This window comes from Sapajus apella, unplaced genomic scaffold (assembly GCF_009761245.1).
Source record: "Sapajus apella isolate SASKATOON/1434 unplaced genomic scaffold, GSC_monkey_1.0 scaffold141, whole genome shotgun sequence".
Lineage (NCBI taxonomy): Eukaryota > Metazoa > Chordata > Mammalia > Primates > Cebidae > Sapajus > Sapajus apella.
The window spans coordinates 1,079,968-1,152,056 of NW_022437081.1; the positions used below are offsets into that span (position 1 = coordinate 1,079,968).

General features: G+C 41.4%; 1 protein-coding gene and 1 non-coding gene across 2 annotated transcripts; both read left to right on the forward strand.

The window, feature by feature from the left end:
- Window positions 1-3,697: 3,697 nt before the first annotated feature.
- On the forward strand, window positions 3,698-29,655 carry VGLL1 (vestigial like family member 1). The gene is made up of 5 exons (XM_032264042.1): window positions 3,698-3,835; window positions 7,436-7,680; window positions 20,668-21,063; window positions 22,815-22,868; window positions 29,307-29,655. Exons 2-5 carry the CDS (start codon window positions 7,464-7,466, stop codon window positions 29,393-29,395), a joined length of 756 nt encoding a protein of 251 aa, XP_032119933.1. The 5' UTR covers window positions 3,698-3,835; window positions 7,436-7,463; the 3' UTR covers window positions 29,396-29,655.
- A 26,182-nt stretch (window positions 29,656-55,837) lies between these two features.
- Window positions 55,838-55,946, forward strand: LOC116540551. The gene has a single exon (XR_004264494.1). It is a non-coding gene; the product is annotated as a U6 spliceosomal RNA (small nuclear RNA).
- The last annotated feature ends 16,143 nt before the right edge of the window (window positions 55,947-72,089 follow it).

A 72,089-nucleotide genomic window follows, 5' to 3' on the forward strand; every position in this document is an offset into this window, starting at 1 on the left:
GAGAAGCTGAGATTACAGGCATGAGCCACCATGCTCAACTAATCTTTTAATTTTATTTTTTTGTAGAGGTCGAGATCTCACTATGTTGCCCAGGCTGGTCTCAAACTCTTTATCTGAAGCCATTCTCCTGCCTTGGCCTCCCAAAGTGCTGGGATTACAGGTGTGAACCACTGCACACAGACAATTTTATTTTCTAAATGTCTCTTGAGTCCGTCCACTTCTCTCTACTTCCAACTCCTTTTCTCCAGATGCAGCTACCGTCATCTCTTCGCTAGACAATGAGAACAGTTCTCTAACTGGTCTACTCACATTCACTGACTCCTTCGATCCTTTCTCCTCACTGCAGCCAGCCTGGTGTTTTTCAAAATGTATATCTGATTATGTCACTTCCCACCCCTTCCACTTCCCCACGCTCCTCAGCACGTATTTCCGTAAACCCCTTTAATAGCTTCATACTATTCTTAGGAAGAAGACAAAATTCTTCAACATGGCCTGCAAAGCACTGCTTGCTCTGGCTCTTGCCTGCCTTCCCAGGTCTTCTCCCACTGGCTCCCTCTCATTGCCTTCAGTCCAATCACATAGCTTCCTCTGCTCCTGTCACTCAGGTTTGCCACGCCCCTACCACCCCAGAGCCTTGGGAACACTCCTCCCTCCCCTCTGCTTGGCTAACTCATTCTTGTCTTATCAGATCTGAGCTCAAACAGTATTTCCCCAGAGAGGGTACCCTGTCTTCCCTGATTAAGTAAGTGATCCTTATCACAGGCTCTTCTTTTACCAGGCATTGAGTCCTCACCATTGCAGTTGTACATTTACTTGTGTGCATACTGGAATAATTTTTCTCCCCCTGCCACTTCTCATGTGTACATTCAACAAATATTTACTGAGTCCTCACTACCTACCAGGCATTATTTTGGAAGGGGCTACAAACTGTGAACAAATAAATGTGCAATATGATACCAAGAGGTGAAAAGTGCTATGAAAAAACAAGAAGTGGAGTAACAGGCCAGAGACTTTGAAAGGCTGCTACTTTGGATAGGATAGTCAGAGAAGGGGAGCTAAACACTGACTACACGAAAAGGGGGACAACAAAGAAGGGGACAACAGGCACTGGGACCTACTTGAGGGTGGGAGGAGGGAGAAGTTCAAAAAACTACCTATTCAGTACTCTGCCGATTATCGGGGGGGTGTAATAATCTGTACACCAAACCCCCATGACACACAGTTTACCTATATAACAGACCTACACATGTACCTAAATTAAAAGTTTTAAAAGAACCAATAATTAAAGAAGGAAGACGTGACTGAACAGAGATTTGAATGGAGTGAGGAAACTCATCACAGGGATGCCTGGGGGGGTGGACATTCTGGGAAGAGCAAATAGTGAGGGTAAAGACTAGAGGGTGTTTAGCCTGCACAAGGAGGAGCCAGGAAGTCAGCGAAGGGGAGTGGTAAGAGATAAGAACATAGATAGAGGTAGGGGCCGAGTCAGGGAGGGCCTCGTAGGCCATGCTGTGGGAAGAGAAGCCACTAGAAGCTTCTTCTAATTGACACATAATATCTGACTATATTTATGGTGTATATGTGATATTTTGCTACATGCATAGATTGTGTAATGATCAAGTAAGGGTATTTGAGGTAACAGTCACCTTGAGTATATTTGTTTGGTTGGTTGGTTTTGTTTTTGTGTGTGTTTTTCTGAGACAAGATCTTGCTCGGTCACCCAGGCTGGAGTGCAGTGGCATGATCTAGGCTCACTGCATGTTTGACCACCTGAACTCAAGCCATACTTAGCCCCACCAATAGCTGGGACCACAGGAGTGTGCCACCATACCCAGTTAATTTTTTTTTATTATTTATAGAGATGAGATTTTGTCATGTTGCCCAGGCTGGTCTCAAGCTCCTGGACTCATGTGATCCTCCCACCTCAGCCTCCCAAAGTGCTGGGATTATAGGCAGGAGCCACTGCACCCAGCCTCCACCTTGAGTATTTAGGTGTTAGGAACATTTCAAGTCTTCTAGCTATTTTGAAATACATAATACGTTGTTGCTAACTATAGACACTCTACTTTGCTACCAAACAAATACAGAAGAATACCTTCTATTTAACTGTAGTTTAGAGCCTCTCTTCATCCCCCCCCGCTCCCACCCACACACTCTTCCCAGCATTTGGTATCTATTCTCTGCCTCCATGAGATCAACTTTATTCATTGACATGTATTAAAGCATTCAAATCATTCTATAAGGCAGGTACTATTATTATCCAATTTTTTAAAATTGAGTAAACAGAGCCACAGAGAAGTTATATAGTTTGTCCAAGCCAGGCAGCCTGGCGTCTATGTTATGTGACCTTACCAAAACAGTAGGAAAAGGAGTGACTGCATTCCGTGTTCTAAAATGATCACTATGGCTGTGTTGGGGTGAATGGTTTAGAAAGGGGTAAAGGTGGAAGTCAGGAGTCCAGCTAGGAGGCTGTGGTGGTGGTCCTGAGGAAAAACGATGGGGGCTTAGACCACAGTGAGTGTTGGCAAGGTGATGAGAAAGGACAGATTGTAAAGCATCTGGAAGGTAGAACTTTCAGGATTTGTGGATGTGTTCCCCCACCCCCTGGTGGGTTTCCTTCTCACTTACAGGAAATGCCAAAAGCTCTAGCGTGGCCAATGAGGTCCATGTGAGCTGGTCCTCATCTCCTTTTCCCCTCACTCCATCCCCTCTAGCCACACTGGCCTGCCTTTCTGTGAACAGATTAAGCGTGATCTCACCTTTTGCATTTGATGTTCTCTCCGGTATCAGGAAAGCAGCTATCCACATGGTTTTCCCCCTCAGGGTTCTGCTGAAGTGTCATCCTATCAGAAAATGCTTTCTTGGCCACCATCTATAAATTAACACCTAGCCTGCAGCTCCTTGTCCCTCTACCCTGCTTAATATCTCTTCATAGTGCTTATCACCATCTGTCATTGTACATATAATGTATATATGTGCATATATACACAAACGTACACACATATAACATGTGTGTGTATTCCATGAAGATGGGGATTTGGTGTGTTTTGTTCACTATAGAACACAACCCCCAGAATAGTGCCTGGCACACAGTTGGTGTTCAATAAATATTTGTTGAATTAATATTGATGAAATAGACAAAGAGAGGAGCAAAGAATGGGCTCTAGCATTTGGGGCCTGAATAATAGTGCCACTTACTGTGGTAATATTGAGGGCTTTTAAAATGAGAATTGGGATCCCCTCCTCCAAACCTCCTGCCCTGAATTGCTTTGCATACTGCAGATTTAGAGAAGTCTTTTCTCCCTCTTTGGCCAGTGGAAGCCTGTGACAAGTCCAGACTCCTAGGGGTCTGAGCTCTCCTTTTCTTCCCATGGAGAGAGAGGGAAAAACTAGACATAATCCAAACTGATTCTCAGTTCCTGAGACTGGTGTGACATCAGTTTGATCTAAACCCCAAAACTGATGTTTCATTTGTCGTTGACTCTGTGTATGGTTTTGGACAAACAATTGGCCTCCCAGTTTAAGAGACAATCTCACAAAATGCTTTTTTTCATGCAAAAAGAAAGAAATGAAAAAAAAAAAGAGCTACCATTTTCCTCATTCCTGCAGGTGCCCAACCAGGTTGACTTGTTGGAGTGCATTTTCTGCATTCTTAATAGATAGCTAGCAGGAAACGCCTTGTACAGCCCCAGCTAGAGGGGCGGAAAGTAACAAGGAGGTGGGGGTACAAATCCTCAGCTCCTGCTTCCGCAAGCACTGAGTTGCTCTGAAGTGAGCCAGGCAGCTCTGGCCATCTTTTCCCAGCCATAGAATCAGGTGATGATCCAGAATTAAGGTAAGAGAATCTGGGGATTTTTTTCTGGGGAGGAGGAATGAAACTTAACTGGGAAGAAATGGGGGAGTCATCAAATGCTTTGCTCAGTGAGATGCAATCTGGTCCCCATTGGGGTTTTGTTCCAAGTGATTGTTTGACAAACCAACCCCACTGACTTCCAGCTCCACCCCAGAGCGCTAGGTACCATTTTGGAGAAGTGTGGTAAGTGCGTCCGTGCAGGCAGACTGTGGTAGAGGTCTGGCCAAAATGCTGGTTTGGGATTCTGTGTTCAATGATTTCTCTCTCTCTCTCTCTCTCTTTCTCTTTCTTTCTTTCTTTCTTTTTTGAAGAAGAGGGAAATATTTGAGGGAGCACTTTGTGTCTTTATATCTTGTGAGATGGAGAAATTGCAAACTGCATGTTGTTTTGTAATTATGCCATTCTGACAGTACCACTGGTAAAACTTGGCCTTGGGGTTTTGTCTACTATGAGAGGCTTTTGCTATAAGCCAGACACTGATATGGAAACATCTTATCTGGGAGACACCCAGCCTTTCTTTAGGCTCACTGGCATCCTCTTCGATCCAGCTTTGCAGCATCTCTTTCTTCTAGGCAAGATACACCCCAGCAATTAACTCATGAATGAAGAGACCCCTTATGGAGGTCTCATTTGAGGATGAAGCTTCTCACGTTTCTCCAGAGGTACAGTGAGATGCAGTTCTTCATAGGACTAAGCCAATGGCAGTTCTCAGAATTTTAATATTCCTTAAACACACTTTCTCTCCACTGGGGTCCAAGTGCAGCCTAGGGAGTTGCTTGTGAGCTGATCCAGAGAAGTAGCCTATGGCTTTCCTTTTGATTGTGTGTGGTGTGTCTGGGGAGGAGAAAAAAGGGCATAGGTAGTACTTATTCAGTGAATACTGAATTTATCATTCAGGATACCCAATTGCCCATGGTCTGAGCTCTCCAAGGTGAAGGGGCTGAGATACCACCTCCGACTTTCTCCATCTCTACTATTTCCTGACTGTAGCAAGTTGGCCTGGGGTCTGGGGATGTTACCCAAGGAGACTAGGCACATGCTTCGGGACCCTAATGTCCTTAGGGTTCTATCAGCTCCTTCCCTTGTGGCTTCAAGTGGAGTTAGCAAAGAGAGATTGCGAGCTGTGTCAAGCCTGAGTTTTGAGCAGTGGCCACTGGAAATTCTGAGAATGAGAGGGTAAGTCCTCTAAAGGTGATCACTGGCCCATCCAGCAGCAGGCAGAGGCTTCAAGGAGAAGCTCTGAGGGAGCAGATGGAGTTGGGAGTTGCTGCCTGCATTATCTGAAGGAAACCAGATGGCTGGCTTAGGGTTCTGGCTTAAAGCCCCCTAGGGATTAAGAGGTAGATACAGAGACTGAGGCCCATAGAGGAGAAGGGACTATTAGACCCAGCAGGTACTCAATCGGGGACAGTTAAGGTAAGACAAGCATTGACGACAGAAAGATCTGGGTTGAAATCACAGCTCTGCCACTCCCTAGTTGTGTAGCCTAGGCAGTCTATTTCACCTTCTTTAAGCCCTAAATTGCTCACCTGTAAAATGGGGACAATGATACCTAATTTGAGCATTATAAAAATTGGAGAAGATAGTTGTATAGTTTCTGGCACAGAGTAGGTGTTCAAGTGCAGCTTTAAGAAAGTACTGCCTCCATGCTTCTCATTGCTTTATAATTCATAACACTTTGTTTTTCATTTCTATCACTTCAAGTATCAGCATAGATCATGTGCTTTTTTAAAATAGAGTAATAATTTACCTACAGTGAAATGCATAGATCTGAAGTGTAAAATTTGATGTGTTTTAACAAATTTATCCATTCATGTAGTAACCATCTCCCTCATCTTCATCAAGATGTAGGACATTTCCAACACCCCTGAGGGCTCCCTCATCCCCTTTCCTAGGCAATCTCTCAATCTCTACCCCACAGGCAACCACAGTTCTGAATTTCATCACCACAGTTTGTTTGTGCTTATTTCATGTATGTGAAATTGTACAATATGTGGCCTTTTGTGTCTGGCTTCTTTCACTCAACATGTTTTTGAGATTCATACATGCTGTTGTGGAGACTGGTAGTTTGTTTGTTTCTTTTCTTGTTGAGTAACATTCCATTGTATAAATATGTCATAGCTAGTTTCTTTATTCTCCTGGTGACAAACATGTGGGTACTTTCCATTTTTGGTTGGTATGAAGAAAGCTGCTGTGAGCAGTCATGGACAAGTCTTTGTGTGGACATAGTTTTCATTTCTCTTGGCTATGTGTACCTAGAAGTGAGATTGCTGGGTCACACGGTAAGAATGTGTTTAATTTTATAAGAAACTAATAGTTTTTCAAAGCGCTTGTTCACTTGTTTTTGAAAGTAAGGGTGCAATGGATGAACTTTTGAGCTAGTACCTGGTTCTGCTTAGCATAACTGCCAACCAGGAGAAACGCTGGTTACTGAACACCTACTTTGTGCTAGGTGCTAGGAATAAATAAATGAATATAAAATGCTTCCTGTTCTCAAGGATCTCATAAACTAGAGGAGAGAAACAGTCTATTAAACTCTAGTCATTTTCATTACATTGACAAGGATGAATAGATGAAATCCATCTTTAGCCAAAGCACATGGCAAGTCAGATTGGGTGGTCACAGGTAAAGACGCATCCTGACAGGCTACTTTCCTGGTAAAGGAAGGCCACACTATGTCTTGAGGGCCCACTGTGAGCCAGGTCCTGGCCTGGATCCAAATAGACAGCCTTTGCCCACAAGGAACTTTCAAGGTAGGATATGATGATACCAATGATGGAACCCAAGTTCAGTACACAACTATTGAGCATCTACTCTATCTCAGGCACTGTTCTAGATACGGAAGATATGGTGGGGAACAGAGCTGACAATCTTAAAACCTTTCAGGAGCTTTCCACCAACGTTGGCAACATTGGTGTAAAAATGTTTTTTATACATCTGTATTTTTTTCAGAATATATCTGTCGGAGGCCTTAGAGATGGTGTTGTTTGTAATTGCTAGTTGCTAAGATGGGATGCGGGTAGGTGTGGGACACAGTCTTACATAGATTAAGGCATTGGGGGAGTAGGAAAATTTGATGTGCTTACTCCTCTTGTGTGTGAATGGTCAAGATGGAAAGCAATGCCTACTATGCAAGCTGAAATTGTCAAGCACCCACTGGATTGCCTGGTCAAGCTCTCCACGGGAGCCCATGCCTACAGGTAGTTCTGGGCCAACCTTGGCTCATTCATTTAGGAGAAAGGCACTTCTACAGGAGGCAAGTTATACTGCTATTTGGCCTCAACGTCCTCCCACCTCCCCATTTCCTGATGCTCTCTCTAGTCATGTTGGCTGTTCATTTTCATTTGTAAGAGAAGGCCCCTTCTCAGCACTTCATGGAGCTTTGTTGTGTTGTGCCTTGAACACTGATTAGACAAGGCTCCTCAACAGCATTGTCACTGACCTTTGGGAGCTATGTGGCTCCTTGGGGCCCCAGCAAGCATGCATACCTGGTGGAAGCGAACTGCTTGCCCAAGGTTACTGCTTACCCAAACCATATCCAAGCCACTTGGTAAAATAGTGCCAGTGATATTTTGCCTTTGGTCCACAGCTATCACCTTTGTCACTCACAATGGAAGAAGACATGAAGAAGAATGCCACCCGGCTGCCCAAAGGCAAGCAGAAGCCTATAAAGACGGAATGGAATTCCCGGTGTGTCCTTTTCACCTACTTCCAGGGGGACATCAGCAGTGTAGTGGATGAGCACTTCTCCAGAGCTCTGAGCAATATCAAGAGCCCCCAGGAATTGACCCCCTCGAGTCAGAGTGAAGGTGTGATGCTGAAGAACGGTGAGCATGTGGGGAGGGCAGGAGGCTGGGATTCCCTATCAAGGCTGCCACAGACAAACCAGTCCTTTGATGTAGTTGACACACTTAGACACATATATGTTTGCTAAAGGCAAGTTGCTCTGACTAGTTAGAAGCCACACCCCTTCCTAGAAGTTTAACTTTAAAATGGGGCTGCCATTTACTACTCCAACCTCACCTCCCCAGCACTGTCCATCAGGAACTGGCTTTCTTCTGTCCTTCATGTTTGCTTTGATCTCTTCCTGGCCTTTGCACAAACTCTTCCTTGTCTGCGAAGCTCTTCCCTCCATTCTCCTAATTAACCCACATTCATCCTAAGATGACTTCCTTAGGGCAGCTTTCCCTGATCACCAATACCTCCAACCATTGAAATATCCTATTATAGATTCTCCTACCATTCTTTAACTCTCCTTCACAGCCCTTCACAATTGCAGTTTTTACACTTGTATGATTATTTGACTATTGCATACTCCCCCATTAAATGAAAGTTCTGTGAGGGCAAGGACCATTGCTGGGTTTGCTCAATATTGTGTTTCCAGCATTTAGAAACAGTAACTGTGACACAGGGGCAACCAACAAGGATTTGCTGAATGAGTAAATGAACACACGAATATACAAATTTCTGAGCACTATATCTAGGTTCAAAGAACCTTGAACTTTCCATGAAAGACTAAAACGTAGATCAGAATCTTGTTGAATAAACCAGCAGAACAGAAATGTGTTATGATAGTTTTAAAATGTTGATAATATTTGCATTTTATATAATTTATTTCCATAAATAGTGTTCCCAGTTGTAGAGAGGTGGTTTTGAAAAGTTTTAAAATTAAAGCTGGCCAGGTGTGATGGTTCATACTTGTAATCCCAGCACTTTGGGAGGCCAAGGCAGGAGGATCACTTGAGGCCAGGAGTTTAAGACCAGCCGGACCAACATAGTGAGACCCTGTCTCTACAAAAAATAAAAAAAAATTATTCCTGTGTAGTGGCTCATACCTGTATCTCCAGCTACTCAGGAGGCTGAGGCAGGAGAATCACTTGAGCCTGGGGGTTGAGGCTGCAGAGTAACACTGTACACAGCCTGAGTGACAAAGCAAGACTGTGTCTCAAAAGAAAAAAAAAGTAAGGCTATGGGAATAAAAGAAGTTCAATGTAAAAATGGGTGCTGTTTAATCAAATTAGTTCACCTATTTTATTATTTCCTTAATCATGTTAAATGCTGGGTTCATTGATCAACACTGAATGAGAGCTCCACAACTATTCACTGTTATCAGTATTTTTCTTCTTCTGTTTTTAAGAGACAGGGTCTCACTCTGTTGCCCAGGCTGGAATGCGGTGGCACGATGATAGCTCACTGCAGCCACGAATTCCTGGGCTCATGAAATTTTCCTGCCTCAGCCTCGCAAGTAGCTAGAATTACAGGCATGCGCCACCACACCTGGCTAATTAAAAAAAAATTTTTTTGTACAGACAGGATCTCACTATGTTGCCTGGGCAGGTTTTAGATTCCTGACCTCAAGCAGTCCTCCCACTTTGGCCATCCAAAGTGCTGGTATTACAGGTATGAACCCCCACACCAGGCCAGTATTATTATTACTATTATTATTAATATTGGCCTGAGGGAACAGGAACACCAAAACAACCATGAAAAGAAAATGCATGTCCCATGTAGGTGCTCCCAGCCTCTTCTCTATTAATAGCGGATAGTTTGGTGAGCCAGGGCAGGGGCCAGAGGGAAGTAGATGAATAGTCTTGCCATCTCTTTCCCACCCTTCACGGGGCCAGGTGTGTCTATTTGGTAATTGTTAAGAAATAAACAGTCATACATCTCAAAGCAGTTACTTCAAGAGAGCTAAGTCAAAATGTACACGTCAAAATATCCATGTTTGAAGGAAGCCTTAAATATCACACTAGCAGGGGCTGCAGTATGACTTTCATGGGTCCTGGACACTTTTGTCTTCATGGACCTCCTTCCTCTGTAAAAACATAAAAAGTTACATTTTATGACTGGATTGGTATCAAGATGAATAAATCCAGCCTGGGTTCATGTTTTAAATATATCCAGCATCATTATCATATTCATTTTTTCTTCTGATTTTAAAACATTTTTGTGGACCTCTAAAAGTATTCATGGGCCCTAGGCACTGTGCCTCCTGTGCCTAATGGAGAAGTCACCCTTGCCAACTGGATGTGACTCAATATGGCTCCCTTTACTTTACTGAAAAATTAGCAAATAGATCAGGGTGTGGTGGATTTCAAGAGACCCTTGTTGGTGTTGCCAAGTGCACACGTTCAGTGACTTGCTCTCACTGGAAGACATGCATACCTCCAACTGGGGGCCTTTGTGTAAAGTAGACAAGTGGGGTCTCTGCCCGTGGGCAAAGAGCTCCCCTGTCTCCAGATGCCATCATTCTGGCTTTGCTCTTTGGGTCTGCAGAGGGAGTTGATGTGTATCTGATGTATTCATCTTTGCAGAATTTACTTCTCTCTTAGAAATTACTTTTACAGTCAAGCAATGTGGTTTTCTCAGAGACTCTTGTGGGTTAAATAAAGATGTGGAAGAACATGGGGTAGCAGCAGATACTAAAGGAAATGATGTGGAGCTTGCTGTTAAAATGGGCAGGAGGGGATGTGGGGACGTGATGTCTGAGAGTGTGCTGAATAATCATAGCGGGAGCAGGAATGACCGTGGTCTTGAATCATTTGGGGGATTGACATGTGGTAAGAGGTGAGAAATATGGTGTGTGGGATTCAAAAGATCTAACTGGCTCCTTGGAAGGGTCAAAATCCCTGGCACTTAATACACAGACAAGTATGCCGACTTTGGCTCTTTGTGGTTTATTTCTGAACGTGTTGACTTGGATTCATTATAATCCCTTGCAAGCACCATAGAGCCACGGTGTCACTTCCTCTTGCTACTTGCCTGGTAAAACCCAAGCTGGGATAAAACTGTTGGCCTGTTGCCCCATTTCTGTGCTTCATTTTGCAGCAAAACTCCGAAGTGGTATTTTTGCGTACTGTGTCCTTTCCTCTCATGCCCTCTACACTCCATTCCACTCATGCTTTCAACCTCCTCACTCCTTGAAATCACTCTTATCAAAGTTACCCAGTGACCTCCACTTTCAAAATCCAATAGTCCCTATCTGTCCTCATCTGATTTGACCTATCACATTTGCTGCAGAAGATTGCCCCCTCCTCCTGGAAATACCTCCTTCACTTGCAGTCAGTCCATAAAATTACGCTTTCTTGGTTTTCCTCCTGTCTCCCTGGTTGCTATTCCTTCCCAGTCTCCTTTGCTAGATGTCCTCCTCTCTTCAACTTCTAAACATTTCAGGGCACCAGTACTCAGGTCCCCGACAACTCCTTTTTTCTATCTACACTTACTCTCTTGGTCTCAAATGCCATCTATATGTTGATCAATTCCAAATGCATATCTGCAACTCAGAATGTATTTCAGACCTGCCCATCTAACTGCCTACTTGATCTTCACTTAACATGTCTAATAGGAAACTCCAACAAAATAGCTCCCAAACTGAACTCTTAATTTCCCCCTCAACCTGCTCTGCCCACAGCCTTTCCCATCTCAATAAATGGCAGCTGCATCCTTCCAATTCCTTGAAGTCATGCTTAACAGCTCTCTTTGTCTCACACCCCACCTCCAATCCTTTTGGAAATTGTGTAGGTTGTATCTTCAAAATGTTCAATATCTGACCATGTCCCCTCACCTCCACTGCTATCACCTGAGTCCAGAAGCTATCATCTCCCCCCCAGAATTGTTACAGTTGCCTCCTACTTGGTCTCATTGCTTCTTCCCTTCCTCACCTTCAGTCTGTTCTTAGGAGGGCAATCAGAATGGTAGCATTAAAATGAAAGTCACACCCTAGAACTCTTCTGTTCAAAACTCTCTGACAACTTCCTATGTCACTTGGAATCGAATCTAAAGTCTATAATGGGGTCGTATCTCCTCTGGGCCTCCATTGTCTTTCTGGTCTCATATCTTACCACTTTCTGCCTTATCCGCTCCAGTCTAGGCTCCTTGCTATTCATAAAATATGCCAAGGACAATCCTGCCTCAGGCCTGCCCTTTGTGCATGGTCTCTCCTATCCCTGGAATGTTCTTTCCCCAGATACCTGCATGCCTTCCTTTCTCCATTCAAGTTTCCACCTGGATGTCACCACTTCAAACAGTCCTTGTCTGAGTAATCTATTTAAAAAAATGAAAACCCCAACACTCTCACTTCTGTCCACTTACCCTGCTTCATTTTTCTTCTTAGCATTTGTCACTCCAAGGCACATTATATGTTATAATTCTTTCTTGACTCCTCTTTCCCCTTACCCTCTGAGCTCTGTGGCAGCAGGGACTCAATCTGTTAACTGCTGCTTTCCAAGTACCTAGTACAATGCCTGACATATGGAGGCACACAATACATATGGCTTGAATGAATGAAATTGTGGTTTGGATCACAAGATGTTGACCCTACAGATGGGGGTCACCGTAGAGAAGGGCTACGGTGTGGTGTACAGCTTTAGAACCACTCAGCATGGGGCCAGGCCAGCTCTATCACTTACTAAGTGTGATCTCCAGACATATCACTTCACCTCTCTGTGCCTCAGTTTCCTCCTCTCTAAAATGGAATATTATTGAATTATAGGACAGTGCTTGTGGGGAGCCAATGAGATAATGCATATCAAGTGGCATATATTAAGTGCTATGTAGTCCAAAGCTTGAGTTGAGTTTTGAACAGCTAAGACAGACGTGAGGACCTGTGTTCAAAACACCAGGATCACAGAGCAGCGGATCTCTCCCATAAGCCTCCAGGTTTTCAGGGGGTTCTGCTGCGTGGCTGCTGTAGAATTTCCTATGCCTTCTGACTTTACCCTGTATCCTTCTGTGAAGCCCCTGCCCCCTAAGGGAAGTTGGTTGTGGCCTTGTTTCTTGCCCAAGCCAGCCTTTGCAGGCCAGACAGAGAGGTGGCTTGCTTCTCCATCTTTCTTCTTGGTTGTTGCCTTTTCCCTATGAGAAGCCCACAAATCCCTTGCCTGTGAAGATGTCGTCTCCCTCACAGTGCGAGGTGCGGGCTAGGCAAGTATTTGTCTGTTGATTGAGCAAATGAAGGAAAGACTGCCTCCCTCAAAGCCTCTCTCATCACCATTGGGAGTCAAGTTTCTCATAAGCTCTGCTGCCGCAGGGGAGTGCCCCATGAAAGACTTCCAGTCCCACAGAGATTCTCACTGGAGGTGTTATATGACATATTTATGCCTTTGAAAATGGTGGGAAATCTTTCAAGTGGACTTTCCTTACTGACTGTTAGCATCCTCTCAACCCCTACAGGCCAACACCAAGCCGTCCAGCCCAGCTAGGCCATGCCAAGTAGAACAGGCTCCCCATTCATGGGCTCCCATGGCCGACTCACCCACATTCTAAGGGCTCTCTGTTGAGCCAAATATGCAAAGCCCAAACACAGAGACCCGTGTGGCTAGGAAATGCTGTCAAATTTCCTGGCTTCTCTTCCCCAATCAATGTTTTTTTTGTTTTGTTTTGTTTGTTTTTTTTTTGTTTTGTTTTGTTTTGTTTTTAATTTACTTATGGATAATTTATACTGGCTGTACTTCAGAGAAGAAAATAACAAGTTGAAGGCATCTTTGAATTATCTCCATTTTAAAAGGACATTGAGAATTTTAGAATTAGTGGCTAGAGAAGCTTCAGTAACTATCGTTTGTAGGGGGCATGATCCAGGCACTTATGCCAGCCTGTGTTCTGACTATCCTGTTCCCAGACCAAGTCCTGAGGGCTGCCTCAGGCCTGGCGACATTGCTGCAGGGCTGCTGAGAGAAGGTGACAGGGTATATACCTGGGCACCCAATCTCAAAGGGTCTAGCCTCCTTCTCTCTCCCCTCCCATCTGCCATAATCAGTGAGGGTAGGGAAGAAATGCTGACTTAAAAAAAAAAAAAAAAGTGTGACTATCGGCCGGGCACAGTGGCTCATGCCTGTAATCCCAGCCCTTTGGGAGGCTCAGTCAGGTGGATCACAAGGTCAGGAGTTCAAGACCAACAGGTGAATCCCCGTCTCTACTAAAAATAGAAAAATTAGCTGAGCATGGCCAAGCATGCCTGTAATCCCAGCTACTGGAGAGGCTGAGGCAGGAGAATCGCTTGAACCTGGGAGGCAGAGGTTGCAGTTAGCCGAGATCACGCCACTGCACTCCACACTCCAGCCTGGGCCACACAGTGAGACTCTGTCCAAAAAAAATTTTTTTTAAGTGTGAATATCTATGTGAGATATAGTTAGGCTAGTTGCTTATGGCCCTTGTGAATTCTGACAGTTTCCTGTCTTCCTTTCTCGTAAGGGAAAGGAATCTATCTGCACAAACTTATATAGAGCTCCCACTAGATGCCAGACACCACACTAAAATTAGTGCATTTTACTTCAGTCTACAAAATCCATTGTGATTTGTAAGGTTCAAAGACAGGCAAATTGAACCTATGGTGTTAGAAGACAGGATAGTGGTTATCTTTGGGAGGAGTCTTGACTGAGAGGGAGTACGGGGTGCTTCTGACTGGTGGTCAGGTTACTACTCGTGCTGGCTGCTCATTACCCAGTTTATGAAAATTCCCCCAGGTGCACACTTCCATTTGTGCATTTTTCTGCATGTTGGTTGTGCTTCGCGAAACCATTTTGCAATGGGTATTACCATCCTTATTTTACAGAGCAGGAAACTGCAGCCCAGAGAAGGCAAGTGCCTAGAGATGGGTCACACAGCCAGTGAGTGATAAAGATTGAAACCCAAGTCCACTGATCTCCAGAGTCAGTGTCTTGACTATCCCATTGTCCTGCCTTTGTATACTCTGACAATGCCCCAGCAAGAGGATTTAATACCTATAAAGACTATCGCTCATAATGTGTATAATGGCTAACACTTTTGAACACTTTCTGTGTACCAGACCCTTTGCTAGGGGCTGTCACGTGGGTTATCTCATTGAATCTTCACACCAACTGTACAGGTTAACTCTGTGTCCATTTTCCTGATGAGGAAACAGGCTCAGACAGTCAAGTGATTGGCCCAAGATCTCACAGCTAATATGGGGAATCTATAGTATTTGCCACAGAAAGAATCTATTTCAGATCTTAGCCACTCAACTTTTCAAATACTAGCTCATATTCTGTATTTGATCTCCATTTTCAGTTGGGAAAACGAACAGATATTCATCCAAAGACTAGGTACCCCAGGGAGGCAGCTGCGAAAGAGGGGAAGGAACTGAAAGGCCCCTCTGGTGCCCTGGAACAGGACTGTCTCCTATAAGCTGTCCCTCTGCCTCGGGTGTTATTTTGACCTCAGCTAATGCAAATAATAGGCTTTTTGTACTTGAGGGGAATGAATGAAGCGCAAGTGCCACCAGCAAAGAGAGCAGAGAGGGGAAAGTCAATGCATGCTGATCATGCAGTCCAAAGGTTGGACTTTCATAATGCAAAATGTGCATGTGTTCAGAGGGCTCTTGGTTTCAACTTCATCATAAAATGAGATTTGTAGGCCAGGCATGGTGGCTCACTCCTGTAATCCCAGCACTTCGGGAGGGCCAGGCATTCAAGACCAGCCTAGGCAACATAGAGAGACCCAGTCTCTACAAAAAAATTAAAAATTTGTCCAGGTGTGGTGGCTCACACCTGTATTTCCAGCTACTCAGGAGGCTGAGGTTGAGGCGGGAAGATCATTTGAGCCTGGGGAAACTGAGGCTGCAGTGAGCTACAATCTTGCCGGTAGACTCCACGCTGGGAGATGTGAGATTCCGTCTCAGCAAAAAAAGACAAAATTTGCTTTAAAAGATGCAGAAAGAGGGAGAAGAGAAGGAAAGAAAGAAGAAAGGATGGATGGAAGGAAATCAGGCAATCATGGATTAGTCATTCACAGCTGTGGCTCATCTTTTGGGAGCTTCACGGATCAAGTGGTTTCTTAAGTTTTTGCTTAAAACATAACTTTTGCTATTTACAAACATAAGATATACTCATCTTTGGAAATTTAGAAAACACAGATGAGCATTCAGGAAACAAAAAACACATGTGCATCTATGTGCATGTACTAATTTTTACAACATGGCATCATTTTGCACATACGGGTTGTAACTTGCTTTTTTTTAAAATTCAACAATGTCATATTCAGTTCTTCATGCCATTGAATGTGCTGCTACAACATCATTTTAATAACTCAAGAGTATCCTTTTATAGATGTACCAAATTTATTAAAATTTTTGGATATTTAGGTTGTTGCTAATCTTTCGCTATATTAAACCAATCACTTTGAACATCTTTGTAGGTACATTTTTACCTCATTGGTTATATCCTTAAAATAAATTGCTATATGTGGAATGCTTGGGTCAAAGAGTACATGCAAATTTTAGGGTTTTGATATATATCGACAAATTTCTCCCTTGAAATGTTATGCCAGTCTGCCAGCCCTCCAACCCAAGGAGCATGTGAAAGTGCCCAGCTCACTGCATTCTTTGCAATATTGGGGAGGCATAGCTGGCAGGAGCATGAGGTTTGTAATCAGACACCTCTACCACCTGCTAACTGTGTGGCCTTAGACAAGTCACTTAACCATTCTGGGTCTCAATTTTCTTACCTGGGTTGCTGTAAGGATCACATGAGATCATGTATGTGGAGTGCTAAGTAAAGTGCCTGGCTCACAGTGAGTGCTCAATAAATAAAAGATATTCTATATGTACAAATTGTTCCTGCCCACCTCTGATGTGTTATTCCCTGAGAATGGCCACAGACTGAGCAAAGACTTCTGAAATCCCTTTTAGAACCAGTATCAATTCCGTCCTCCATACCAGCCCTGAAGTTCTGCTGCTGTTATGGGCTCCTTGGCTCAGTCATTTCTGCCCCTCCGTTTTCCAGCACTAGGTGACTGTTGGCAGGGAGGATTCTCAGGTCTCATACATTAATTACCGTCTTGCTTTTTCTCATGTTGATAATGCTGAGTGTTGCAAACCAGTAAAGAAACCCAGAGTAGGTTTCCAAACTGAGATGATTAGTAACAACAGCAACAGCTGCCACTTATTGAATGTCAGTTGTGTACCAGGCACTGTACTAAACCTTTTACATGGCTCGTCTCATTCAGTCTCATAACAGTCTCAGAGGTGGGTGGGGATTTGTTCAGTGTCACACAGATAGAAAGTGACAGATCTGGGATTGGATTCCAAGCCTGTCTGACTTCAAAGTCTGTGCTTTAACCACTTTCGTGCTGCGCTCTTCAATTTAGAAAGGTTCAGTGGGGAAGGGTGTGTGTGTGTGTGTGTGTGTGTGTGTGTGTGCGTGTGTGTGTACATGTTTGCGTTAATGAGTATGAATGTGTACATGTTTGCAACTGTGCACATATATGTGTGTAAATGTGTGTGCACTCATTAGAATAATACTTTCTCAGGGCCACTATGGGCTAGGCACATGCAAGTTCCTGGGGATATGATGTTGAACAAAAGAGAAATGATCTCAGCTCTCGCAAAGCTTACTCAATAATGAAGACCAACAGTGAATGAATGAATGTAAGAATGAAGAAATACATAAATTATAGGTCACTGACATGAAGGAATTAAACAGGGTGCAGTCACAGAAAGTAACAGGGTCACAAACTTTAGATTGGAGGTTGAGAGAAGGCCTTTCTGAAAGGGTGACATTTAAGTTTGTATGTTGAAAAACTAATCTGGAATAAGAAGTTAGGGTCTCCATGCAAGGATAAAGTGAAGGGAGGGTACTCTGGAATGAAGGCAATCTCGTAAGTGCCTGAAGATGTTTTCTAGAGTGTTCTGGGACTCCGAAAATTATATATGGGTGGAAGTGTGTGGTGCCTCTGGATATGCTTGGAAGGCAGGGGGAATGGCCTGCCAGTTTCACCCAAAAGGGGCAGTGTAGGAAATGGAGAACAGCTCTCTCTGGACAGGTCTTGTCTCATGACCAACAGCATCAGGAACTCCAGAGGGATGAATGGGACTAAGAGGTAGGGAGGATCTAGATGCCCAGGGTTGAATGAAGTGGAGTGGAAGTCATTTGTACTTGTGCTGAAAGAAACATCCTAGCCTGCTCCCTGTATCGCTGCATCAGGGTGTTGCTCACCTGCTCTCCACTCATTCATGTAGTCAGGGGTTTGAGAAGGCAGCAAAGTCTGTCCTGGGTCTCCCTCTCTCATTTCTACTACAGTTTTCAGTAGTAACTAATAGGGGGCACTTGGATTAAAAAAAAATGTTGCCAGGGTCACTTCTAGCAGCAGAAGCAGCCTTGAGCTAGTGCAGGCTTGTAGTTTAAGAGGCCTTGGCTGGGCACACCTGCAATCCCAGCACTTTGGGAGGCCAAGGTGGGTGGATCACCTGAGGTCGGGAGTTTGAGACCAGCCTGACCAGCATGGAGAAACCCTGTCTCTACTAAAATATAAAATTAGCTAGGCATGGTGGTACATGTCTGTAATCCCAGCTACTCAGGAGGCTGAGGCAGGAGAATCGCTTGAATCTGGGAGGCAGAAGTTGCAGTGAGCCGAGATTGTGCCACTGCACTCCAGCCTGGGCAACAAGAACGAAACTCCAACTCAAAAAAAAAAAAAAAAATGGCCTTTACCAACATCCACAACTTAGATGGGAGAGGCTGCCAAGAGGCCTGAGAAAGAGAGGCCCACCCAAATCCAGGGTCTCGACTCCATGGGCCACTGGCATCCAAGTGTAATCTGATGGATTTCCCCAGGCCACCCACGGCCCGCTGTTGCGTCACTGTGAACTTGGGGTTAGGAAACCCTGTGCGTTCCCACAAGCTCCCATCCAAACTGTGCTCTGGGGCACCCGGTGACCATACAGGACTTTGGACTGTGGCACACCAACCCACTTTCCCTTAACATTTCAGAGAATTCTAGAAGGGAAGCAGTTAAGAGAAATTTTCAAAACACTCTGGGGCTCTGCTTTCCACATTTCAAGCATTCAGCCCCTAAGTCATATGTATGAGATCTGTAAGGCCTGTTCAGATGGAAACTGCCTAGTTGTCAGGGGCTACACTTTGTTTCTAATTTGTGCTTAGGACATTCAGTACCCTCATTCAATATGAAACAGACTGTGATTATCCCAAATCAGCGTAATCACTCTCTTTGTGCACTAAATTGCTTTTGGCCTGGATATATTAATTTTCAGAAGTAGCATTCACCCTCACCAAAACACATCTTTACATATTGTCTTGCCTTCAGTTTCATAAGAAGGGCCAGCCATCACCCATCATTCACTGTGAATGGTGTGAGATGCTGGGCAGAATGTCTGTACCACGAGGACTTGGACCTCTCTTTCTACCCTTTGTGTTTCACTGAGTGGGAACTCCAGTAACTCTGTGCAGGCCTCTCAGAATTTTTTATCTTGTACACAATCCAGTCAAACTGAACACTCAGGAGAGCTAGGAGAGGTTTGTATGGGAAAGAGGACCAATGTCCCAGACAGCCTCTCCAGCCGGTCAGTCTTCCTTTGTCTCCACATCCACCCTCTCTCCATTACCTTGGATAGATGATAGGCTCCAGGCTTTAAGCACTGTCTAGAAGAGCTCTTTCCCTCCTCCCTCCTTGCCTGAGCAGGTGTTGAGAATGGGGAAAACATTCATCCTGGTCCTGAGCTATTCTGGACATTTGAGATCTCAGATTCAGTGGCTATCACAGGCACAATTAGATCAGTGTCTGTGGGACCAAAGGACACTCCAACCCTCTTAACCAATCCACATGAACTTTGCAGGAAGAAACTAAGTACCTCTTGACCCTCAGCATTCTGGTTTTGCAAAATGGGGTCCAAACAACTACTTCCCTTGCCATTACTTATCGTTCCAGCTCAATTCCCTACTTGGCTAATCTGTTTTGCTACCTTGGTTCAGTCTCTTAACATCCCTATGCCTCATATTGTGATTTTAACTCCTAGAGTTGTGTGAATGACCAGCACAGGTAAATGTTAAGCCCTTTATAAAGTTCTGTGGAGTCCCCCTGTTTGGTGTATTTAAAATACCAGCTGTAAAATAAAGCTGGATGATAGCAACAACCAAATACTTTTACTTCTAGAAAAGTATCCTTAAGGAGCTAATTGGATCCAGGTCCAAAGTTATCTATACAAAGATGCTCATTGCAATGCTGTTAACATAATTGGAAAAAAAATGGAAATAACCAAGCAGTGCACATATATGACATTTGTTAGCCACATTACTGCCTTACCATGGACTATTGTACAGTACTTTAAAAAGCTGGTGTTTACCTCCCTCCTTTCCTTCCTTCCTTCCTTCCTTCCTTCCTTCCTTCCTTCCTTCCTTCTTTCCTTCCTTCCTTCCTTCCTCTCTTTCTCTCTCTCTCTCTCTTTCTCTTTCTTTCTTTCTTTCTTTCTTTCTTTCTTTCTTTCTTTCTTTCTTCTGACTGAGTCTCACTCTGTTGTCCACGTGGTAGTGCAATGGCACAATTTCAGCTCACTGCAATATCTGCCTCCCGGGCACAAGTGATTATCCAGCCTCAGCCTTCCGAGTAGCTGGGATTACAGGTGTGCACCACCATATCCAGCTAAGTGTTGTATTTTTAGTAAAGACAGCGTTTCACCATATTGGCCAGGCTGGTCTCAAACTCCTGGCTTCAAGTGATCTGCCCGTCTTGGCCTCCCAAAGAGCTGGGATTGCAGGTGTGAGCCACCGCACCTGGCCTATTCATTTCTATAGGAGGCTTTTCATGATATTTTAATGAAGCAAAAATGGCTTTAATAACAATATATGTTGTGAAAACAATGAATGTATGAATAGAAACAAATCCTAGAAGTAGTATACCTGCAGAGGACAATGGCTATTTCTGGATATTATTACTAGGATAATTTTTTTTTAGGTTTTCTGTGTTTCCTTCAAGTTAAAAAAAATGAAGTATGAATTACTGAAAAAAGCTACATCCATTTTGAAAATGATAAACACCTAACGTGTCTTCTAAATCTTCCTTGTCAGATGATAGCATGTCTCCAAATCAGTGGCGTTACTCTTCTCCATGGACAAAGCCACAGCCGGAAGTTCCTGTCACAAACCGTGCCAGCTGCAGCTTACATGTGCCTGGTCCCGTGGCTGTGAATCAGTTCTCACCGTCCCTGGCTAGGAGGCCCCCCGTTCGGCCTGGAGAGCTGTGGCATTTCTCCTCTGTGGCCGGCACCAGTTCCTTAGATCCTGGCTACTCTCATGCCTTCCCGGCTCGGCACCTGATTCCAGAGCCCCAGCCTGATGGGAAACGTGAGCCTCTCCTGAGTCTCCTCCAGCAAGACAGATGCTTAGTCCGTCCTCAGGAATCTGCTGCCAGGGAGAATGGAAGCACAGGGTTGCTCTTCAACATGCCTCCCGGCTCAGTCCACTGTAAGGAAATGCCTAGATACTTGGAGGGGTACCTCTGATTGGTTGTGGTTGAGAGTGAGTTGGCATGAGATGAGGTGCCCAGATTAATTGCTGCCACTCTGGACATAGGGCTGCTGAGGGACAGAATGTCCTGCTTAAATGTTCCATATATTTTCACTACGCTTCATTGACATTCACAGTTTAATAGCTAAAGGGTTACATAGATAGCCAGCCAGATGGATTAGGCCCAAAGTACTCACCCTAGCCTGTCAACTTGGCCTTACCTTAGAAAAATGATGGGCTGCTGCCTAATATCGTAGGGTCCTGTGTTTACATCATTGGGAGCAATTAAATAAGCCATTTGCCAAATAGAGCTCCGTGACGTACCTACAGCCTCAAACTGTGGCCTCCAAATAGGCTGCCAACTTGCAGTGATGTCAGGCTCCAGGCAAACAACAAGGGCAATCTATACCAACCATCTGCTCCACACATTAAAATTCAAAGCAATGGTAGAGGCAGCCCCATTGCTGTTGGAGATGTAACAGTGCCTGGCTGTCCCTGGCTCGCTCCTGCACTCTGGGAAAACTGCTTGGTTTCCCTTGGGTTCCTGCTCCCTGACCACCACCCCTCCCCTGAACTAAAAACTCCCTTAAGGCTCACTCACTTCTTCATTCACTCATTCACCCAGCAAATATTTAGTTAGTGCCTACCAGATGCAAAATATCTGTCAGAAAACAAGGCTCCCTTCCTTGTAAAAGGATGGGGAAGAATTGGCATTAATTATACTTCCACCAAAAAATCAATCTACTCTGTTGCAAGATTTGTCTTTCATATGAAACATGTATAAATATATATATTTTATAGTTTCATGGGACCAAGTCTGCATCTTCTGGCATTCTGTACTCTGAATTTTCTTTTGCAGCTTCCTTATCCATACATATGTGTGGTTCTAGTGTTCCAAGCCTGAAAGAAATTACTGGAAACTGTCTTTACCCTGAACTAAGTGTATAGTAAACAAAGGGCCTGTCCAGCATAGCCGACCTAAGTCAGGCACTGTGTTACATTCTAGTGTAGAAAACAAATTTCCCCATTAAAATACCACTCTGTCATTTCCAGAATTTGATTAGCAATGTACTTAAGGAGTAAATCATAAAAGTGGCATGCTTGGGAAACCTGTGAAAATTCCTACCCCTCTACTCTTTTTGAAAAGTCCTTTCTTACTGGATTTACAGGGAAAATTAGGCCAACTGTGCTTGTATATATGCCTGTGCATACACACAGCAGAGCCCTGTTTCAATAGTTGGTTAGAACACAGATGGTTGAAGTCATCACCTTCCAAACATAACAACTCTTTACAGTTCAATCCAATTCAGCAAATATTTAGTGAGCATCTACTATAAGCCAGGCACATCATGGTGAAACTATAATGCAGGCATTGTCCTACTCTGGAAATCTCAAGACACATTCACAAACAAATGGTTATTACCAAAGTCTTCATGCTCTACCCATGTTGACATCAGTTGTATTAACTGGTGATTGGCAGTCCAGGATCTGTTGAAGAAGTCAGTGACCCTTAATCAGGAACACTGCCTTGGAAAATGGGGGACCTTAAAAACAGAAGCTTCTCTGTTTTTGTAGCATCTGATAAGAGAGAATATGCCTGATATTCATAAACTTAGGGCCAGGCAATGTGGGGCCCCTGGGGAGCTACCGGGCACTTTCTAGCCTAGTCCCAGTAAATTCAGTTCCAATAATGTTTTCTTCTTTTCTAGATAAGAAGCTATATGTATCTCGTGGAGCTGCCAGTACCAGCCATCCAAATGAAAGTAGGTATCTTGTCCAGCCTTTGATGGTGTGTCTCTGTATCCTGAGAACGAACTTGAGAAATAAGGCTCCTGTCTACTACCAGAGACACTGATGGTGTAAAACCCAGCATCTCCAGTAATGGATGGGAGGCTTGTTTCTATTGCTTAGTGTTTTCACAGATAGAATTTGTTTCATTTTATCCTCAAAAAAGAGTGTATGCACTCCTTATCTTGTAAAATTTTATTTTGCTATAGGAGCAACTCTCCTTAGTTTCTTTTTTCTTGTCTTTTATTTCTTTTTTTTTTTTTTAACCTGAGCTGGACTTAACTGAAGTAGCCAAGGTGACTCAGAAAAATGAAGAAATTCATGAGGATGAGGATTAGCTTGCTGTGTCCCAGATGTTCAGTTTTCAGCCTAGTACACAGGGCCACCCCAGGACTCTGCAGTCAGGGAAAATGTCAACTAAGGCATGAGGCCAGAACTCTGGGCTCCACACTTGATTTGAAAGTGGTGTCAGTAGCTACTTACAAAAGAGGACCATCTGAGTGGAATGACAGGAGGATCTTCATGACCGGGATTCAGGGTTCAAATGCCAGCTTTAACATTTACTTGCCTCAGGAACCTGGTCATATTTCTTAACCACTTCATGTTTCAGTTCCAGAATAAGGGCTGGTGCATTATTCTAAGCATTGGCATACGTTAAACCATCGAGAAGTCTTTTGGAGGGCATACTGTGTACCCCAAGCTGTACTCTGTGTGCTGTGTTTAAGAGAGGACCTAAGCTGCCTGTGGTGCCTTGCACATGTAATCCCAGCACTTTGTGAGGCCAAGGCGGGAGGATTACTTGAGCCCAGAAGTTAGAGACCAGCCTGGGCAACATGGCAAGATCCCCATCTCCATAAAAAATAAAAATAGAGAGGACGCAAAGAAAGAGCCACTATCGCAGCCCCTGATTTCAGGCATTTGACAGTTGTGTGTGAAGTAGGGGTGAGGGCAATTTATAGACCCCACTAGAATGTCAACTCCATAAGGGCTGAGACTTTATTATTATTAATTGGTGACTGGCAAATGGTTGAAACACAGATAGTTTTATAGTTTCATGGAAACCACTGTATCCCTAGCACCTGGCACAGAGGTGTAGATATTTGTTGAATAAGTGAATGAGTGAAGGCTGGAAACAATAAAAGGCATTTAATAAGGAAATGGGAAAAAATGTAGTAATGCTGTAAAAATTATTCCAATGTAGTAAAAAATTATTATTTGAGGTCCTTGTGTGAGAGACAAACAAACAAAACAGAAACCAACCCCAGTTATAAATTGGCCATGCCTCCATGAGGAGATTCATTGAGAGCTGTTCAAAAGCCTTAGCATGGCCAAGGCAGGCATCGTGTAAGCCCTTGACCAAGGGAATGAGGTCTGCAGACCTTCTAACTTATGGAAGGCAGCGTTGTGGTGTTTCCTGAGAACTTGTTAATAATTTCTACATTTGCTTATTGTGAGTCTCAGAATTACTGATAACTTGATGCTTAAAATTGTTCATAGACTAAAGCTAACAGGAACAACATGTATTGGGTGTTGACTATGAGCCACATACCACATACTCCATCTTGCTCAGTCCCCACCATGACCTTGATGTGTATACAAATATGTCCTAGGTGCTTTACTCAATCGATATTCAGTAAATAGTGATTGACTAAATGAATATCCCCATTTTATAGATAAGGAAACTGGACCTCAAAAAAAGTGAAAGGACTTGCCTTAAGCCATGCAGCAGCGAGTGGCAGATGCAGTATTATCTCTTTGCTCTCATAGTGTCATAAAATCATCAAAAACAATTCCAGGTTAAATCAAGTGTACAACAGTGAAAATTAGTGACTGGTGAGATTATTTTATCACACATTAGTTCACTGTCTACCTGGGACCAGGACGCTATCCTAAAATAAAGGAAGGGGGGATGCAGAAGACTCAGAAAGCAAGCAAAAGAGCCAAGAAAAATATGCCTTCGGGGAAGGAATGATCTTCCCTTGCAGAGAGTAGTTGAGGAACAGTGGCTGTGCCAACAGGCCCGAGTTTGCCTTTCTACTACTGTGGCCCTGGCCAGAAGGAGGTAGCCTGCAGCTGAGAGGAAGAGAAGGGACTTCCTAGGACTCCAAGTGAAAGGTCAATGGAACCCAGCAAAGCCTTTGCTCTTAAGCATGACACCAGTCTCCCAGCCTTGCCTGATGGTACGAACCACCTGGGGAGCTTTTTCACTGCCCAGATACTGCTCCTCCACTTCCTGTTTGGCATGAGACTCAGCTGCGTGTTCATGTTTTATTCTTTATATAATTTATATTAACCTCATTTCAAAGTGAACTGCATGAACCTTTCAGTGGTAATTTAGATTGTTACGAAAGACTTCTTATGTGAGGCTGTAGAAAAATATTTGTCAAAAAAGGGAGGCAGAGTCTCCCCTGCCCCTCCGATATGGCATTAATCCCCTCGTATGGGCTGTCATGCAGCTATGAAGAAGGGGCCGTGTGGAGCAGAAGAGTCATCAGGGCCAGAAGAGCAGTCAGAGAGACCTCAGAGAGACACTCCAGAGGTGACTCCCACAAACATTGGTCAAAAGTTTTAGTGATTTTGATTTTTTTTTTTTTGGTCGGTAGAAATAGATACTGGTTATGTATTGCTTCAATGTCTGCAAATAATAATAACAGTTGATATTGTTAATTGCCAGACACTGTACTATAATATACATTGGAGATATGACAGTGAATGAAATTGTCTTGGTCCCTGCCCTCATAGAGTTAATAGTTTCATGGGGAAGACATATCCACCCCCAAAGGGAAAATGCAAAATATTTGCTAGTTATGATGAGTTCAGTGAGGAACACACATAAGGTTTTGAAATAGGGAAAAATGGGGGCCAACTTTAGATAAAGTGTTCAAGAAAGGCCTTTCTGAAGAAGTGACGTGTGATCAGGGATCTGAATGAAGTGAGAGAGCCAGCTCTGGCAAGAATTAGGGCAGAGATGGAGGGAGGTGGAGGAAGCTGTCCCTGCGAAAACCGGACGTGTGTGTGAAGAATGGGAAAAAAAGACCAGGGTGACAGAAGCACAGTGAGAAAGGAGAGAATGTGGCATAAGACAAGGCTGTAGAGGTAGGCAGGGGCCAGGTGATGCAGGGGCCTTATGGGTCACATTGGAAGTTGAGATTTCATATTCTAAGTGACTTTGTGAGCCATGGAAGGATTTTAATTGTGATCCAATTTGCATCTGATATGATCACAAAAGCCGTTGTGGGGAGGACACATTGGAGAAAGGCAAGAATGAAAACAAAGAGGCAAGAATCATGAGAGGATGATATCCTGGATAAGGAGGCAACAGCAGAAATAGAGGTATTTGAGATCTATTTGGGAGGGTTAGCTCTTAGGACTTGCTAATGGATTAAATGGGAGTGGCAAAGAAAGGGGAAGAATTCAGGTGATCTCCTAGGTTTCCCGTTTGAGCAAATGGATGGGAGAACACAACTCTGTTTTGGCCACGCCAAGTCTGAGGTGCCTATAAGTTATCCAAGTGGATATACCTTTTAAACAGTTGTATATGTAAGTGTGGAGTTCAGAAGAAAGTCTGGGTAAACATTTGGGATGTATATTATTCCTGTACATAAGTGGTATTTAAGGCCACTGGATGTGATCACCTAGGCAGAGGATGTAGACATAGAAGAGAAGAGAGCTGCGGACAGAGGCCTGGAGGGTGCCAATATTTAGGGGTTGAGGGCATGAGGAACCAACGGAGGAGACTGAAAAGGAGCATCCAGCATGATAAGAGGAGAATCGGGGCAGTGTGGTAAATAACAGAAGCTAAAAGAGGAGAATGTTTCAAAACCGAAGGAGTGATCAACTGTGTCAAAGACTGTGGAGAGATCAAATAACAGAAGGTAAGATAAGGAAAAATTCCTTTTAGATGTGGCATCAAAGACTTTTGTAGCCTTGTTAAGAGCAGTTTTCATTATGTGATGTGAACAGAAGCCAGATTAAAGTGGGTTGAAGAGTGAACTAGAGATGAGAAAATGGAGACAGTAAATTCAAGGAGTGTCTGATAAAGAGAAAAAAAGGTATTAGTTAAGAGGCGAAGGGGGCTTGAGAAGGTCTTTTTTTTTTAAGAAGGCAAATATTAGAGCCTCTTTGCATGACAGTGAAAATGATCTAATGTAGGAGGATAAAGATAACTTGAGGAGTGAAGTCATTGACAGAAGGGACATGTAGAAGCATTGACCTTTTATAAGAACAGGGGCTATTCTGCCATTGAAAGTATACAAAAGAAAGCTAAAAAGGACACAGATGCAAATTGATTTTCAGGCTTGCTTGTGAGGAGATTAAAAAGTACTAATCTAATGATTTCCATTTTCTCAACCAACTATGGAGCAAGATCATTAGCTGACAGCAAGAGTATGGGATATTTAAAGAGAGTGAGAAAGTACAAAGAAGTCTTCTTGGGCATTGGGAAGGCAAGCCTGATTGTAGACAAACATAAGCAGGATTTCAGGGTGGTGATCTGAAGTCTGAGCTCATGAATTTCAAGTGTGAGCTGTTAGCTGGGTTGTGCAGTTTTCATCAGTGGTGTTAGGTTAGTGTAATGCACAGAGAAGGAAAATGGGGGCCCTCATCTAGGGGTGAGGTTGTGGCAGTGAGCATGAAGGATAGAGAATAAGGAAAAGGAGTTGAGCATGTTTGCAAGTTAGTGATTATAACAACAGAATGTGGTATCTAAGCAGCGCAGAGAAGGAAATGGAGGCAGATGGACGTTGACAGGCTAATGGAGGTTGATGGATTGGAGGTTATGTAAAAACATGGTGATAAGACTACTTAAGCCAGCTGCATGGGAGGTGGTGGCTGGAGAGTGGATATTTGAAACTGAGATCGCAAGGGTCCCCTGTATAGATGAGAAAGTCTAGGGTGTGATCACGGGAATGGGTGGTTGAGGTAGAGCAAAGTACACGCTTGTTAGAAATAAGAAGAGTGACAAAAATCATGGAAGTAAAGCAAAGTAAGACCCAGTAGCTACCGACAACACAGGTTTTGCTTTTATTCTCATTCACAGATGGGAAAGTTGAGGCTTAGAAGGTTAAGTGACTTGTCCGAAGTCAAAGTGAGTGCCAGAGTCAGTTTTCAGTGACTTCATATTCTTCGGTCTTACCCACCAAGATAAGGTGCAGCTTAACCATGCAATAATTTGACTCTACCACATACAGACATATTGCCTTTTTAATAAAATAATAGCAAATGTTTACTGAGCATTTGTGTGCCAGTCACTGTTCTAGACACTTTATATGTGTTTAACTCACTTAATCCTCACTAGAATCTTAGGAGGTAGTTTTCATTAATATCCTTATTTGACATGAGTAAAGTGGGGCAGAGACAGGCTAGGTAACTTGCCCAGGGTCACACAGCTAGGCAGTGGTGAAGCCAGGACTGAAACCTGAGTTCATTGGACCCCAGAGTCAGCTCATGCTTATTCTATTTTTCAGGTAGCCAGTCTCCAGAGAGAAGAAAAGATCTGTTCTTTTATTGAAGTTCAGTTTGAAGAAGAGAATTCTTTTTTCCAATCTGCTTATGATTTTCTACTATGAATCTAGAGGGTCTAGAGATATCACTGTCCTTTTCTTTTCTGTTTCTAGGTGTTGAATCAGGAACAAGTATATGCCCTTTCTAAAATTGTGCACATCTCTTCCTTGGCACCTATGCCCTATGGCAAGGCTTTTCAAACTTGTTAAGTGAATTCTCAGCATATATAAATGATTAAGGGCACTGTTCTGGGATGGGAGCATGGAGGCCCACCTGCTTGTTCTTCTCACTCCTCACGCCACCCATGGCCTTGTTACTTAGAAATCAGACTCTTCTCATGTTCCCCCAGCAGGGTCCTTCTAATCAAGACTGACCACATAGTATCCTATGGGGTCGTCCCACTTTTCCAACTGAATCAAGATCCCAGGAACAGCCTGAAGCTTTTCAGCCTGAGCCAGACTGTGACCAACTTCATTCTTGCCTCTACCAAAGGCAAAATGAAAATAAGGTGGGCAAGGCCCATTGAGAATAGGTTGAGGCTGTGGGTTTTCTACATTTTCAAAGTCTGAAAAGAAGCTGAAAAGTCTCAGTCTGGCCCTGATGAATGACACACGTTCACTTGAAAACTTTGGTTTCTCAATCCTAACAAAGTGACCCCCAAATGAAATTGTTGAGAAATCTGAGAACTTACTTACTAGAAATTAAGTAAACTGCCTGTCACATGTTGGGCCTGTGGCTGTAGCAGAACTTATTCTTGGATGCAGTTCCGTGAGTTTCTGTCTTCCCTTCCTCTGAGGGTGAGGACTCCGGTATCTGATATCCCACAGGTGTTCATCTGGACCCTGGAGGAGACTTACAGCCTTCCATAGGGGACTAACTGGCTTTCATTAACAACATAACTTCTCCTTTAGGTCTTTCACAGTTAGCGACTCCTGGGAAGTACCCGCTTACACCACCAAACCACTGGGGCCACCCACATCGATACCTGCAGCATCTTTAGTCAAGCTGGAGGAGAAAGACCACACTTGGTCTAAGACACGGCAGCAGGACATCCCTGCAGATTGTTCCAGATAAAAATAAAAGCTTCTCAAACCCACTTGCCTCCCCAATCTGTTAAGCAGCTTCGTATCTAGTATGAGCTCAGTACTTGCCCTTTGAAAATCCCAGAAGCCCTTGCTGTTTCCCATCCACACCCTGCTTGCTCCTGTGTAACAGCTCAGATGATGAATAATAATAAAACTATACTTTTTAGGATGGTGCTGTTCTGGGTTCTAATTTCTTTCATACCCATCATTTCATTCAAATTTTCCAGCGACCCCAGTATTGGCGTTATTATCTTCATTTAATATATGTGGACACTGAGGCTTAGAGAAGGTAAATGATTTGCCTAAGATCACATGGTCAGTAGCAGAGTCAACACTGAAATCCAGGCCTCTGAACTCAGCGCTCTTTTCACACTGCCGCAATACTTATCAAGGGTTAGTATTAGGATGGCTCTTAGATATTTTCCCCTCCCATCTGCTATGTAATTAAGAACACAACTCTTGCATGAGTGGATTGGTGATCTTGGCATTAATACAGTAATTCTCCTGTCTCAAGAACAGTTTTTCCAGTGTGTTACATATGTTTCCTAGATTTAGTAAGAGGAAAAAAGGCTAAGGGAGTACATTTTCTAAGTTGCTTACCTTCAAAGTCTATGTTCTCTAGGTGATGGTTAGAAAAATTTGGGGTAGAGGCTGATTCTAGAACACCTGTAGCATATAATTATAGAAGTGTGTGTTTATCTTGGCTGGCTCTAGAAAGATTCATCTGTGTTAGATGATAATATATACCATCAGAAGTGAACTCTTAACGTAACAGTTTGGGAAGAGAAGAAATGATTTCAGTAGAGTTAGCATGTTACGTAGGTTGGGTGATCTGATAACCTTTCCCTGCAAACCCCTGGAAACTCTCTCTTGAATAAAACTGAAAGCAGTAATAATTTTTCTACTTTAAAAAGAGGAAAGAAAAGACCCTGTTTCTAAGAGACAAACACTCGCTCCTCTGACATAAGCAGGTAAATCCCTGCCCGCATCAAGTGATACTAATCTCAGACTCAGGTTTCTGGCTTGTTTACATCTATCGTGTTTTTCCTTTCCTACCTTACTTCCAAAGAGCTAAGGGGAGAATTATTTCTTTGTTTCTCACTTAGGCATTTTACTCTTGCAATTAATAAAATACCCCCTCCCCTTGCATACAAGATGTATACCACCCTTTACACACAAAGTGGGGTAATTGGCCCCTGTGTGTTGTCTGTGTGGCTTCATCTACATGCCAGTTGATAACCCTGTGAGATGCTAGTTTGGACAGAGAGTAGGGGAGGTGGGATTTTTTTCCACCAGATCAATCAAGGTCTTGAAACTGTGGAAAGTCAGGGCTCCATAGGACTAGAGCCCATAAACCTCATTGATGTCTTTCCCTATAGTTTTGAGAAATTGACAAGTGGCCTGATTGGCTTTGACTTAGCAGCTGCGTCTGCCTTCCACGCTCCCATCACATCCCCAACACACACACATTACCGACTTTACAAACTGGAAGAATTGAAATTGCTTCAAATGGAGTGGACACTCTCACATACTCAAATGATGCCTGTCTCTGAAAAAGCGAAAAGGTGACAACTCTCTTTCTCTGTTAACAAAGATTATCTTTTGAAAATTTCAGCTAAGGCCAGGCACGGTGGCTCATGCCTGTAATTCCAGCACTTTGGGAGGCTGAGGTGGGCAGATCACTTAAGGTCAGGAGTTCAAGACCAGCCTGACCAACATGGCGAAACCACGTCTCTACCAAAAATATGAAAATTTGCTGGGCGTGGTGGCAGGCGACTGTAATCTCAGCTACTCGGGAGCCTGAGGCATGAGAATCGCTTGAACCTAGGAGGCAGAGGTTGCAGTGAACCGAGACAGCGCCATTGCACTCCAGCCTGGGCGACAAGAGCAAAAACTCTGTATCAAAAAAAAAAAAAAAAAAAATCTCAGCTAAGACTGTTGTTTGCAGACCCAATTGAGACTTGTGTTTAAGAACATTTCCAGTCTAAAAATCAGTGATCATGTACAACACTGAAAATAAAATCACTCCTCCACAAATAAATGCTAACTAGAAAATAAGTTATTTTTCTCCCATGTAAACAATGAACACTGACCTTTCTCTATTGCCTTAGCTTAACATAATTAATTGAAAATAATTTTGTAACCCATTTGTATATAGAATTGTTTCTTTCGATTTCTTTAATGTGTTAAGATTTTAAAACAGCATGTTACAATGAGTGTTTATAGAAATGAATTAGGTTATAGCATTCTTATAAGGATTGCAGTTTTATCACTATTTATTTTTATTTTTTATGGGTACATAGTAGATGTATATATTTATGGGTTACATGAGATTTTTTTTTTTTTTTTTTTTGAGACGGAGTTTCGCTTTTGTTAACCAGGCTGGAGTGCAATGGCGTGATCTCAGCTCACCGCAACCTCCGCCTCCTGGGTTCAGGCAATTCTCCTGCCTCAACCTCCTGAGTAGCTGGGATTACAGGCATGTGCCACCATGCCCAGCTAATGTTTTGTATTTTTAATAGAGACGGGGTTTCACCATGTTGACCAGGATGGTCTCGATCTCTTGACCTCGTGATCCACCCGCCTCAGCCTCCCGAAGTGCTGGGATTACAGGCTTGAGCCACCGCGCCCGGCCACATGAGATATTTTGATACAGGCATGCAATGTGTAATAATAACATTAGGGTAAATGGGATACCCATCACCTCAAGCATTTATCCTTTGTGTTACAAACAATCCAATTACACTCTTTTAGTTATTTTAAATTATTTTTGACTATAGTCACCTTGTGCTAGCAAATACTGGGTCTTTCTCATTCTTTCTATTTTTTGTACCCATTAACCATCCCCATTCCCTCATAACCACCACCAACTCTCCACTATCCTTCCCAGGCTCTGGTAAGCATCCTTCTATTCTCTGTCTCCATGAGTTCAGTTGTTTTGATTTTTAAATTCCACAAATAAGTGAGAACATATGATGCCTGTCTTTCTGTGTCTGGCTTATTTCACTTAACATAACAATATCCAGTTCCACCCATAGTGGTGTAAATGACAGGATCTCATTCTTTTTATGGCTGAATATTACTCTATTGTGTATATATACACATTTTCTTTATCCATTCATCTGTTGATGGACACTTAGGTTGCTTCCAAATCTTGGCTATTGTGGATAGTGCTGCAATAAACATTGGAGTGCAGATATCTCATGGATAGCCTGATTCCTTTTCTTTTGGGTTTATAACCAGAAGTGAGAATTCTGGATTTCATGGTAGCTCTATTTTTAATTTTTTGAGGAACTACCAAACTGTTAACAATAGTGAGTGTACTAATTTACATTCCTGCTAGCAGTGTACAAGGGTTCTCTTTTCTCCACATCCTCACCAGCATTTGTTATCACTGACTTTTTGATAAAAGCCATTGTAACTGGAGTGAGATGATATCTCATTGTAGTTTTGACTTGCATTTCTCTGATGATCAATGTTGAACACCTTTTTATATACCTGTTTGCCATTTGTATTTCTTCTTTTGAGAAATGCCTATTCAGGTCTTTTGCCCATTTTTTAATCAGCTTATTAGAATTTTTCCTATACAGTTTGAACTCCTTGTTCAATCCCTTATCAGCTGGGTGGTTTGGAAACATTTTCTCTCATTCTGTGGGTTGCTGCTTCACTTTGTTGATTGTTTCCCTTGTTGTGCAAATGCTTTTTACCTTGATATGAGCATATTGTCCATTTTGCTTTGGTTGCCTATGCTTATCAGATATTACTTAAGAAATCTTTGCTCAGTCTAATGTCCCAGAAAGTTTCCCCAATGTTTTCTTTAGTAGTTTCATAGTTTGAGGTCTTAGATTTAAGTCTTTAATCTATTTTGATTCGATTTTTGTATATGGTAAGAGAGGGGGGTCTAGTTTCATTTTTTTGCCTATGGTTATCCAATTTTTCCAGCACCATTTATTGAAGAGACTGTCCTTTCCCCAGTGTAAGTTCTTGGTACCTTTGTAAAAAATGAGTTCACTGTAGATGTACAGATTATCTGTGTGTCTGTTTTTATCTCAGTATCATGCCATTTTTTGCTTACTATAGCTGTGTAGTATAATTTAAAGTCAAGTAACATGATTCTTCCAATTTTGCTCTTTTTGCTTAGGATAGCTTTGGCTATTCTGGATCTTTTGTGGTTCCACATAAATTTTAGAATTGTCTTTTCTATTTTTGTGAAGAATGTCCTTAGCATTTTGATAGGGATTGAGTTGAATCTGTAGATTGCTTTGGGTAATATGCACATTTTAACAATGTTAATTTTTCCAATCCATAAACATGGAATATCTTTCCATTTTTGTGTGTCTTCTTCAGCTTCTTGCATCAATGTTTTATAGTTTTCATTGCAGAGATCTTTCCAGTCTTTGGTTAATTCCTAGGTATTTTATTTTATTTTTACCTATTGTAAATGAGATTACTTCCTTAATTTCTTTTTCAAATCGTTTGCTGTTGGCATATAGAAATGCTAGTGATTTTTATATGTTGATTTTATATCCTACAACTTTACTGAATTTGTTTCTCAGTTTTAATAGTTTTTTGGTGGAGTCTTTAGGTTTTTCCAAATATAAGATCATATCATCTGCTAACAAAGAAAATTTGACTTCTTTCTTTCCAATTTGGATGTTCTTTACTTCTTTTTCTTGTTTGATTGCTCTAGCTAGGACTTCCAGTACCATGTTGAATAACACTGGTGAAAGTGGGCATCCTTGCATGCTCCTGATCTTAGAGGAAAGGCTTTCGGTTTTTCCCCATTCAGTCTTACACTATCTATGAATCTGTCATATATGACGTTATTATGTCATGGTATGTTCCTTCTATACCCAATTTTTTAGGGGTTTTACCGTAAAGAGATGTTGAATTTTACCAAATGCTTTCTCAGCATTTGAAATAATTATATGGTTTTTGTCCTTCATTCTGTTGATATGAGGTATTACATTAATTGATTTGCATATATATCTATTGTATTTTTTTATTTGACGTTACCATGAGGCTTGCAAACAGTATCTTATAACCCATTATTTTAAGCTAATAATAACACCGTTTGCATAAACACACAAATAAGCAAAACAAAATTAATAAACACTCTACACCTTAACTTTGTTCTTACCCCACTGTTAATTTATATCTTATTGTATGGTCTATGTTTTAAAAAATTGTTTTGGTTATTATTTTTGTTTGGTTCTTTATTTAGTCTCTTTTTCCTTCCTTCCTTCCTTCCTTCTTTCCTTCCTTCCTTCCTTCCTTCCTTCCCTCCCTCCTTTTTGGTAGATTTTTTGCTCTTGTTGCCCAGGCAGGAGTTCAATGGCACAGTTACGGCTCACTGCAACCTCTGCCTCCTGGATTCAAGGGATTCTCCTGTCTCAGCCTCCTGAGTAGCTGGGATTACAGGCACCCGCCACTATGCCCGGCTAAGTTTTGGTATTTTTAGTAGAGACGGGCTTTCACCATGTTGACCAGGCTGGTCTCAAACTCCTGACCTCAGGTGATCTGCCCGCCTCGGCCTCCCAAAGTGCTAGGATTATAGGCACGAGTCCCCATGCCTGGCCTCATTGTTTAGTCTTTCTACTTAAGCTAAGAGTAGTTTACACACCACAATAAGAGTGTAACCATATTCTGTGGTTTTTTTTGTGTGTGTGTGTACTTACCATTACCAATGAGTTTTGTACCTTCAGATTTCTTATTGCTCATTAATGTCCTTTTCTTTCTGATTGAAGTACTACCTTTAGCATTTCTTGTAGGACAGGTCTGGTATTGATGAAATTCCTCAGCTTTTGTTTGTCTGGGAAAGTATTTCTCATTCATGTTTGAAGGGTATTTTCACTAAATATCCTATTTTAGGATAAAGGTTTTTCCCTTCAGCACTTTAAATATGTTATGCCACTCTCTCCTGGCCTGCGAAGTTTCTACTAAAAAGTCTGCTGCCAGACATATGGGAGGTCCATTGCATGTTATTAATTTCTTTTCTCTTGCTGCTTTTAGGATCCTCTGTTTATCCTTTACCTTTGGAAGTTTGATTACTAAATGCCTTGAGGTAGTCTTCTTTGTGTTAAATCTGCTTGGTGTTCATAGCCTTCTTGTATTTGAATATTGTTATCTTTCTTGAGGTTTGGGAAGTTCTCTTATTATCCTTTTAAATAAACTTTGTACCCTTACCTCCCTCTTTACCTCCTCTTTAAGGCCAATAACTCTCAGATTCACCCTTTGGAGGCTATTTTCTAGAACTTGTAGGTATGCTTTATTATTCTATATTCTTTTTTTCTTATATGAGTGTGTATTTTCAAAAAGCCTATCTTCCAGTGTATTAATTCTTTCTTCTGATTGGTCAATTCTGCTATTAAAAGATTCTGATGCATTCTTCAGTATGCCAATTGCAGTTTTCAATCCCAGAATTTCTGCTTGATTCTTTTTAATTATTTCAATCTCTTTGTTAGTTTATCTGATAGAATTCTGAATTCCTTCTCTGTGTTGTTTTGAATTTTTTTGAGCTTCCTCAAAACAACTATTTTGAATTTTCTGAAAGGTCACATATCTCTGTTCCTGTAGGATTGATCCCTGGCAGCTTATTTCATTCATTTGGTGAGGTCATGTTTTCCTGGATGGTCTTGGTACTTGTAAATATTCATCTGTGTCTGGGCATTGAAGAGTTAGGCACTTAATACAGTCTTCACAGTATGGACTTGTTTATACCCATCCTTCTTGGGAAGGCTTTCCAGATATTATAAAGGACTTGGGTGTTGGGATCTAGGTCATATCTGCATTACGGGGCAACTCAAGCCCAGTAACGCTGTGGTTCTTGCAGAGTCATAGAGGTATCACTTCAATGGTTTCGGATAAAATTCAGAAAAATTAGCTGGATTACCAGGCAGAGACTCTTGTTCTCTTTCCTTACTTTCTCTCAAACAAATAGAGTCTCTCTGGTTCTGAGTTGTCTTAAGCTGGAGGTGAAATGACACAAGAACCCCTGAGCCCACCACCACTGGGACTGTGCTGGTTCAGACCTGCAGCCAGTATTGCACTGGGTCTTGCTCAAGGCCTGCTATAACTGCTACCTGGCTACTGCCTATGTTCGCTCAGGGTCCTGGGGCTCTGCGGTCAGCAGGTAGAGAATATAGCCAGGCTTGTATCCTTCCCTTCAAGGTGGTGAGTTTCCCTAGGCCCTTGGCAGGTCCAGAGGTGCCATCTGGGAACCAGGGACTGGAATCACAAACCTTAAAAGTCTACCTTGGTGTTCTATTTTACTGTGGCTAAGCTGGTACTATGAGATGTAGTCCTTCCCACTCTTCCCTCCCCTTTTTACATGCAAAGGAGCCTCACCCCACAGCCTCTACCAGCACAGGCCCATGGAAAGTACTGCCAGGTTACTACCGATGTCCCCTTAAGGCCTAAGGGCTCTTCAGTCATCTTATGGTAAATGCTTCCTGACCTGGGACTCACTCTTCAGGACAATGGGCTCTCCTCTGGTCCAGGGCAAGTCCAGCAATGCCATCCAAGAGCTAAGGCATAGACTTGCAGACCCCAAGAGACCCCTGTGGCTGAGCTGTCACCTAAGGTGCAGGACAAAGTCTCCTTTACTTTTCCCTCTGCTTTTCTGAAGCAGAAGGAGTCTCACCACATAGCCACCACAGCTTGGAATGTGCTGATCTCACCTGAAGCCAGCTAGTTTCAGAGTCTCACCCAAGGCCGTGGCATCCTACCTGGGTATTACTGCTGGTTATTCTGGGTCCAAGGGCTTTTTAGTCAGCAGGTGATTGGAACTGCCAGGACTAGCTCCTTCCCTTCAAGGCAGTGGGTTCTCTTCTGGCCCAGGGTGTGTCTAGAAATGCTGCCTGGAGCTAGGGCCTGAAAAGAGGTCTTCATGACATTGAGTGCTGCTCTATCCTGCTGGGGCTGAGATGGTATCCACGAGGCAAGACAAAGCCCCCTTTACTCTTCTCTCTCCTCTCCTCAAGCAGAAGGAGCGTGTCTCTTATGGAATCATGAGCTATGCAGCCTGGGGTTAGGAGAGGGGTAATGCCAGCACTACCTTAGCCGTCCCAGGTGGTATTTCAGATCATGTGTCCTTCACATCCACTGGCTTTGAGTCCAGTTCAGCACTAGAACTTGCCTAGGAGTTATAGTCCTTGTGGCCTAGGCTGCCTTTCAAGTTTATTTAGGATTCCAGAGCACTTGAGCCTATGATGCGAGACTTGCCAGAACTCAAGTTCTAATTGCTGGGATAGGTGACTCTCTTCCAGTTAGAACTGGTTAAATACACCCTCCATGGGCAGTTGTCAGTTGACTTCAGTCTGGTTTTGTTTTCTGCTGTGACAGGGCACCACGGAGTTCAATCCAATGTCTCTCAGTCCCTGTGCTCTTCCTCTCCCAAGTGCACAGATTATCTCTCCACACCACACAGCTGCTTCATGGGGATGGGGAAGGGGTAGCATCAGCGATTCAAGACTGTCTTCCCTACCCTCTTCCAGTGCCTCTTTCAGTGGTATGAAATTAAAACCAGGTACAGTGAGTGAGTGCTCACTTGATTTTTCGTTCTTATGAAGATTTGTATGTGTGCGTATAGATAGTTGTCAAATTGGTGTCCTTCCAGGGGGTGGGAATGATTGGTGGAGCCTTCTGTTCAGCCATCTTTCTCTGCCCTCTGTCACTATTTCATTTTTTTTTTTTTTCATTTTTATTTAGATTCAGTAGGTACATGTCCGAGATTTGTTACATGGGTATATTGCATGATGTTGAAGCTTGGGCTTCTTTTTTTTGGTGTGTCCCATTTATTCATTTTATTGCATCTTAGGTTTGGGGGTACATGTGAAGAACATGCAAGATTGTTGCATAGGTACACACGTGGCAGTGTGATTTGCTGCCTTCTTCCCCATCACCTACATCTGGCATCTCTCCCCTTGCTATCTCTCCCCAGCTCCCCACCCCACACCATGGAATATTATGAAGCTTTGGCTTCTTAATGATTCCATTGCTCAAGTAGTGTACATAGCACCTGATAGGTAGTTTTTCAACCCGTGTCCCCCTCCCTCCTTTCCCTTCTTTGGAATACTCAGTTTTCATTGTTCCTACTTTTGTGTCTGTGTGTAGCCAATATTTAGTTCCCACTTACTAGAACATGCCATATTTGGTTTTCTGTTCCTGAGTTAATTTGCTTGGGATAATGGTTTCCAGCTGCATTCATGTTGCTGCAAAAGACATGATTTCAGTATTTTTTATGGCTGTGTAGTATTCCATGGTTTATATGTACCACATTTTCTTTATCCAATCCACTGCTGATGGGTACCTGGATTGATTCTATGTCTTTGGTATTGCAAATAGTGCTGTGATGAACATATGGGTGCATGTATCTTTTTGGTAGAATAATTTATTTTCCTTTGCATATATATCCAGTAATGGGATTGCTGGGTTGAATGGTAGTTTAGCCCTCAATTCTTTGAGAAATCTCCAAACTGCTCTCCACAGTGGTTGATCTAATTTACATTCCCACAAACAGAAATAGTGTATGTCTTTATATATTTATAAATTAAATCTCAAAGATCTGCTCAGATACATTTAGTTATATTAGTCATCATTTTAATGATTCTATATGTGTAGGAGTAAGTTAATGAACCTGTTTATTATATTTAAAGCAGTTATACTTACGTTTTAGTTGGAAACTGTGAACTTCCACTAATCTTTCAAGATGAGAAGCCTTTTCCTAATGCTACTGCAAACCTGGACTGAGAGTTAACAGCCAGGTTCTGGCCCTGGCTCTTCTGCTAGCTAGCTATGTCACCTTGAACCCATCACATACCCTCTTCCCTGCTTCCCCAAGTCTCAGTTTCTGTATATATAAAATAAGTTGATCCCTAAGGTCATTTTCAGCTATGTGAGCCTGTATTTTGAAATAAATGTAACTAAGACAAAATTTATCAACAATTGCCGTATTGTGTCTCAAAGAAGAAGACAGTGTCTGGATAACTGAAGAGCGGAAGAGAGACCTGTGGCAGCCATGGAGGGCACTGCCGGGAACTCCCCTCCCCGGGAAATGAATTTGACATTTAGTTGTAAGAAATATCGTTAGTTGAGTACTCCTACCTATTAGCACCTTAGGATCTGCTTCAGCTGTGTTCTTTGTGGGCATTCCCAGCCAATGGTTGAGTCTTATAGGGGGTACTAGGACCTGGCCATTTCTGCCCAATGTGGGACTCATCTAAAGGGCAATATTTGTTCCAGAGCCTCTACTAAGTTGGCTGAACTTTTGTCAGATCTCCATCTTGGTCTGAGTCTCTCCCTATTCAATTCTTCTGCTTCCTTTTCTCTTTTGCAGATGTTACCCACAAGGCCCCATTAACCCCTCACACCTTTAACTCCACAGCTTCTGCTTTCTGGACGACCCAGCTGATACAAGGATACAGCAGCATTTTAAGAGAAAATATAAAGGGAGAAATCCCAAGACCTATTGAATAGATGGTGATTAGACTAGTCTGGCTTAAGCAGAGTATTTGGGTTGATGAATAGTTGAAAATTAAGCTGGCAAGATAGATTAAGTTCAGATCGATGGGTTGAATGACTGTTACTTAGGAGGTAGAGTTAAGGTTGGTGCCAGATTGGATCCCCGGACCAGCCCCAGACACATCTTCAATCACCTACCAAGATCATCCTCCAGGCCAGCAAGTAACTTCTCCATATCAAGAGATGGTTACTTTTGCAGACCTATGTGGTCTATTTCGGTGGTTCCCCAAATCCCCACTAGACACATCAGTATCACCTTGAGTGCTTGTTGAAAATAAATACCCCTGGCTCTTCCCTAGACTACTGAATCAGCATCTCTGTGAGCACCCCCTACTCCTGCCATTAATCACATGTGCAACCAGGTGTATCAGTTTTCTAATCTGCTATAACAAATTACCACAACCTCAGTGGCTTAAAGCAACACATGTTTATTATCTTACAGTTCTGGAGATCAGAAATCCTCCTACATGAATCTCACTGAGCTAAAATCAAGGTGACTGCAAGGCTCCATTTCTTCTGGAGCCTCTAGGGAGGATTTGTTTCATTACCCTTTCCAGCTTCTAGAGGCTGCCCACATTCCTTATCTCATGGCCTCCTGCCTGCATCTTCAAAGCTAGAAACGTGTATCTCTTTGATCATTCCTCCATAATCACACTTCCCTGGGACTCACTTGTTTTGCCTTCCTTGTCCATTTATTTTTTTAAATCCTTGTAATTACATTGGGCCCCAGATGATTATTCTTTTAAACTCAGCTGATTAGCAACCTTAATTCCATCTGCACTCTTGGTTCCTATTGCTATGTAACATAACACATTCACAGGTTTTGGAGGGATTAGGACGTAGAAATCATTCAGGTTTGGAAACCAGCAATCTATGTGATATAAATGTTTCTCCACAAGGCTATCATATCTGAAGAACTTTGTTCAACCAATGTGCATAACTGTATTGATGATAACCTTTTCCTTTAAATTAAGTGACTACTCTTAAAAACATGCATGCCCTTTGAGCTGACAACTTCACCTCTAGGGATGTATCTAAAGAAAATAAATTTGACAAATGCACAAAGACTTAAGTACACAGATGTTCAACACTTTAGTGTTCATAATAGTGAAAAATCAACAACAACATGAATGTCTAACAGCAGGACATTCATTAAGCAAACTGTTTCATCCCTCCAATATAATACACAGCCATTAAAAAATATACTATAGATCTATATTTATTCATTAAAATGAAGATTAAGTATAAAAAGTTATACACACATATACTGCACACACACATGCACTTTAAGCTCATTGTAAAAATATACATATATAATGTGAATACGTATAATTATTTATTACAGCATTGTTAATAGTAGTAAAAAAACACTGTAAATGACCTCAATTTTTATCAAAAATAGTCTAAATAAATTATGTTACATCTATACAACTGAACACGATAGAGCAGATTAAAAAAATCAGGTAGATTTGTATACACTGATATGGAAAAACATCTAAGATATATCATTAATTGAGAAAAGCAAATTACAAAAGTGTAGTATTATTGCATTTGTGTTTCTTTTTAAAGGGAGATGTTAATGTGTCTGCGTGTGGAGTTGTTGCTTTGTGCAATGCTGCACAATTTCAAGGGAGGTCATTTACATTTTATCATATGATAGTCTATGTGACAAAGACTATGAAACACAGGGTGTGTGTATGTATATACATGCATGTACATGTGTTTTTGTGTGTATACATACATACACACCATTTGTGTATACAGTATATGTGTACAGGAAACGCATAGCTAATTCCAAACAATCTGTTAACAGTGGTTTCCTTTGGCAAGTATAATTGGGGAGACTGTGTATGTGTATATACGTGTGCGTGTGTGGTGGTGTTGGTCAGGGAAATTTTACTTTCACATTATATCCTTCTGTGCTGTTTAAACATTTTTACAAGCCTGTGTCACTTTCATGAAAATATATATATCATTTTTTGAGACAGAGTCTTGCTCTGTTGGCCAGGCTGGAGTGAAGTGGTGTGATCTCGGCTGAATGCAACCTCCACCTCCTGGATTCAAGCAATTTTCACCTCAGCCTCAGCAGTAGTTGGGATTACAGGCACCTGCCACCATGCCTGGCTAATTTTGTGTAGTTTTAGTAGAGATGGGGTTTCATCATGTTGCCCAGGCTGGTCTCAAACTCCTGAGCTCAAGCAATCCACCCGCCTCAGCCTCCCAAAGTGTTAGGATTAACAGGTGTGAGCCACTGAGCCCAGCCAAGAAAATTGTTTAAATATGTATTTTATGCAGAAAATTTTTGGAAAAATGAGCAGTGGCTATCTCTAAGTAGTTGTAATAATTGTGAAGCAGTAAAATATGTTCTGTTCTCTCCAAGTTTCTCTGATAACCCAGACCACTTTACCTGTCTTGTACTGTTCCTTTTGTAAGACTGGAAGGGAATCATATACTCCTGGGGGGCAGCTACAGCCTCAAGAGATTATCTAGGCCAGACTTCTACCTTCAGACAGAGAAATTATTTAAATGATCCAGGAAAAATAATCGCCTATCAGGAAAATGTTAATAACTGTCTTTGGGAAATACTAATCAAATACTAATTACCTGTATTCAGTGATTATTTTCTTTCTCGGTTAGTTATAACTTCGTAGAAATAAAATTGAATCTTAAAAAACATTTATTGAGTGTCCATTATAAAGTTATTTTCACATAAATTGACACAATTTAAACTTCGCAGTGACCCTGTGCAATTGATTGATGAGGAAACTGAGGCTGAGGCCTCAAGAAGATGTGTATATACTGCTAAACTGGAGAGAGAAGATGGAACCAACATTTAATGAGCACCTACTATGTACTAGTTACAGTATATAGCTTACTTCATTTTATCATCACAGCATATGGAAGTTATTATTCCCATCTTGCTGATGAAGAAACTGAGGCTGTGAGAGGCTCAGTAATTTCCCCTAAGATCAAACAGCTTGAAACTTGGCAGAGCCAGAATGCCAAGCCAGCTCTTTCCTTCCCCTGTGCCTTCCTTTTTTTAAGACAGGGTCTCGCTCTGTCACCCCAGGTTGGAGTGCAGTCGTGCAATCATGGCTCACTGCAGCCTCAATCTCCTGGGCTCAAGCAATCCTTCTCCCTCAGCCTCCTGAGTAGCTGGGACTACAGGTGCATGCCACCATGACTGGCTATTTTTTTAAAAAATTGTTGGTAGAGGCAAGGTCTCACTATGTTGCTCAGGCTTGTCTAGAGCTCCTGGGCTCAAGTGATCCTTCCACCTCTGCCTCCCAAAATGTTGGGATTGCAGGCGTGAGCCACTGTGCCTGGGCCGAGCTCTTCCTCTTCTGTGACAAGTGTTCTCCCCATTAGCCTGCTGGGATATCTCCGCAACTTTCCCCTGGTGGGCCTTGAATCCCCTTGATATAATCTTGCAATCTTAAAAAAAAATCAGTTTTTAAATTTCACCAATTACAGAACCTTGCATTTGAGGATCTCAAAACTTCTGCTCCTAAGCCTTGTGAGCAATGATGGTTACAAAAATAAACTCAGCTCTGAGATTTAGTTAACAAAAAGATAAGAGCATTACTATTTCAAAATCATTTTTTTTGTCCCTGAGGTGGTGGGCAGGGAAAAGAAGAGAGCTATTTATTTTTGTGATAATTACTGTTTGGGTAAAAACAGTGACCCGTATAGGAATGTCTGTTAGTGATCCCTTGATATAACCATCAGAGAGGGGAAAGGGAAACGAGGAGCTGCTGTTTAAAAAATACAGAGTTCCAGTTTTGCAAGATGAAAATGTTCTAGAGAACTCTTGCCTAATAATGTGAATATTCTTAACATAACTCAACTTGACACTTAAAAATAGTTAAGATTGTAAAATTTAATTTTTTTTTTTTTTTTAAGAAACAGAGTCTTCTCTGTCACCCAGAATAGAGTGCTGTGAAATGATCGTGGCTCACTACAGTCTTAAACTCCTGGGCTCAAGCCATCCTCCTGCCTCAGCCTCCTGAGTTGCTGAGACTACAAACACGTGTCACCACATCTGGCTAATTTTTAATTTTTTTGTAGAGATGATGTCTCACTATGTTGCCCAAACTGGTCTCAAATTCTAGACTCAAGTCAACCTCCACCTTGGCCTCCCATAGTGATGGGATTACAGTAATGATTTTTTTTTAAGACTAGTCAAGTACAGTATTCAGAAGGGGCAGGACGAAGGAGAACAAGGAATTTGATCTGTAACTGTGAACAGTCAATTGACATAACTCACTACCTTCAGACCAACCAAGATGGTAAATTTTATGTTATGTGTTTGTTATCTCAATTTAAAATTAAAAATGAAATCTAGGCCGGGAGCGGTGGCTCAAGCCTGTAATCCCAGCACTTTGGGAGGCTGAGGCGGGTGGATCACGAGGTCAAGAGATCAAGACCATCCTGGTCAACATGGTGAAACCCCGTCTCTACTAAAAATACAAAAAATTAGCTGGGCATGGTGGTGCGTGCCTGTAGTCCCAGCTGCTCAGGAGGCTGAGGCAGGAGAATTGCCCGAACCCAGGAGGCAGAGGTTGCGGTGAGCCGAGATCGCGCCATTGCACTCCAGCCTGGGTAACAAGAGCGAAACTCCATCTCAAAAAAAAAAAAAAAAAAAATGAAATCTATTACAGATTTCTGGGAACTTTTAAACAAGGTTCAAGAAAGAGAAAAAAGAGAGGGGTGGTAAGCATGTTATTTTCTTCGCTTGAACAGTCTATTTGCCCTTATCCTTGTAATCAATGAAGATCCAGAATCTTCAAATTGCAGACCTGAATCTATGTCAAGGTGAGGAATCAAGATACAGAGCTCATGGTTATGGTGAAGAGTGAGGGAGCTGATCATTTCTTTGTATCTGTAATCTACATGTGAAATAATCCACAGTGAACTGAGCCCTCAAGGATTCTCTTAAAGAATTATTACCTTAAAAATATTTACATATCAGCTATATTTTGCTGTACCACTAGATGGTACAAAAACCTAGTTTTCGGTAATGATCGTCTCATGTTGTGAAGGCAATGACAGAGTATTTAATTTGAAATACTCTGAATATTGTTCTTTGTGATGTGATGGAAAGTAAAACACGTTAGAGTAACACCTGGAAAAAATGGCATTACACTCTCATTTTCTGTTAGTTTACTTCCAGCTTGCTAATGACAGAAAAGGCACATTCAGGAAGATAATTTATACATGCTTTTAAAATTTCCCAACCCATTGACTGGGACTTTGTGTCTCAAGATCTAGTTTTGCTAGTGGTATGTCTACTCTGCTGCGTTTAACCTCAGTAACTTCTAGAATCATTAAAATTATGGTAGAAACATCTCCAATTTTAGATCAGACAAGTTTGATACCTTAAGAATATATTGCCTTTTCTGAAAAGAGAAATGCTTTGAAGTTCCAAAAGGATGTAGCAGTATTTTGTTTACATAAAATTCAAAAACAGGTAGAAAAATCTGTGTGTTAAACATCAAGTTTCTAAATGAAATAAAACAAGAATTTTAAAATAAAAACTAAAAAGGCCCTTCAATCTGGAAGTTTTAAAAACTCTTGAGTGAAAGGAGGAAAATCAGAAATTACAGATTTTCTGAAAAATAGTGGTAATGAAAACACTACACATCAGAATCTATGGAATTTAAAGCAGTGGTCAGAGGAAAATTCATAGCCCTGGACATCTACAACAATGAAAGGAATAAATATAAATGAATTAAATTCTCAACTCAAAAAAAAAAAAAAACTGGAAAAAGAACAAGGCAAACCAAAAGAAAGTACGGTAAAGGAAATAACCAAGATAAAAATAAAAGTGGAGGTTTCCCTTGGAGAGGATGGGCAGTGTCTTGAAAGGAGACCTCGGGGAGGGGTGCCTCGTCAGTGCTGGTAATGTTCTATATCTTGAGCTGGCTGCTGATGACACAATTGTTTTCACTTTCTGACAGTCCGTTGAGCTGGAATTCACTCTCTCTAGAGAAAGAAAGTTTAAAAAGGCACAAATCTTTTTATTTTTTTTTTGAGACAGAGTCTTGCTTTGTCGCCAGGCACCAGGCTGGAGTGCAGTGGCGCGATCTCAGTCAGCTCACTGCAACCTCCGCCTCCCGGGTTCAAGCAATTTTCCTGCCTCAACCTCCCGAGTAGCTGGGACTACAGACGCGTGCCACCACGCCCAACTAATTTTTATATTTTAGTAGAGACGGGGTTTCACTGTGTTGGCCAGGATGGTCTTGATCTCTTGACCTCGTGATCCTCCTGCCTCGGCCTCCCAAAGTGCTGGGATTACAGGCGTGAAAAAGGCACAAATCTTAAGTGGCCATATATATATATATTTACTGAGATATATTTATATATTTACTGAGATTATATATATACATTTACTGAGATAAATATATCTACATATTTACTGAGATATACATATATTTACTGAGATAAATATATATATACATTTACTGAGATAAATCTCTCTCCGTCTATATATGTATGTATATACATATATATATACACATATATGTATATATGTGTGTATACATGTATATATACGTATATACATATACATATATATAGACAGAGGGAGAGAGATTTATCTCGGTAAACATATATATATATTTATCTCAGTAAATAGATATATTTATCTCAGTAAATATATGGAAATATTTCTCAGTAAATATATATATTTATCTCAGTAAATGTAGATATACATTTATCTCAGTAAACATATATATATTTATCTCAGTCTATATATATGTATACATATGTACATACATATATACACATACATATATATATAGACAGAGGGAGAGAGACAGATTTAAATTTTTGTAGGTACCTAGTAGGTGTATATATTTATGGGGTTCACAAGATGTTTTGATACAGGCATGCAATGTGAAATAAGCACATCACAGAGACTGGCATGGTACTGGCATAAAAACAGACACATAGACCAATGGAACAGACTAGAGAACCCAGAAACAAATCCACGCACCTACAGTGAGCTCATTTTCAGCAAAGGTGCTAAGAACATACACTGTGATCTTTTGGACTTCCTTGAAGAGTTTCCCCAAAAAGAGAAATTATAATTTTATTATTCTGTTTCACCCAGTACATTATTCTCCCCCTGATGCTTAGCATAGTATCTTTCATAGAGCAGGCACTCAATAAATGTGGACTTGCCTTTAATGGCTTTATATATCTCACCATTGAATCTGCCATTATTGCAATACGAACCACAGATAATGAGACTAATAGTAGTGATTTAAACACATACAGCACTTTACAATTCAAAGCTCTGAATCCCTGACTTTCATGTAAGTTGAACAGGTTGCCCGGATCACTTAAGATGTATGGATCAGATGTACATGTGGAGGTTCTCCTGACCTGGAAATGGTGGCTATGCTGCTTATATTGACAAAGTAGGGTAACGTTGTCCTTACATTCATCTAGTGTGACTGCCCAACCTGGTTTGCCTGGGACTACTCTGATTTTAGCATTAAAAGTCCCATGTCCCAGGAAATTCCTCATTCCCAGGCAAACCAGGACAGTTGGTGACACTATATCACTTTATGTGCATGATCTCATTAGCCTTCACAATAACCTTATTAGGGAGGCACTATTATTATTTTTATTTTCCTGATGAGAGACTGAAGGCTCAGAGGGGTGAAGTCACCTGTATAAAGTCACGCAGCTAGAAAGTAGTGGAGTCTCAACTTTAGTCCTCGTTGGACTGACTCCAAAGTCAACATTCTTTCCACTCTGCTGCAGCTGCAGAGAGCCAAAATAGACAGGCGACCTCAGTCAGTGGGGACTGAATTACTGAAGTTCTCCTATTAGAAAGGACATTCTTCAACTTGTCCAGAGAATGACAGACAGAATTCAAGATCAGCTGGGAGAAGTGCAAATTGGGATAGCTTCCTTGGCCCAGAGCCGAAAGCTGTGGTTTAGTGCAGTCATTCTGGATAAGGAGTTGATTAAAACCTTCAAATGTGAACAAGTTTTGCAGTTCTCCCTAGATAGAGAAGCAAATCCCAATGACCTATTAAATTCATTGGCAAAGAGCTAAATTCCCTGAGGACTTGGAGCAGCTCATCTGAGTACAGTTTCTAGATAACTTACGAAGCAGGATGGCCAAAATCTACCCAGAGTGGAAATTCAGAATCAGTTACAGTTTGAGCTAATTGGTGTCGGTTTTTTCCAAATGACCCACAAAGACTGTTTTCTGATCTTTCAGGTTCAGTAAGTCCAGGTTCCTATCATAGACCCAAAGATTCAGGAGGAAATGCAGGGTTGGAAGCTCCAGGATGGAACTTTCAGGAAGCACCTGGACAGAAATTGCGAAAGCTGAACATGAGAACAAGTAAACAGGGCACAGAAGCAGTAATGTGTTCCCAAACCAGCGAAACAGCAATTATATTCAAGAGATGCCATGATGGGATATTCTGAGGTGCACAATAAGCACATCATTTGAACCTCATTATTTTCCCAGAAGCACAGCTGGACATGTCTCAACTCTCCAGCCATGCCATTTAGCGTGTTCTACCTAAGTGCTCTGCCCCCTGGCAGGTAGAGCAAACCTCAGTATTAACATGTTTGTTCATATCACTGACATTAAATTTCATTTCATCCTCAAAAGCCAAAGGACGATCAGTCTTCTAGACTCCGTTAGCTAATCCCATAACATATAATCATGCAGAAGGTTTCAGAAATTCAGGTGCACTTTCTTGCTTATAAGCCAACACACTTTGTGACATAAATAATAACACATAATCAACAGATACTTTAACCAGGCAGAAATCCAACCAATGGATTATTCAGACTTGGTTATTATTATCTGTTACCTGAAGCTGATAGAGTAGATAATTCTGAATAGACTGAGGGGCATCATTGTCACCCACCTCCTAAAGGAAAGTGCCAGCTTTCAGAAGGACAATGCCCATGTCTGAGCCATCTCTGTATTTTGTCATGCCTAGCACAGCAACGTAGTTCAGTAAATTTTTTCCCCAAAAAATAAATGAATGAAAATAGCATTGTGTCGCTGACCAATTGATATTATTCTTGGCCAACGAAGAAAACAAATGAACTTTATAGAGTCTTTTTGGACCTTCTCAAGACTGGAATCACTAACCTCCTCTGATCTCCCATGGTTCCCTGGGCTTCCCCTATTTCCTTGACACCAAGTCACAGCACAGGTCACACTGTGTTTATCCCAAATGACTGTTTATTTGTCTGTCTTCCCCTCTAGACTGTGAACTAGGTTTGCCCTGACCGTCACTGCATCCCCAGTGCTGTTTGTGAATGACTGGTTGTGTGAAATATTAATTCTACTCTATATTCCAGAGGCACTAGTTTGAATCTAAGGAATAATCCATGTACCACTCTTTCTCCAGGTGCCCTTGCTCATCCGACTGTGTGGTCTTAGGCAAATAGCTCAGCTTCCTGGGAGCCAGCCTCAGTTAGAGTAGCGGGCTCAGGGATTCCCTGACACCAGGACTCTGGGGGGGACCTAAGGCTGGAGGCAAGAGTAGATTGCTCCTCCCGAAAAAGTTGACAGAGGGAGGCTTGGTTTTCTGGTGATAAGGTATAGAGCCTTTGGCTTCAGATAGATTAAGGCTTAAGGGATATGTCCAGTACTTTCCTACTAACTTTGGGCAATTACCCCATCCCTCTGAGCCTCATTTCTTCACCATGGCTCATTTTGAGCTTCTTATCCTTACCGTTGTGTGTCCTCAAGGTGAATTCATAATTTTGTGTGCATCCGTGTTTAGAATTTTAAAATAATGTTTGAACAATAAAGGCTATCATTTACTGAACATGCAATGTGCGGTGGGCTCTGTGCTAAGTGCCTTAGATGCATCATCTGAGCAAGATAACCCTTAGAGGCAAGAATTAGTGTGCTATTTGAGAGATAAAGAAATTAATTCTTGGAGTGGTTTAGTAAGTGGCGCAGCCCATGCAGCTGGTAAGTCGATCAGGGATGCAAGCCTGGTTTTGTCTAACTCCAAAAGCTCATCCTCTTAACCAGTGCACTAACTGCTGTAATTAAAGGATATTAAAATAAAAACATGTAAAAGCCAAAGTATACAAGAAATAAATAGAAAAGCTTTTACTTTATCTTGAAAAGCCATTAGTTCCAGGCGCATTCTGATGTCAAATGGAAAAAATAATAAGGCTGGTTCATCAGTTAACAGAAGCAAACAGGCCATCTTTCCAGTATGCTGGTCCTTTCTCCCCATTACTAGCTAAAATGATTACCATCCACTCAACCACTTTAATGACTCCTGACTCAGAGCTTTCGTAGCTAAAAAGTCCTCTCTAAAAGAACTTTGCAAGCATTATTTCTTTTTTGTCCTATGTAACAATCCTGACGATCTGCACATGTACCCCAGAACTTAAAGTATTATTTAAAAAGAAAAAAAGAAAGAAGAAGAAATTTTTTTTAAAAAGCAGAAGTCATCAGTTATCAATCTTCTAACGCCAGAAGTTCTTTCAAAATTCTATAAGATCTTTTGTCAAATGCATTTAGCGGTGTATGAAGGAAATACTAAACGCCCTTTTCGCTATCCTTCCCCAGAGAGTTTCAGACTTCATGGACGCTGTGTAACATTGGGAATGACTCTGGTGACTAAAACTGGTCCTGTTGCCCTAGTTTCAGGACAAATTTTGCAAACTGCTTAGATGTCAGGGGAAGCACATTTTAGTCAAAGCAAGCGCAATTTCCATCCTGTTAGAGACAGGCCAATTACCGTGCCAGGTTAGAGAAGAAAGGAGACAGGCTACAGGCACAGGGGCTTGCAAAGAGACAGGTCTATGCTTTGGGGGCTCTGCTGCTCTCTGCTGGCCACAGGTCATCGCTGTAGTCACCGAGAAAGTCATTCATTCAAAGCGTTGCTGCTGGGGTTTCTTCTACTATTGTCACTACCACTAACTAGTACCATTTATTGAGTTCCCTGTGGGTGCCAGGTTCTGAGCTAGGTGCCATGGAGGCAGAGATGACACGTGTTGATCCTCATCGTTGGGAAGCTCAGCCTATTGGGGAAGACAGATTCTCAAATGGAGAATTATAATAAAGTGCAGTAAGTGTCGAAAGAGAGTGTGAAAAAAAAATCCTTGTGTTGCCTTAATCAGTAGTACTGAGTTCCTATTCTGTGTCAACTGCCTAGTGAGGTTCTGGGAAAATAAGCACAGAACTTTATAGTTGTAGCTGTCCGCTCAGTACACGTCTCATCTCATTTCATCATCACAACAAATCCGTGAGGTTTACAGGGAAGATAGCAATAGCCCTATTATATAGATTAGGAAGCCAAGACTCAGAGAGGTCGCACAGCTAGCTGCTAGGTTATAGAGGCTTGGACTCAATGGACTTCTAATTCAGTCTCTTTACTGCTGCCCCACACTGCTTGGTGCTGTTTACTGACAGGTTGGTAGGGTAGTGGTTAAGACTAAGTGCTCCTAGAGCCAGGCTACCTGGGTCCACCCTGACTCTACCACTCTCTAGCATCAGGCAAATTACTTAACTTCTCTGTGCTTCATTTCTCCCATCTGTCAAACGGGAAGAATAACAGTACTTAACTTACAAGATTATTTTGAGGATTAAATGAGTAAATGCTTATGTCAATTATATAATAAAGAATAAATGTCAACTCTTTTATTATTATTATTATTATTATTATACAGATGAAGGTCTCACTATATTGCCCAGACTGGCCTTGGACTACTGGGCTCAAACCACCCTCCCGCCTCAGCCTCCTAAAGTGCTAGGATTACAGGCATTAGCCACTGCAACCAGCCGTCAGCTCTTAATAGTACTGTCAACACATGAGGCAGAGCAACTTGGGGCAAGTGAGAAGAGATGCAGATTCAGGGAAGGTGCTAAATGCTGCCGAAGTAACATCTGATTCGTTATTCTTGCTTAACAGGAAAAAAAACCTTCCAGCTCTCTATACAGAGTGCACTCTGATATCTCATTCTTTCAATCCTCCAGGGACAGCCTTGACTCCAAAAGTATCCGCACAAGTAATGGGGCCACAGAAAGTGGAAGAACTAATTCTGCCCTGGAGAGATGACCTCTGCCTTTGTAGGGTCAGGAGCAGAAGAAAACTGTCAAAAGGACCAGGATTTATAAAAAGCGTCTATTATAGAGGATTTATCATTGAACAAGTCATCTTATCCGTATCTTTAAAACAGGGTCAGTATGGGTTGATACTAGACATAGGGCAGATACTTAATTATATAATGATATTTGAATTGGCTCTTCCTTCTGTATCAATACTCTGGGATGCCGTGACAATCTCCTTCTCCCACTTCGCTTTTCCTCAAATCACTCTGACAGCTCTTCTTTTGGCTCCTCCATGAGCTCTTCTGCCACCCCTTAAATGCTAGTGTCCCCCAGGGATCTTTTCTTGGCCTCCAGTCCTCACACACTACACTCTTTTTCTAAGTGATTGTGTCATTTCCGACATCAATGACCATCTATTTCCAAGTTGATAACTCCAAAATCTCTGTCTCCTGCCAAGACCTCTGCCCAAGCTTCAGCCTCATCATCTACCAGTCTGCTAGATATCAGCACCCAGGCGCCCCACAGGCACCAGTCCCTGCCAAATATGTTTCTCCACTGTGTTCCCTACATTATTTTCTGACATCAGCATTAACCTAGCCAGTCAAGGTAGGAACTTGGAAGTCATTCTTTTTTTATTCAGATATCACATACCATATATTTGCCTTTTTAAAGTGTACAAATCAGTGCTTTTTAGTAAGTTCACAAAGTTTCTCAACTAGTCCCACAATCTAGTTTTAGGACATTTCATCACCCCTGAAAAGATTCTGCTTGTCCTTTAACAGTCACTCCCCAATCTCCACTCTCCCAGTCTCTGGAAACAATGAATCTGTGTTCTGTCTCCTTGGATTTGCCTATTCTGCAGATTTCATATAAATGTAATTGTACAATATACGGAATTTTGTGATGGCTTCTTTCACTTAGCATAATGTTTTCACGGTTCATCCATGTTGTAGCATATATCAGGCCTTCATTCTTTCCTATGGCTGAAAAGTATTCCACTGCATCGATTTATCACATTCCCTTTATTTGTCAGGTGACTGGCATTTGGGTTGTTTCCACTTTTGGGCTACTATGAATAATGCTGCTATGAACATCCACATACAAGTTTTTGTGTGGATATGTTTTACTTAGTTTTAGAGTTGCTGAGTATATACCTTACATTAGAATTGCTGGGTCATTTGGTAACTGTATGTTTAAGCTTTTGAGGAACTGCCAAACTATTTTCCAAAGTGAGCACACCATTTTACAAACCTACCAGTGATGTATGATGGTTCAAATTTCTCTAGGAGCCATTCTTGATCCCTCCCTCTCTCCCAATCCACACAGATAGTCAATCACCCAAGTCTTGCCAATTTAACATCCTAAACCTCTCTCAGTACTGCAATTGTTGCTCTTAGTCAGTTCTACATCATCTTTCACCTGGACTATTGTAATAGCCTTCAAGCTGGTTCTTGCCTGAGGCTACTCGTCTACCTGTACCAGCATGAGCTGTCTAAAAACAGGCCCCAAAGAATGTCAGTTCCCTGTTTGAAGCCCTTAATGCAGTGACTCTCAACCCTGCCTGCATAGTAGAATCATCTGGGCAGATTTCAGATATCCTGATGCCTGGGTTGCATCCCAGGCTGATTAAATCAGAATATCCAGGTATGGTATCCAGGCATCAGTACTGTTAAAGCTCATGAAGAGATTCCAATATGTAGCCAAAAGCAGAAGCATTGATTTAGTGACTCCCTGTTGCTTAAAAGATGAAGTTCAAGCTCCCTAGCATGGCCCATGGGTCCTCCATTATCTGACTCATGTCTACTTCTTTATCTGCATCTTGTACCACCCCTCCCTGCATCACACATAATACCCCAGCCATACTGATCTGCACGTGGCCTCCAGCAGAAACATATTTTTCTTCCCTGTCTTCTCTGTCTGGGAATGTCCTTCTCAGCTTTCTTTGCCTCAGGAGCTCCCTTCCACTCATTCCTTAGGATTCAATACCTCTAGAAACTCTTCCTTTATCACGTCCTTTTTGTCCTGTGTACTCCTTCAGCTCTATTGGAATTGTTTGTCTTCCCCGGAAGACTGGGACCTGCCCCTTCCCCTACCCGCAATCTAGCACCTGAAATTTATTATGCCCTGTAAGTAAGAGCTTGTGGGTGAGTGAATAAATTAATTAATGTCCTCAAAAGAGGACATTAATTAACACGACAAAATGTTGTGTACCATCTTAATAATCAGACCCTGAAGGCATCTAGGCCAGAGTAGACAAGGACCTCAACCATGAAGAAATGGCATGGTATACCCAGCCCCACCATACCAGCACACAGCTCCCCTAGCCAGGGGAATCTCAGGTGCCACAGAAATTTGATCTCAACAAGAGAAGTTGGCTCTTGACTAGAACACACAGAAGTCTGGCCCCAGACTTGCCCCCTTGATTAGATGTTCTCCTTACATATATCTCAACACTAAAATTACTTACCAACACTGCTATAGACTAAATGTTTGTGTCCCTCCAAATTCACAAGTTAAAATGTAATCCCCAATGTGATGATATTTAGGATGTGGGGTATTTGGGAGGTGAATAGGTCATGAAGGTGAAGCCCTCATAAATGGAATTAGTGCTCTTATAAAAGAGACCCCAGAGAGCTCATTTGCCTCTTCTGTCATGCGAGGACACAGAGAGAACACCACCATGTATGAACTAGAAAGATGGCCCTCACTAGACACTGAATCTGCCAGCATATTGATCTTGAGCTTCCTAGCCTTAAAATCTGGGAGAAATAAATTTCTACTGTTTATTAGCCACCCAGTCTATATAGCAGCCCCAATGGACTAAGATTAACACTAACTGTCCATATTGCATGTCAGGTATAAGAGAAAGCACCATTTGAAGAAACATAAAAGTACATATAGATTAGAGTTCTTTATAAAACTCTGCTTTGTTGCTGTTTAATTCATGGTTCTCCACCTTGACTGCACATCGAAATCACCTAGGGAGTTTCAAAAATACTGACAGCTCTAAGTAAGTAAATCAATCAAATTACCTAATTTTTAAAATAAATAACAATACCAATTCCTAGGTCTCACACCCAAATATTCTGATTTAACTAGTTCAGCGGGCAGCCCGGACAGCAAGGGTTTCCAAAGCTCTTCAAGTGATTCTAATTTGCAGACATGATTGAGACCCACTTGCCCAAAAGCTACAGTCATGTGCCCCATAGCAATGTTTTGTTCAATCACAGGAACACAAGTACGATGGTGGTCCTACAATGGAATTAAAAATTTCCTATTGCTTAGTGACGTTGTAATCATAGTAATGTTGCAGCCCTAACACCGTAATGCAATGCAATGCATTACTTGTGTTTCTGATGACACTAGTGTTAACAGACTATTGCTCTGCGAGTCATATACAAGTCTAGCAATATGATTATGTATATGTAATACATATACTAAATGATGACAAAAGCAACTATGTTACTGGTTTAGGTTTTTACCATATCATATCTTTTTTCATTATTTTCAAGTGCACTCCTTCTACTTATTAAAAAAAAAAAAAAGTTAAGTGTAAAACAGGCTCGGGCAGGTCCTTCAGGAGATATTCCTGAAGAAGGACTTGTTATCGTAGGAGATTACAGCTTCATGAATGTCAACACCCCTGAAGACCTTCCAGAGGGGGACAAGATGTGGAGATGGAATACCATGATATTGATGATCCTGACCCTGTGCAAGCCTAGGCTAATGTGTGTATTTGGTCTTAAGAGTTTAACAAAAAACTTTCCAAACTGTGCTCTCTTTGACAGCACATGTAGTAAAATTGGAATGATACTGAGAATCATTGCACATGGCTCCTGTGCAAGGATGACACACAAATTTGTGAAGTGTTCCATTTAAAAAAATAAAAATAAAATTAAAATTTTAAAAGTAAATAAGCTTAGAGAATAAGGACATACATGAAGAAGATATTTCTGTACAGCTGCACAATGTGTGTTTTATGCGTTATTACAAAAGAGTAAAAAAGGTAAAAAAATTAAAAGTTTATAAAGTAAAAATGTTATAGTAAGCTAAGGTCGATTAATTATTTTTATTTATTTGTTATTTATTTATTTTGCATAATTAATTATTGAAGACAGAAAAAACTATATATATATATATATATATATATCTATCTTGAGACAGACTCTTGCTCTGTCACCTAAGCTGGAGCACAGTGGTGCAATCACAGCTCACGGCAGCCTTGACCCCCTGGCTCAAGTGGTCCTCCCACCTCAGCCTCCCAAGTAGCTGGGACTACAGGTGTGTGCCTCCACACACAGTTAATTTTTTAACTTTTTGTACAGACCGTGTATTGCCATGTTTTCCAGGCTGGTCTGAAACTCCTAAGCTCAAGCAATCCATCCACCTCAGCTTTCCAAAGTGTTGGGATTACAGGCGTGAGCCACCACATCTGGGCAAGAAAACAATATTTCTTATAAATTTAGTATAGCCTTAGAGTACAGTGTCTGTAAAGTCTACTGTAGCATATAGTGATGTTCTAGACCTTCACATTTACTCACCACCCACTCACTGACTCACCCAGAGCAACTTCTAGTCTTGCAACCTCCATTCATGGTAAGCACTTTTACACAGATGTATAATTTTTTATCTTTTATACTGTATTTTTACTGTTCCTTTTCTATGTTTAGATAAGTTCGATACACAAATATTTACCATTGTGTTCCCATTACCTACAGTATCCAGTATAGTAGCATGCTGTTCAGGTTTGTAGCCTGGGAGCAATAGGCCATACCATATAGCCTAGGTGTGTAGTAGGCTATCCCATCTAGGTTTATGTAAGTGCACTCTGTGATGTTCACACAACGAAATCACCTAACGACACATTTTTCAGAAGATACCCTCATCATTAAGCAACACATGACTGTGCTTCTTAGACTCCAAACACACTTCCCCTGACTGGGTTCTAGCGAGTCAATATTGTCAATGTTATAACTTGGTCTTAGAATGGTTTAGTGCTCCCGCCATCTTCCCCTTATGCCCAGTATCTGAAAGTCTTCTTCAAGGGCATTTTTTTGGGCATGGCGCTGACCACCTCCATGTGTTTCCTTCCCCTCAGACCTTAGAGAGCTTATTCTCATTATTCCACTTCTATTTGCAAAGGAGCCTGAAACCCATCCTTATTTGCAGCTTGCCCTTTAAAAAATCATCCCTACTGGCTTTACGTTTTGCCCTGTTCTTTCTGTGTCCAAACTGAAAGTCCAAAGTGAGAGAAACTCATGCTGCAGAGTGACTCGCTGGGGTTTGGTGCCAAATCTTAAAACGCCCACTTTCCAATCGAGGGTGACTAAATTATGAAATAGCACCGCCCCCACCCCCTCCTTTTTATCTCCTCACATGCTTGCTATCACCTATTTTATAATTAGCAGTAGATTAGAATGAAAAAGATCTTCCTTCCTTCCTGAATTATGCTCTGCAAAGATATTTTCTAAATTTTGACCTAAATTGCAGTCTGATTTAAAGTGTTTTTTGTTTGTTTGTTTGCCAGTTTTCTACAGAAATAAGAAAAAAAATAAAATTTTGTTTGTTTGTTTGCTTGTTTGCTTTTTTCATTCACTCAACAAATCATTAGCACATTTTGAACAAAGCAGCTTGAAAGCAGAGTTAGGCTATTTCTGTGCACAAAAGAAGAGCAACTAAGCTTGTGTTTTCACCAGTGGTCTTTTGTAGAAGAAGATAAGAGTCAATAGCTATGAGGGACCAAGGCTCAAGTTTCACTTACGGGAAACTGGGTTCACTTCTCCAAGTGGCACTGACAGCTTATATTCCAGGGTAAGATTTACCAAGTCAGGGATCTCTTGTTTTCAGGGATAGTGTGGATTCTACATACTGGGTTTTTAGGGTACATATGATGAATAGTTTGGAAACGTTTCTGCACCAGTTTATCACTGGCAAGAGAGAGGTACCACTGCAGTCCTCTCTGAGAAGATTCCTCCCACAAAGCATCCCACTTCCTTTTCAAAATTTACTTATTTTGCTCATCAGCAATAAAATGAAAATGTGTCTTTCACTCTCTATAATCATCTCCCCAACTCAGCAACTTAAGGTGCCTCTGTCACTTTGATTTATTCAAATGATTTGAAATGTCAACTTATTGAAGATCTGCAAAGGACCATGAGTAATGTCACCCACTGCCCTGAAAAGCCAACGAATTTTAACTCTCTGAACGGATGTCAGACAAGGGCAAAGCTGAGCCCATGGAGTTGCTTCCTGTCATCTTCTCCATGGAGAGATTCAAGGTGCCTTGGGCATGCTCATTGAGGAAGGCACATCTCCTGCCGGTTTGTATGGCATCATATTGGCAAAAAGGAAAAATGGTCACTGAGAGGAGACTCTTCCCCACAACTATGATTTCTTAGAGAGCTGTGGCTTTATTTTGGTGCTTAATGAAGTGGAACCTTTTTATCTCAGCTACAGTCTTGTCTTACTGAATTGGCAAGAGCCCCAGAAAACTCACAATTTAAATGAGGGTGCCAGGGCTTGAGGACTTTATTCAAGGCCTCATTAATTAGTCTATGAGGTTCATCTCACATGGTGCTTGGCACAGAGGTAGATAGCACTTGTGGCATGTTAATCATTGCTATGGTTATGAAAAGTTCCTGTCTAGAGAGTTCCACCAGCAGTTAAGAGGTAGGATTTGACCTCTAACACACTGTGACTATCCTTGTCATTCTGTCCTGCTGGTGGCTGGCCTGGTGGTGCTCTAGGGTAATCAAAACCATTCTAAGAAACCTCAGAGAAATGTCTAAATTCTTCTGTTGGGTTGGAATTCGGTGAACGCCAATGGATCTTGAAATAATTGGATCAGTGTCTGAGGCTTAGAAAGGCAAGAGTTCTCTTTTGCCACGTGGGATTTGGTGTGAATTTGGCATTAATATCAGATCTGTGCTCTCTTGGCTTGCTACTTTGGGAAGAAAGCTGGTGGTGACCCCTCAAGGAAAGGATAAAACATTTAGCAGAGCCTTGTTTGCTTTCTCAATGGAGAGTGGCATATGAGCTTAACATGCAGGAAGTTGGAAATAAAGTACTATATATGACGGAGGTCTGACCTCGTTCTTAGCTGAGGTTGGTATGGCTTCCTCTAGAGCATTTACCAAGTAGCCTTTGTGGTTAAACAGCACGCTGAACTCTCTCCTAACTCCTTTTAAAGTGAGGAGAAAAGGATGGATATGGCTGGCTGCTTCCAATGAACATTACTCAGTGCCTCCTCCGTGTTAGGTGTTGGAGGTGTGATGAGCAGCACAGTCCCAGGCCCAGTTCTCAAGTTCACAGTCTAGTCAGAGAGGCAAACAGAGATGTGCTGGAGCCCATTGCTACTGACTCGTGAGAGCTGATAGATGTTTAGAAATTTTTGCAAGTCAGTTGTTAAACACACTTTTATTAAAAATAAAATTCTATAAACCTGTAATTAAAATATATTTCAAACAAAGGTAACAAACACTCAAAATGTATCAATTCCTAATTATTTTACTGTCATTGCTTTTTATCTATGCTCTTGAAGTGGTCTATATCTATTGCAGAGTCTGGTGGAAATGCTGTATAATGCTGTGCTACTGGGCATTTGTACCCAAATCAATGTGTGACCTCACGTAGGTAGCTTGAAACTGGTCATGGTGGGAGTATTTACACAGTGGAAATTGGCAATCACTACAAACTTGCAATGTTTTCTTTTTTCCTTTCATAAAATCAGTCATTAAACATTTATCAGCATACTACTGGAGACACTCTTAACAAATAGATGATAGTAAATCCAGTGGGCCCCATGGCTGCGGGATTATAGCCATGGTAGGGGAACATGGGAAAGTGTTGTGAAAGGTTTCACACAGGAGGCTGGTGCTTGAAGCAAAGCTCTGCAGGATAATTAGGAGTGAAGGCCCAGAGGCAAGATAGGGTGGAATTGATTGAATGGAAAGGATATGGGTTTTGCTCTCCGGGGCTCTTAGTGAGAGGGAAACAGGAGAAAGGAAGTGAAGGGTCAAGTGCTCTGTGGGTTCTGTTGGGGCTGCTGTAGGAGCACAGAGGAGGGCACAGTGCTGGTGGGGGTAGAGTAAGGCTTCATGGAGGAGGCGATGTGGCATCTTACATGGGGATCAAAAAAGAATTAGGAGTAGCCACCATTCCTGGAAATGGACATAGAAAAGTAATGTCTTCTTACATATTAAAATATATTGCTCACGCCTGTAATCCCAGCACTTTGGGAGGTTGAGGTGGGTGGATCACGAGGTCAAGAGATCGAGACCATCCTGGTCAACATGGTGAAATCCCATCTCTACTAAAAATACAAAAATTCAGCTGGGCATGGTGGCGTGTGCCTGTAATCCCAGCTACTCAGGAGGCTGAGGCAGGAGAATTGCCTGAACCCAGGAGGCGGAGGTTGTGGTGAGCCGAGATCGCATCATTGCACTCCAGCCTGGGCAACAAGAGCGAACCTGAGTCTCAAAAAAAAAAAAAAATATATATATATATATATATATATATATATATATATATTGCAAACATAATCAGCATAGAAGAGTAATCGATGTTTTAAAAAGATATTCTCAGGAAATGCTTCACTCTTGAGATTGTGTATTCCTTGAAATATTGCCTTGTGAGTGAGTGGGGGTCTTAGTTTCTAGTGCAGCCTACCACCTATCACAGGGTTTTGCTTATAACAGCCCTGGACAAGGGCTTTGAAGTTCTGCCTGAATACTATAGGTGTGTGGGGAGAAGGGAATTGAGTGCACTTGTTAAATTCTGAACTAAATGTGACCAAAGACCTCATTTGGAGAGTAATGATTAAAGTCCTATATTCAGGAGTCTGATATTTGCTAAGCCCTTCAGTTTCATGGACTAAGCATAAACAATATTCCCTTTTCAACACCATAAACTAACTTTTCCAAGAAAAATTGGCCACGAGATAAGGATAGATTATATTCTGGTATGTGTATGAAGAATGGGGAATTTGAACTACTCTTAGGTTCCTAACTACAGAAAATCTAAGAAATGATGTCTCACTTTGGTAAAAGAACATCTGGGGAAAATACCTACTTTCTCTTTACATTCAGTGCCTCATTTTTTTTTTTTTTAAACTAAAGGTCAGATTAGCAACCTAAAAATGAAACTAGAATGGAGGTGAGGAAAGAAGGAGTAGTGTAACTTTTTACCCTGAGGCTGAGAAGAGGGAGCAGGTTTATTGTGCAAGCACTCAGAGTCTGAAACGTAGGCCCTTTGTGTTACAAACAGGATGAATTACTTGACAAATAAACTCTTGAAAAGAAACCCGTGCTAAGCTTTCCCAGAGACTGGGTTTTCTTTAATCCTTTACATACTTCTTTAAAATATATATATATATCGAGACAGGGTCTTGCTCTGTTGCCCAGGCTGGAGTGCAGTGGCCAGTCACGGCACATTGCAGCCTTGACCTCTGAAGTATAAGCAATCCTCCCACCTCAGCCTCCTGAGTAGCTGGGATTACGGTCACACACAACCATGCCCAGCTAATTTTGTTATTTTTTGTAGAAATGGGGTTCTCACCACGTTGCCCAAGCTAGTCTCGAACTCCTGGGCTCAAGCAATTCTCCCACCTCAGCCCCCAAAAGTGCTGGGATGACAGGCATACGCCACTGCATCAGGCCAATTTTTCTTGACTTTCTTGTTTGCAAGGAATAGAAACCCATTCAGCTAGTTCAGATAAAGGATGGGTGTGAAAATGGAATTAATTCAGAGATATTAACTGACACTCACTAAGTCCCTGGTAAGCAGTGACTAAGATGGACACAGTCCTTGTCCTCAAGGAGTGTACCATCTAGGAGAAAAAAGCACTTAATTAACAATTATACAATTTGGGTTTTGTTGTTGCTTCTGAGATAGGGTCTCACTCTGTCACCCAGTCTGGAGTGCAGTGGCATGATCTTGGCTCACTGCAACCTCCGCCTCTGGCGTTCAAGAGATCCTCTTGCCTCAGCCTCCTGAATAGCTGGGATGACAGGCATGTGCCACCACATCTCACTAATTTTTCTTTTTTTTTAAGTAGAGGGGGGTTTCACCATGTTGGCTAGGCTGGTCTCTAACTCCTGACTTCAAGTAATCCGCCCACCTCAGTCTCCCAAAGTGCTGGGATTACAGAAATGAGCCACCATACCTGGTCTATTTGTCATTTAATTATAAGTGTGATGTGCACTCTGAGGGAAAGGAGTGAGGGGCTGTGAGATCCTATGGAGCTCCAACCCACAGGGCTGGATGAAAGGCCAGAGGAGGCTTCACTGAAGAAGCAATATTTGAGAATGCTCAGGAGCATGTCTCTAGCTGGGATGAAGGAGGCATTATCTGATACCTTTGCTTTTCTTTCTAATTCCCTTACCAGGCAACACATTACAAAATCTTCATGAAATCTGAGAAATTAAAACTCAGAAACAATGTAGAAATAATAACCCTCCAAATCCATTTTATACTTGCAGGCTCCTTCAACCACTATGCTCAATTATTTTCCCTGAACAGATGCTCCCAGACCTTCCATCCACCCAGGGGTTTATTTCTTGGCTATTCCCAACAAAATTGCTGTTTAGCATAACATTTAAAATGTGTGCATTTACAGCGCTATACCCAGAATGCAACCTAGAAAGGAATTTTCACCATTAAATGTACAACTTAGTGTGGGGTATGATGATTAAAATGCTGTGAGAACAGTGATTATTTAAACATGACATTATTAAGTTTTAATTCTTCATCTTTGTAAATAATTACTTTTATGCTGCTGTAGAATTAATACCACTGTTGACTTGTGTTTCAGACTTTACATAGCGCATTCCCTGTGCTTTTGGCAGATCTACTGTGTTTCCACAGTTACTTCCCATCTGAGAAGCTGGAGAGGAGGCATTTGCATTGACCCTCTACCCACCTACAGATTCAGGCAAACATGGTCTAATAGAAACTGCCTGAAGGTGACTTGATACATCCCGCACGCACTGAACTGTTGGATAGAATTCCATTTATACCTTTCTTATAACTATCATTTGCTTCTCACACAGGTTAGCTACTAGATACAGGAAGATGCCTCTTCTTTTCTCACACCCATTTGTCTCCTTTGGGCTTATGGCTCCACTATTGTAGACAGACTTATCTGGTATAAGACAACAAACTGACTAAAGATTTGTGCACAACTCAGCAGTTTCCATTTCGTAAATCTCCTCCAGTTGGAGTTGCATAAAAGAGCCCTTCTCCTTTAAATTTCACTTTGAACTCTACCTTCGGGTAAACCAAAATATCAGTGGGAAACTCGGTCAAAACTACAGTGTAGACTCCAAATAAGTAAAGATTTACCAGAAACCTTAAGATTTTCTCAAATGCTTTTGAGAAGGTGCAGATAGAAAGACCAACCTCACTTGGATTTATGATAAGAAGTGAAATCTGAAACCATGGGTTCTAGGCACAGACTATCACTAGAGGTAGGTGGTAAAATAGTAATAGTCATGATAATCATAATAATAATTACTGCTGCTACTGCTACCTCTTGTGTTAAGCCTTTTCTATATGTCAGTAGATATTATGCTAAGCATTGTTTATCTCAATGACTCATCCCAGCAACCTTCGGGGTGGATGTGATGTGACATCTCTTTACAGATGAGAAAATAAGGCTTATTCGGATTCTACCAGTTATACATGCAAGCATGTGTGTGTAGCTCTATGCAATTTTATCCCATGTGAAGATTTGTGTAACCACGACCACAATCAAGATACTCAGCTGCAGTCTGGGTAACATAGTGAGACCCCATCTGTTAAAAAAAAAAAAAAAAAAAAGCAAAAATGAGGCCTGGCTTGCTGGCTCACGCCTGGAATCCCAGCACTTTGGGAGGGTGAGGCGGGTGGATCACCTAAGGTCAGGAGTGTGAGACCAGCCTGGTCAACATGGTGAAACCCGGTATCTACTAAAAAAATACAAAGGTTAGCCAGATGTGGTGGTGCACACCTGTAATCCCAGCTAACCCGGAGTCTGAGGCAGGAGAATTGCTTGAACCCAGGAGGTGGAGGTTGCAGTGAGCTGAGATCGTGCCATTGCACTCCAGCCTAGGTGACAAGAGCGAAACTCCATCTCAAAAAAAAAAAAAAAAAAAAAAAGAGCCAAGCTCAGACCTGTAATTCCAGCACTTGGGAAGACTGAAGCAGGAAAATTATAATTACAGGTGTGGTAGCTTGCGCCAGTAATCACAGAATCTTGGAAAACTGAGGCAGGGGGATTGCTTGAGCCCAGGAGTTTCAGGCTGCAGTGAGCTATGATCATGCCACTGCACTCTAGCCTGTAAAACACAGCGAGACCCCATCTCCAAAAAAATAACAATAAAATAAATAAAATAAAAGATACTCAAATGCACCAGCACCACAAAACTCTCCTGTTATCCTTTACAGCCACATTCAGCCTGTCTCCCTTATCTCTGGCAACCATTAATCTGTTCACTATCACAATAGTTTTGCCATTCTGAGAATGTTATATAAACGAACTCATATACTACATAAACTTTCGAGATGGGCTTTTTTTCCCTCATCATAATCCCTTTGAGATTCATCCAAATTGTTGCATATTGTATTTTTGTATTACTGTGTAGCATTTCATGGTATGGATATAACAGTTTCTTTATTGAAGTTTATCCCAGTTGAAGGACATTTGGGTATTTTTCCAGTTTTTGGCTATTACAAATAAAGACAAGTTTCTTCATGCAAATTTATGACCATAAAGTTGTTTGTGGTATTTCTTATTATCCTTTTAATGGCTTCAGAGGCTGCTGTGATATCTTGTTTTATTCCTCATGTTGGTGGTTTTTGTTTTTGTTTGTTTGTTTTAGGGATAGGATCTCACTATATTGCCCAGGCTAGCGTGTGAGTGGCTATTGACAGGCACGATCATAGTGAACTACAGCCTCAAACTCCTGAGCTGAAGTAATCCTCCTCCCTCAGCCTCCTGAGTACCTGGGACTACAGATGTATGCCACCACGCCTAGTTTGACATTGGTGATTTTTATCTTCTCTCTTTTTACCTTTGTCAAATTTGCTAGAGGTTTATCAACCTTATCAAGTTATTTTAAAGAACCAGCTTTTTGTTTCATCAGTTTTTCTAATGATTCTCTGTTTTCTATGCCACTGAAAACAATAGCATTGACCTGCTCTTCTTTTTCTAGGCTCTTAAGATGTGAGCTTCAATTATGGATTTGAGACTTTTGCCGTTTTCCAATGTAAGCATTCAGTGTTATAAATTTCCCTCTTGACGCTGTTTTAGCTGTTTTCCACATATTTTGATATGTTGTATTTTCATTTTATTCAGTCCTTTTTATTTTTAAATTTCCTTTGAGACTACCTTTTTGACTCATGTATTATTAGGTATGCTGTTTAGTTTTCAAGTGTTTAGATATTTCCCTTTTATTTTTTTGTTATTGATTTCTGATTTGATTCCATCTTGGCCAACTAACACAGTATACATAATTTCTATTATTTTTAATTTGTTAATTTTTTTTTGTAACCCAGGATATAGTTATCTTGGTGAATGTTCCAAGGGAACTTGAAAAAAAAATGTGTATTCTGCTGTGTTTTTGTGTAATGTTCTATATATGTCAATTAGATCCTACTGGTTAATTGTGTTAAATTATATCCTTGATGATTTTTTGTCTAACAATCTTATCAATTGCTAAGAGTGGATTGTTGAAGTCTCTGAGTATTATTGTGGATTTGTCTATTTTTCCATGCAGCTCTGTAGGTTTTGCTCATGTATTTTGCAGCTCCGTTCTTTGGTGGTCTTCTCAGTGGTTTGCCCCTTTGTTATTATTTGATATCTCTGTTTGTCTCTGATAATTTTCTTTGCTCCAAAGTCTGCTTTATCTGATATTAATATTGCCACTTCTTTCTTTTCATTAATGCTTGTGGAGCACATATTTTTCTATCCCTTACTCTCAAACTATCTTGTTATATTTGAAGTGCATTGCTTGAATCACATACTTAAAATCTATACTGTCAATCTCTTTCAATTGGTGAACTTAGACCATTTACATTAAAAGTAATTATTGAATTTCTAGAGCCTGTCATTTTAATATTTATTTTATGTTAATTCTCTGTTTCTTGCTCCTCTGATATTTTTTTCTCGCCTTCCTGTAGGCTACTTGAACAATTTCTAGAGTTCCGTTGTATTTATTTATAATGCTTTGGAGTATACTACTTTGTATAGTTTTCATAATGGCTGCTCTAGGTCTTATTACACACATACATAAATTATCACAGCCTACTGCTATTGACATTTTACCAATTGAGTAAAGTATAGAAACTTTAAGTCCATTTAGGTCCCTTTAACCTCCCCACTTTTCAAATACAATTGTTTTAGGTATTTTCTCCAAAATCATTGAGCTCCACATCAGATAGTGTAACAATACTTCCTTCAACTATAAAATATGATTAAAGAAACTCATGTAGTAAAGAATAGTCTGTTACATTTACTTCTATTTTTACCAATTCCATTGTTCTTCTTTCCTTTTTGAAGGTCCGTTATCTCCTTCTGTTAACATTTTCTTGCTCTTTAGAGAAATTCCTGTAGCCATTATTCAGGGTAGGTTTGCTATTGACAAATTCTCTTAGTTTTCCTTCGCTTGAAAATATCTTGATTTGCTCCTTCATTCTTAAAGAATGGTTTCACTGGATACAGAATTTGTAATTGACATGTCTTTTCTTTCATTGCTTAAAAAATGTGCTACTTCCTTCTGGCCTCCATGATGTAATTTGAGAAACCTCTGTGATTCAAACTGGTCCCCTATAGGTAGGGCATGGTTTTCTCTGGCTGCTTTCAAGATTTTTTTCTTCTTCAGTTTTCAGATGTTTAATTATGCTGTATCTGACTCTCTACCTGCTACTCCATCCTTACAAATTTATGTGGAGTGGATTTATATTGGTGTGAATTTCCTTGTGTTTATCCTAACAGAGATTTTCTCAGCTTCTTGAATCTTTAGGTTTATGTGTTTTGACAGCTTTGGGGAATTTTCACCTATTATTACTTCAAATACTTTTTCAGTCCCACCCTCTCATGCGCCTCTCATAATATGAATGTTTTTATTTGTTTCAACAGAACTTATAAATTCAACAGGATTTGTAATAGAACGTTAAAGCACTTTTATGACATCTGCTTTAAAATCCTCGTCAGATAATTGAACCGCATGGTTCAGCTCAGTATTAGTGTCAGCTGGTTGTGTTCTTTACTGGTACTTGGTATGACAGGTAATGTTTTGTTTTGTTTCACTTTATATAATACTTTTATCTCCTTTTGTTTTTAATTGACATATAATAACTGTAAAAATTTAGGAGATACAGAGTGATATTTCAATACATGAATACAATGTAACAGATTATATACTGTACATTTTGCTTTTTTGTGTTAGAAGACTTCATTTTATTTAAATCTACTTTAGCAGTTAGTTTCTCTTCTTAGGTTTAGTACACAAGTTCTGGCCTACATATGTGGGCTTTAGTTCCAATAAAAGTTTACTTTGCTGAGTCCTTGGAAGCCATCATCCTATGAGCATCTGCCCTGGGTTTAGGTTATCTCTCAAGGTTATAAAAACCCCTGGAAAAAAAACGACCATAGTGTTTCAAGCTGCTGTGAAGTCCCAAGGGTTTCTATGAGACCAGAATTTTCCAAGACCATAGAGATGAAGCTCAAAACCACTATTCTGCTACTACAACTGCTAGCATTTTGCTAAATTATATTGACTAAAAAGGATGTCTTCACAATGTTTGATGCTGATGTTTTCATCTCTTCTACTTAAAAATTGGCCTGTGTTGGAAATTATACCTCCCTAAAGAGTATGTATGCAACTTTTCTTTGATAGTATTTTCTTACAGACTTTGCTCTGAAGCAGTGTTTTCTCTATCTACTTCATGCTGTGATGCTAGTTCCTTCTGGAATATTTATTTGAAACAGATGCATTTCACTCCAACCAAGAATTTTGGAGGATAATCTTTCTGATTGACTTAAACTAAGAATTTTAAAGGTTAATCTTTCTGATAGATTAAAAGAAGTGATACTGTATAACCTTTCCATACCATTCTCATTTTTTTTCCCATTTATTTATTTTATTATATTTTAGGTTTTGGGGTACATGTGAAGAACATGCAAGATTGTTGCATAGGTACACACGTGGCAGTGTGATTTGCTGCCTTCCTCCCCATCACCTACCTCTGGCATCTCTCCCCTTGCTATCTCTCCCCAGCTCCCCACCCCACACCGTCCCTCCCCTATTTCCCCCCAACTGACCCCAGTGTGTAGTGCTCCCCTCCCTGTGTCCATGTGTTCTCATTGTTCAACACCCGCCTATGAGTAAGAACATGCGATGTTTGATCTTCTGCTGTTCTGTCAGTTTGCTGAGAATGATGGTTTCCAGGTTCATCCATGTCCCTACAAAGGACACAAACTCATTGTTTTTGATGGCTGCATAATATTCCATGGTGTTTCCATCATAAACAAAATGGTGCATGCAATTTTAGATACGCTAGTCAGGGAAGGCCATTTCAAAAGAAGGTAGCATGTGAGCTGAGATGATACAATAAGACTCTAGCTATATAAATATCTGGGGGAATAGCCTTAAAGGCAAAGGAAATAGAAATGCAAAGGCTTTGAAATAGGAACATGTTAGGTGTGCTTGAGGAACAACAAGGAAATCAGTGTGGCTGTAGTAGCACGGGTAAGGAGGCATATAGGAGAAAATGAGAGAGTGGCAGGAGCCAGTCCCGCAGGGTTTTATAGGCCATAATCAGGATGTAGATTTTATTCTAAGGTATTCCACTTAGCAAGACATTTGAGGATTTTGAAAAAAAATTGAAAGACATGATCTCATTTACATTTTAGAAAGATTACTCTGGCTGTGATACAGAGAATGGATAGGAATGGGGGCCAAAAGAAGAATTAGAGTAGTGAGGACACTTTTTCAGTGGTCCAAGCAAGGGATGGCTAGTCTCTCTGGACCAGGCTTAAACTAGGAGGAGAATGGTAGAGGTGGTGAGAGGTGGTTAAATTGTGATATCCTTTTGAATATAGCCCATTGGAATTTTTCAGCATTTATATGGAAGGGATGAAGAAAAAGTGAGCAATCAAGAATGTCCTAGGTTTTTGCTTGAGCAACTATTGGACTGTGATTCCATTTGCTGAGATGGGGAAGCCTGTGAGGGGTACGGGTTTGCAGGGATATGGTAGGAGGTAGTCAAATGTTTTGTTTTGGCTGTATTAAATTTGATATGTCTATTAGATATCTAAAGGAAGTGATTAAGCAGGAGGTTTGATATATGAACATGGAACTCAAAGAAGAGGCCTGGATTGAAGATAAAATCTGTGGAGCCATCAGCATACATAGATAATATGTAAAGCCATAGGATTGCATGAAATAATTTAGAGACTATAGGCAAATGAGAGAGCCCAAGGTTAAACCCTAGAGCACTCCAATATTTAGAGGTGGGATAAAAGGGGAGAAGCCAGCAAAGAAACTGAAAGAAGCAGCTGACTGAATAGGAAAAGATGGTGTCACTGAAACCCAGAGAGGAAAGTATTTCAAGAAAGAAGCAGTGGTCAATAATGTTGAATGCTCAAGAGATTGAGTAATATGAGAATAGAGAAGTGACCATTAAATTAAACAACAAGGAGATCACTGGTAATTTTCACAAAACTATTTTCAGTGGGGTGGTGGGGATGAAAGACCAATTGAAGAAAGTTGAAGAGTGATTTGATCAACTGATGAATAAATCAACAAAATGTGACACATCCATGCAATAGAATATAATTTGGCCATATGAAGGAATGAAATACGGATATTTGCTACAGCATGGATGAATCCTGAAACACTATGCTAATTTAAGGAAGTCAGTTATGAAAGACCACATGTATGATTTCATGTATATGAAATGTCCAGAATAGGGAACTCTATAGAGACAGAAAGTAGGTTAGCAGTTGCTAAGGGCTTGAGGAGATTGGCAGGGATAGGGATAATAGCAAAGGGGAATAGAGTTTCTTTTTGGAATGATGAAAATATTCCAAAATCGATGTAGTGATGAATGTACAACTCTGTGAATATACTAAGAACTATTGAATTATACACTTTAAATGAGTGAATTGTAAAATATGTGAATTATATCTTAACAAAATTGTCATTTAAAACAGTGAATGGGAAATGAGAAAGTGGAGAGAGTGTAGACAGTTCTTTGCACAAATTTTGCTTTGAGATGGATTAGCTGGAATGGTATATAGAATCAACAGAGGATGTTTTAAGACAGGAATTATGAGAATGTGTTTGTATGTTGATGGCCTTGAGCCATAGGAAGGGAGAAATCGATAATGCAGGAAGGAGAGGAAAGCCCTACAGATGTTTCCAATTACTTGCAGGATTACTCTACCTGGAGGTCCTGCTGGCCTCACAACATATCCGAAATGTAACTTACCTACTCCTTACCACCAAGATCTGCTTCTCCTGAATGTTTTAGTTCAATAGATTCAATCTATGTGCTTTAGAAAGAAACCCTGGAATCATCCTACACTCCTCTTCCCCCCATCACTCCCCCTTCTAAACTACCACTAAATTCTGTCATTTGTATTCCTCAAGAGCCTTCAAATCTGTTCCCTTCCTCTCCATTCCCACTGACGCTGCTTTATTTCAGAAACCAGTATTTTTCAATTACACGGTTGCAACAGCTTCCCAAACTTGGCTCCTGGCTTCTAATTTCCCATTTCTAATCTATCCTTTATTCTGCCACTAGAGTAATCTTTCAAAAACAACAATCAGGCCAGGCGTGGTGGCTCCATGCCTGTAATCCCAGCCCTTTGGGAGGCCAAAGCAGGTGGATCAAAAGGTCAAGAGTTCAAGATCAGCCTGACCAAGATGATGAAACCCCGTCTCTAGTAAAATACAAAGATTAGCCGGGCATGGTGGCAGGCACCTGTAATCCCAGCTACTCAGGAGGCTGAGGCAGAGAATTGCTTGAACCCGAGAGGCAAATGTTGCAGGGAACCAAGATAGCACCACTGCACCACTCCAGTCTAGGTGACAGAGCAAAACTCCATCAAAAAAAAAAAAAAATTCGATACACCTCACCCAGTTGGCTTAATTTTTCAATGCCCCCCCTTCTCCCACTGCCTATATCAGAAGTTGTTAATTTGGTGTCTTTGGGACTCCAGTGCTCACATCCGAAAGAGAACTTTCCCTAAACCTGCTTCTCCCCTAGTCTTGCTCTTTTTACTGTCCCCCTAGTTGTTTAACTCCCAACCTAAAACTCATCTTTATTCTCATCTCTCCCTCATCCCCCAGATTCAATCCATCAGTAGATCCTATTGGCTCTAAATCAAAATTATATCCCAAATCCATCAGGTTCCCTCTGCCTCCTAACTTGATCTCTCCTCTCTCACTCTGGGGCTCTCAAATCCATTCTCTGCCCTGCAGCCATAGTCATCTTTCTAAAATATGAATCTTATCTGGATTCCCTGCTTAAAACCCTTTGGTGGTATCCTTTGCTCTTCCAATATAGTCTGAGCTCCTTAACTTGGCTTACAATACTCCAAGATCTAACTGCAAGTCTACATCCTCATCTGTCATCTTCCTCTCTTTACACATCAGGCTCCTGTCACAGTTAACTTCCTTATTTTCCCGGAATGCATCATGATTCTTCTCACTTCTGAACTTCTGCACACAGATATTCTCTTCGTTCACAACCTACTTCCCACCCCATCCGTTTGGAGATTTTTGTTTGGGTGGCCTCCTCTCAGTAAACCCCTGGGCTCTTGGTCTCACAATGCACAACATAAATTTTTGTATCTGTTCAATAATCTCTCTCTCTTTTTTTTCTTTGAACAGGGTCTCACTACCATCACACAAACTGGAGTGCAGTGGCATGATCACGGCTCACCGCGGTCTAGACTTCCCGGGCTCAGGTAATTTTCCCACCTCAGCCTCCCAAGTAGCTGGGACTACAGGAGCAAAGCAGCATACCCAGCTAATTTT

Excerpts from the sequence above, each read along its gene's own strand:
- VGLL1 (XM_032264042.1), top strand. The coding sequence starts at position 7,464 with ATGGAAGAAGACATGAAGAAGAATGCCACCCGGCTGCCCAAAGGCAAG. Across the intron at positions 21,064-22,814 it reads GCCTCCCGGCTCAGTCCACT|ATAAGAAGCTATATGTATCT; the intron begins GTAAGGAAATGC and ends CTTCTTTTCTAG. Across the intron at positions 22,869-29,306 it reads TACCAGCCATCCAAATGAAA|GTCTTTCACAGTTAGCGACT; the intron begins GTAGGTATCTTG and ends CTTCTCCTTTAG.